General features: G+C 33.7%; 1 protein-coding gene and 1 non-coding gene across 2 annotated transcripts; one reads left to right on the top strand and one right to left on the bottom strand.

The window, feature by feature from the left end:
- Positions 1-12,502: 12,502 nt before the first annotated feature.
- On the bottom strand, positions 12,503-58,626 carry GNAT3 (G protein subunit alpha transducin 3). Its single transcript, XM_090286721.1, has 8 exons — positions 58,509-58,626; positions 45,695-45,737; positions 39,069-39,210; positions 30,154-30,311; positions 25,229-25,357; positions 15,889-16,018; positions 15,557-15,710; positions 12,503-12,693 (listed from the first exon to the last, which is right to left on the bottom strand). Exons 1-8 carry the CDS (start codon positions 58,624-58,626, stop codon positions 12,503-12,505), a joined length of 1,065 nt encoding a protein of 354 aa, XP_090142847.1.
- LOC150001670 (U6 spliceosomal RNA) lies at positions 42,544-42,650 on the top strand. Its single transcript, XR_016513252.1, has one exon. It is a non-coding gene; the product is annotated as a U6 spliceosomal RNA (small nuclear RNA).
- Positions 58,627-72,089: the final 13,463 nt, after the last annotated feature.

Raw genomic sequence — 72,089 nt, 5'->3', positions numbered from 1 at the left:
TTGAGAGTCACTCTATCTGCTTTGTCTTGAGTTCTTTTGTGGATATGCTGTTAAAGACATAAACACACAGCCCAGGCAGGAGACCCACACCCTCAGAAAGTATCCCCCACTCTATCCTGCTATCGTTAGCCAACTAGCCCGTATTAATATAAATGTAAAGAGATTTGAGCTTTTATACTATAAGAAGAATAGATACGAGTTGTTTTTGGGGAGGAAAAATATAATTTTTGATAGAGGGGTTGATAGATTAATAATAGTTGAGACTGTGCAAGCCAGTTAGTAATATTTACATTGTATGTTAAGAAAAATAGAAGAAAAGGATAGAAAAATACTTAGTATAGTAAGAAAGTGGGATTGTATTGTATTTGGGTTTATATAGTAATTATATTGTATTATTTAAAGTAATAGGGGGGCTAAGCTAGACACACAAATGAATAAACCACTATTAAAGAGAAAGGATGAGAAGGAGAGGTTATATGCAACACGTTAGAGATAAAGTTTGTTATTATTGGAAGAGGTGGAGGAAAAACACCCCCCCAAAAAATCCCCAAGAAAATAGAAGAAAGAAAAGAAGAAAGAGAGAAAGAGAAGAAAATAAAAAATTTACCACAACCCCCCCCCAAAAAAACCCCAAAGGTAAGCAAGAAAGGAACAAAGAAAGATAGAAAAGAAAGAATACAGAAGAAAGAAAGAAAAAAGAGAGAGAGAAAAAAAATTGAACCAAAAAAAAAAATATATATATATATATATATATACCCCCCAAAAACCCCCCCAAAAAAACCCCCAAAGGTAACCAAGAAAGGAACAAAGAAAGATAGAAAAGAAAGAATACAGAAGAAAGAAAGAAAAAAGAGAGAGAAAAAAAAATTGAACCAAAAAAAAATATATATATATATATATATATACACCCCAAAACCCCCCCAAAAAAAACCCCAGGAAAAGAATAAAGAAAGAAGGAAAGAAAAGAAATTATTAAGAAGAAAGAAAGAACAAGGGAGAAAAAATTTGGAAAGAAAAAAAAAAAAAAAAACGATGTTTTTACTCCGTTTTAGCCTTGGTGTGTTGTCTTCTTTTTCTGGGTCCGCAGCTGGTCTAGTGTGGGAGGTCAGAGGTTCTTGTTCTTTTGCCGGACTGGTGTGCGCACCCGGTTGCCGGCACTGCGCGCTACCTTGCTGCCCGCTGTAGCCAGTTGAGGTGCCCTTGCGCGCAAGCCCCTGCGCGCTCGGACGGCCCGAGAGTTTGCCCCGCGGTTGGAGCCCACTGCTGCCGGGCCGCGGTGGTTCCCCGTTCGTGCCAAGGTGTCTCTGTCCGCGCGGGCGGCCCGAGCGCTTTCCTCGGGATTGGCTCCCGCCTTCGCTGGGCCGCGGCGGTTCCCCGTTCACGCCGAGGTGTCCCTGCCCGCGCGGGCGGCCCGAGCGCTTTCCCCGGGATTGGCTCCCGCCTTCGCTGGGCCGCGGCGGTTCCCCGTTTGCGCCGAGGTGACCCTGCCCGCACAGGCGGCCCGAGAGCTCCCACTGACCCCAGGCTGAGGTGTTTTCGCGCTCGCGCGCTGCCCCGTGCCCTCAGTCCCGCTGAGCCGAGCTCCGGGAGTTGGTCTCTCGCCTCTTAGGGCAGGGCCAGGGACACTTGCGCTCAGTGGAATCGAGCGTCCGTGGGTCGCCGCCTCTCGCTGTTCCCGTGCTGCAGCCGCCCCGTTCCCTCACCCGTCTGGGTGGGCACAAACAGAGCCTGCGCTAGTGGTCTGCTTTCCGGCCTAGGGCCCTGCGCCCACGGGAGCTGTCTAGGGGTGTCTGTGCACAGTCCTCTGCGTGTTCAGTGGGCCCTCCCTGTGCCCGTTGGGGCACTGATCTTATGTCCGTTGGGGAGTGTCCGAGGGACGCCTGGACTCACGGCCCCGCGCGCCTGGGCCAGTGAATGAGAGCACTTCCCTATGTGCGCCCCCGCGACCCAAGGGTAGGGTTGAGGAGTGGATTAGCGCGCCCCTGCGCCTGGGCTCCTCCAGAACGGCCTACCACACCCAAACTTTCCTCCCCTCTCCACCGTCCACTAGAGAAAAATATAAAGGAGAATTATGTTCTCACTTGCCCGGCAGCACGCTGTCTCCTGTCCTTCAGCGCCAATGCCACTTGGTCGAGTCCCGTCTCTGCCAGCGGGCAGAGATCCGCTCTCCGCCTGACTCCTCTCTGGGGTAGCCTGTGGTCGCCAAAAATCCTTTGTGTGCTTCCCGCCACAGCTCGGGCAGCCGCCCCAGTCAGGAATCCCGTTTCGTCCCCTTTTTCTCCGCTATCCTCACTAAACAGGTTGTTCCCAGATGGATTTTCTCTAATCCAGCAGTGCCTTGGCTCAACTCCCGCCAATGTCCAGCTGCTCACTGAGATGTTCTGTCTGCAATTAGACCAAACTGCAGACGGGTCTCCGGAGCCTAAAACCGCAACCTCTCCTCACTCCTCCGCCATCTTACCTCCTCCTGATCTACATTTTTAAATAATCATCATTAGTGTTACAAGGCAGTTTGAGAAACTTGTAATCGAGTTAATATATTTATAATAGACATAGTGATAAGAAAAATAAACAATGGCATCATTCACACATGTCTTAAAAAATGTGTATTCATCTTTCTATTCTTCCTACCTTCCTTTCTTCCATCTATATGTTTATATTGATATGGTTTAAAATTATAATCCAGTTTATTCACAATAGATTTACAAATCTTAATTTCCTCTTCCTGATTCACAAAGGAGGCTTTGAATTTTATCTGGAAATTTTTTTGCTAAGGGCAGAAATATGTTGTTCTCTTGTGTGATAAAGAAATTATTATATTTTCAGGTCGGAAGTACGCTAGTTAAGATTGGTTGTTGATAATGAGGTTGTACCTAATAATGTGTTGTATATCCTAATCCACAATGGTGCAATTACGTCTCATACATTTTATTGAGTATTCTTTTGGGAAATCTCAACCTAAATGCTAACATTTTTCTAGGTTCAATTGTGTGGGTTAAATTGTCTGGAAAATAGCGAGGCTGAGAAAGCCTTATTGAGATCATTACAATAGTACTTCAGTGAAGAATTAGAGTGTCAAAGAAGAGTTATACTCAAATGAATGACCTCATAAGGATTTTATACAAAGGAGCAAGTGGTATCCTAGGGAAGAGAGAGAGGATCTTGTCTTTGGTTCAGCATTTTAAAGTGATAATAAATCAGATTACTGACATTCTAATGGTTCCTATTTCAGAACAATTGAGATTTCTGCTAGGGTAGAATTTGGGTTTAAACATTACAATTTAATAACTTAAATATGGCTGTTCAGTTTACTTTAGAGAGTCAGGATATAAGTCAGTTCCCTGGAGAATTCCAATGGCCTCTCCTTATTCAGGGATTTTTTTTTTTTTAATTGCTGCACAAAACAGTAGTTAAGCTTAAAAAAAAGCAGTGCTAACTCCTGGCACAGAATCATTATACACAAGATAACCTCATCAGGCCCAGAATATTGCTTCCTCTCCCAAGACTTGGACTTTATCAATCATCAAAGCAACCCTTTACTGTGCTAAAGTGTGTTGTCCATGTGTATGGTCTAAAGGAATACAAATAGTCCCTTATTTTGCAGAACTTTGATTTTGGTTCCATCATGTTATATTGAACTGAATACCAGGAGTAAGTAGAAAAGGAACTTGCCTTAAAAAAAAAAAGTCACAAAGTCCATGCAATAAAGATATTGTTGTTAACTTGTTATCTAACATTTCCCAACTCATATTCCCCAAATTAGTAGCTACAAAAATAAGGGTTCCAAAAGAAGTTCTTATGCTGTCTCTCCTTCTCAAAGACATACAGCATTAAAGAAACATATAATTTTATTTAACCTTCTATGTCAAAATTTTAACAAAACTGATGCCTCAACTCTTATTTTTGCTGAATTACACTAAGGTGGGAAATTGTTCCATTAATCTGAAATTGTCTTGTGAAAGAATTCTCATATTAAACTTTCATGATCCCACAGTAACTTTCAAAGTGTCTATTTATAGTACTAATTCCTTGTTGAAAAATTGAATGAATAAATGAATGGGTTAGTGGATGGATGAACAGATAGATGGAAGGATTAACAATGAAATAAATGAATAAAAATAATCCTTTGGCCTAACACGATGAATATAATTACTAAATATAGTTATAGCAAAAGTGAAATAAGGGTGGTTAAAGTTAGAGGCTATCAATATTAATAACATATATAAATAATATCTTCTAATATCACCTTTTAAGTCAACGTATTAACAATTTAGAGGATATTTCTAAACCTCTTTCTTCCTCTTTTACCTCTACCTTCCTCAAATTCCTTCCTTCTACCCAATCATATCTTCTGTTATATTATGAACCCTTTTGGTATTTCTTTATACAATGTTACAATTGCATATTACCTTTCTGCCTCTTTCATTAATAACCAATAATCTCCATTATGTATCAGGTACTCCTCTAAGTACTCCATACACATTATCTAATTTACTACTGGGCTCTGACCTGTAGCTGTTATTATTTTCCTCCCTTTCTGTAGGTGGATACTGAGGAGTTAAGTACCTTGCTCAAGGCTGTGCAGCTAATCAGTGAGAGAGCTGAGATACCAGCTCATATGCCTAACATAGAAAACCCTATAGACTTAGTATTCCAGTAACTTTTTGTGTATGTACTTAGCTGTATTATAAGCAGTTGGTTTGTATGACATGGTTTAAAAAGCCAAAGTTCAAAGATGGCTTTATTTAATTTTTCCTTTTTTTTGTCTATGCAGTTGCTGTTTATTTTTTTTCTTTTGGCCTATTTGATGTATGTGTGAAACAATGTTGTCCTACAATAAACCAGAATTTTATTTTGCTGAGTTGTTCTTAAAAAAAAGGAAGAAAGAAAGAAAAAAAAAAACCCTATAGACTCACCAAAAAACTACTTAATTTAATAAGTAAATTTAGCAAAGTAGTGTGATACAAAGTCAGTATTCAGAAATTGATGGTATTTTTTACACCAGCAATGAACTATCAGAAAGAGAAACTTAAGAAAAAAGTCCCATTTATTATAGCAACAAAAATAAAGTACTAGGAATAAATGTGACTGAGAAGGTAAAAGACCTGTACTTGGAAAACTATAGAACACTGAAGAAAGAAATTAAGGAAGATACAAGTAAATGGAAGCATATACCCTGTTCATGGATTGGAAGAACTAACATCTTTATAACATCCACACTACCCAAAGCAGTCTATAGATTCAACGCAATTCCTATTAAAATACCAATGGCATGCACAACTCTTACTTGACAGTGTTCTCTCCTGCTTATATGTATTTTCTCCACACTAGAAATGAGGTTTATCTTCCTTGTTTGTCTTTAAAAACAAGAGCTTTTTCTCCTGATAACTTATATTAGTTCTTCACACATATGAGTCCCTATGACAATGAATAAAATAAAACCCAGATGCCTACATTAAAACCCAGAATATCATTGCATTACAATATAATAATTATTCTTCATCATAATGATTATGGGTCATTAATGAAAGGACAAAATATATTGAATATATTCTATCTCTGATATATAGGATAATCTATAATACCGTTGACATATTCTTTATAGTTTAAGATACTAGAGTTTAAAAGGAGCAGATCATCTGCTAGTTTGAAAACACCCTATTTAGTAATTTTGTGGAGTGGTGATTGTGGAAAAAGTTGTAATAAATAGAATAACGGAATGGTTAATGTTAGAGTACAATAAAATTTTACTTTGATTTACTGAACAAGATACACATTAATAAGCAGCCAATTGATTAATAGTCACTAAACTAATTAGGCAACACATTATTTTTCTTCTACCTGTATCTTCAAGTTAATCAGGATTGCAGGCACAATATAGATTAATTAAAAAACATACTTTAGAAAACTAGTGCTGACTTAGATTTTAACAACAGTTTCAAAATGGCAAAAAAATTTAGAGTATGAGAAAAGACTAGATGTCTTCATAAACACTAAACAAATTTGAAAATGTTTCAATAGCTTTGTTATTCACAAATTTGACTAAAATGGTACATAATATGATTATCAAATCATCTACTTCTGAGCTATAAGCACAAAATTAATTATGGTTCTTAATAGGATTTTAATTATATGTTTCATTAAAGTTATTGGTAATCCAAGTTTATTACGTTTGCAACATTTAAGTAGAAAAACACATGATGTAAGTGTGCCCCCATGTGGCTACAGACAAGTTTGTAACCATGTCAGAAAAGACCTAGATGGAAAGAGTTTGAACTGATTCTATTATCTGGTGAGTTCTCACTCACTCAGAGAAGGAAAACTCTGATTCCAAAAAACCTCCGCTGCCTTGCGGCATACCTCTTCAGGGGAAAGGCTAAGGGAGTAAACCCCGACAGAAAATCCGGAGCCGGAGTCCCTAAGGCGGTTTGACGTTGTAGTCAACACCGGCAACTCCTGCGGCGCACCTGAAGCCAAGCTGTATTGACTCCGTCTTTCCCTTGGACCCTTCAGCTGCGAAGAGAGGGGGAGTCTGCTGCATGGGCAACAGCAGACCCTCCATATCACCCTGCCCAGGCTCTGTAGCTTCAGCTTCACTGGAGAGGACACTCCAGCATCATCACAAGATGTCGATTCAACACGGGAGGAGACAGATACCGTGTCACTCCCGAGTCGGACTGTACAGACATTCTCGGCGGTGCAGATAGACTCTTAAGAAGCTACACCATCGTCTCTCGAGACGGACGGCTGCCGACGACGACGACTCACTCACTGCATTGCAGGCAGGGCTCTCCTATTTTTAGTTATTCAAAGTTAGGAGATTTACAATTTATCTTATAATTCTTACAAATATTTTATTTTTAGTAGCTACACATGTTAATCAACACATCTACTTCTGTGTAGTGGTGTAACATTGTAAAAACACTCAAATCAACACAAAACACTTACTTTTCCTCTATATGTATTGTTAGATTAAAAGTCAAGTCTGAGTGATTCTCTGCAAGTATTTTAAAATACATTTTGTGATTAAATAGGGGAATAGATCACATAAAATTTTGTAGTAGGGCAGTTTCATGGCCTGAAAAAGAGTTCGCCCATTTGTGTGAGGTTTATGACAATGATATGTTTTTTATAAATTTTGTCAATCCAGAAGATATTAGCTATCTATAATGTATATTTTAGATTTCACGGAATTTGGAAAACCTTTTTCATAGAGTGTTTTGTGAAGTTGCCAATTGTAAGAGACTCTAGGTCCCTCGGAGTGGATGAAGAAACTACTCAGACACTCTCCATCTGAGGAAGGAAGGGAGGGGGTTTTCTCTGAGGAAAATCGCCCTCATTTCTTTATTAGCCAGGGTTTTTATCTACTTTCCACACATGGAAATGCAGAAGGAAAACATGCAGCCCTTCCCCAAATGGTAGGGAGTGTAAGGGAAATTCAGATCAATACAGGGTTGAAACATCCAGGTATTTTACACAAGGTCAAAAACATTTCCTCTTAATTGTTTTGTTTTTCACATTCTGACAAGGATTTGAAGCTCTACAGAGAGAAACAGAGCAGGTTCCCTTTTCTTTAAAAGCCACTTTGTATTTCTATTCTATCTTTAACCCAGCACCCCTCACCCCCCATCAGAGGGTGGGATTCAGAGCAAGCATGAAAGATAAGAAACCTGCTGGTTAAGTCCCAAGTTCCCGTTTTTGGGTAGTCAAAGTCTTTCAAACCATGCCTGCCTGTCTCCCACAGCGAATAATTTTATTTTGAAACAACAATATTACCTAGCTAATATTCTTCATTTAACTCTCTAGTCACTAGTTTCAGGACACAAAGACTTATCTATTGACCAGTTCATACTTCCGGAAAAACTTTAGGGAGTGGTTGTTAATGACCCTGTTAAATATAAGCTTGCACCAGATCCCTGAGGTAGTGCAGTGTGTCTACAATTGGACAAATCTTAGAAATGAATGAGTTGACAGTGTTAAAAATCTAAGTTAAGCAGGATTTGGAAACATTCAGAGTCACGGGGAGAAATCCCAAATAACAGAAAAGGAAAATAACATTTGAACTTTGACAAAGACTAAGGCTGCTTTTTGAGATACTATAAAAAAAGCAAAAACCCTAACTATACAGTTAAAACATTGAATTTTCAATTGAAACAGATGTCTCAGTTCTAAGCAACTTTAAAATTGCTGGTTTCAGTGTGAATTTTTTTTCCAGCTAAAGCATAGCTTACATATTTTCCATTTTGTTACCCTAAAAATTAGCCCCAAATGCAGTGTATTTATGTCAACCATTTTTATTAAAAAATTTTAAAGTAAACTCAGAAATGGACTCATTTAAATTTCAGAAGTGCAATCATTAAATAATGCAAACATCTATTTCATATTTTCTCTATTAAACATCTTTTTTAATTAAATTTTATTGTTTAACATAGCAACTATTTTTGATTGTGAAGAAAAATTTTTAAATTTCAATCAGAAGACTGGAATAAATTTATGTCTTTTTTGCTTGTTTTGATAATTCAAACTTAACTCTAATTTTGGTTTGGTCATTTAACATATTTTTGTAAAGTTCTCAGATAATAATATTTCAGAAATAAATATTGATGCCTGTCAAATTTTTTGCTCAGATTGAAATAAATTATGTATTTTTAAAAGACAAACGGAACCATTTTGTACCCCATTCTTATTACCCCAAAGAGGATAATTCCTAATGGTATAAGTCAAAATCTAACTAAAAACTATAGTAATATTTCAGAAAATATCTTACTCCTTCCTGGAAAATTACCCTGACACTGAGGGAAAAATAAGCTGGAGTAGAAAAAAAAAAAAAAAAAGGCAAATACAATAGATGAAAAGATAGCATTTGTAATCTTAATTAAAAACCTCACAGCATTGAATATCTCCTAGCAAAAGTTTGGTTTATTCTCTTTTTTTAAGTGTATTTTATTGATTATGCTATTACAGTATCTCAATTTCTTTTCCCTTTGTACCCCTCTACCAAGTACACCCCTTCCTTCCTTCCAGCAATCCCCCCTCCCCTTAGTTCATGCCCATAGGTTGTACATATAAGTTCTTTGGCTTCACCCTTTGCTATATTATTCTTAACTTCCCCCTGTCTATTTTGTACCTACCAGGTATGCTACTTAATCCCTGCACCATTTCCCCATTTCCTCCCCTTCCCCTCCCAACTGATGACCCTTCAAATGATCTCCATACCTATGATTCTGTTTCTATTCTGGTTGTTTGCTTAGTCTGTTTTTGTTTTTATTTTTTAAATTCAGTTGTTGATAATTGTGAGTTTGTTGTCAATTTAATGTTCATAATTTTGATCTTCTTTTTCTTAAATAAGTCCCTTGAACATTTCATATAATAAGGGCTTGGTGATGATGAACTCCTTTAGCTTTACTTTGTCTTGGAAGCACTTTATCTTCTCTTCCATTCTAAATAATAGTTTTGCTGGATAGAGTAATCTTGGTTGAGGTCCTTGTTTTTCAGCACTTTTAATACTTCTTGCCAGTTTCTTCTTGCCTGCAAAGTTTCTTTTGAGAAATCAGCTGATAGTCTTATAGGCACCCCTTTGTAGGTAACTGATTTTCTCTTGCTGCTTTTAAGATTCTCTCTTAATTTTGAACTTTTGGCATTTTAGTTATGATGTGTCTTGGTGTGGTCCTCTTTGGGTCTACCTTCTTTGGGACTCCCTGTGCTTCCTAGACTTGTATGTTTACTTCTTTTGCCTAATAAGGAAGTTTTCCTTATTTTTTCAGATAAGTTTTCAATTTCCTGTTCTTCCTCTTCTTCTTCTGGTTTCCTTATGATTTGGATGCTGGCATGTTTAAAGTTGTCCCAGAGGTTCCTAAGCCTCTCTTTGTGTTTTTTTCAATTCTTGTTTCCTCATTTTATACAGGTTGATTGTTTATTTCTTCCTTATGTTCCAAATCATTGATTTGAACCCTGGTTTCCTTTCCTTTACCATAGGTTTTGTGTGGATTTTTCTTCATTTTACTTAGCTTAGCCTTCATGTCTTCCCTTCTTCATTTGCTGTATTCAAGCATATCTGTCAAGTCTGTGAGCATCTTTATCACCAGTGTTTTGAACTCTTCATCTGTTAGGTTGTCTATCTTCTCACCTATTAGGTTGGCTATATCTCCTCATCACTTAGGTCTCCCACTGGAACCCGATATCCATACTCTCTTTTGGGCCATACTTCTCTGTCTCCTCATCTTGACAGGTTCCTGTGTTTGTTTGCTTCTTTGTCTTAGGTAGAGCTGTCTCACCTGTGACATCATAAGGGACAGAGCCTTAAGTATTCATCAGGACAGGATGACCCATTTCACCATGTTGTGGCGCTGTATGTGGGGGAAGGGACTGAGAGGGAACAATTCTTCTTGCTCAGCACTTTCCCCTTTTCCAGGTACTTCTCTCACTTTCCATATGAGACTGGTGCCTCTCTAGCTGTTGTTGTGGCCATGGTTTCCAAAGTGGGTGAGTCTGCAGACATTCTAGGACCACGGGGGCCTTTTAAACAAGCAGACTCCACTGAGAGACAGGCAGTTTCTTCCTCTGCTCCAACCCCCACTGGTTTTCACAGCCAGAAGCAATGTTGCTTTATTTTCCCCAGTGCTGGAACCATACCACAGTCTGGTGTGGTGCTAGGAACACTCGCAGGTGTCCCTCCCTGCTTATTTTAATGTGTTACTGCATTTTCTGCTGGCCTGCCACTGCCACTGCTTGTGCCGCACCACTTCTTCACCCCAGCTTTGCCCCCTTACCTGTATGGATGAGTATTTCTTCTTTATGTCTTTGTTTGTTGGACTTCATGCAGCTTTATTTTCTGGAACTTCAGGTTGTTGCTAGTTTTGAGATAGTTGTTGTATTCCTTCTTAGTTGTGGAGGGAGATGTAGCATGTCTACCTACCTATGCCTCTATCTTGGCTGGAAGTCCTGCATTATTTTTATGTAGATATTGTTTCTTAGCCAGAAATTTTTATTGATTGTTTGAACTAAATATTTTTTCATGCTTTCTTTTGTCCTTAGTTTCTTAGGCTCCTTAATAATTTATTTTAGCAAAGGCATTTCAAAATAGTTTTTATTATAACATTTTTTATTCGACAAATTTACTTAAAACTCCTTTTGTATTTCTGAAGATAAAGCAGAGACACTCTAGTCAGGTAACTTACTGAATAGTGATCATCCTAAGGTTTTAGAAAGGAAATTGTTACAGAACAATGAAGTAGAAACAGAGCTGCTAAATCAACCTGACTTACAGATTGGCAAACTGTTTGATTTATGTTTCCTTCTTCTAATCTAGAATGTAAAAACTTAACTAACTCTTTCTTTAGAGTAGTTCTAAATCTCATGCATTGGCCTGCTATTCTGACCTATATCACCTTGTTCTATTGATACAAGTATTGAGAGTAAATAATATTGAGACATGCTTGAAAAGTATATGTTGCAAACGGTACACAGTTTTTAAAAAGTTATCATTTCTGTTCATAAATAATGTGATTTGGATTGTAAGGCATCAAATTTGCTTTTTAAAAGGGGGCTTTGACCATTAAAATATCATACAACATTTAGAATGGACCATACAGTACTAATAAAGAAACTCGATGTTTCTCTTCTATAAAAATCTCCAAATTATTTATGTGTTCTTCCTTTCTACTTCTTATTCACAAAACCAAAACATACTAGTGTTAACATATTGAATTATTTTTTCTCTGGCAGTCTAGAATTGACTTCAAATCATCAATTGTAATAATGTTCCTTGCTGTTCTGGAATAAAACATGGGAAATGAGTGCCCCTATTGAGAGTTCTTATTCAGCCTGAACAGCTTTACACTGTGTACTTGACTATACATAGTCCCCTCTTTTTAACCAGCTTGGTGCAAAGATATAGATTATTGAAATTCTCACTTCTAAGGGTAATTTCAACATTAATACTATTTTCTAAGGAAAAAAGTAACATAAAATTGCATGCATTTCTTTTGTATATATAATTTCCCATCAACAAGTGAACATTTCATTGGCAGCTGACTGAATAGAAATAATGAACCAATAAAATACCACATGTATCATCTTTGAATAGTCTGCAGTACAGGCATAGTTACATTATTAACTAAAATGCCTCTCAAAACCTGGCCAATGGAAATAACATGGATTTCCTTGCATTTTTTATTGTTCTATGATTAACAATAAGCCACAATGCATAAACTAATTTCCAAGCAAATTCAATGTCAGCGGTATGTACTAATATAGAAGTACCAAAATGTATCAGTTTTCAGACATGAGGACATCAAAGTCTCCACATCCTCAATGTACCAGAGAAGTTGAAACTGAACCAGATACACGTGACAATACATTAAAACTTTGTGTGAAAACTTTTTGCTTTATGATGCTACTTATATTTCTACATTATCTATTAAAACTAAACATGTCACACATCACCATTTCTTTTATATCTTGAAAAACATATATGAACAAGAATGGAAGAAAAGAAGATTGACTAGAAAAGTCCACAGTCTTTCAGATTCTCTTTGATTATTATATCTGTAACTGCATCAAACACAAACTTGACATTTTGGGTATCTGTAGCACAGGTCATGTGGGAATAAATTTCCTTATCTTCTTTTCTTAGATTCAGGTCTAGAAACTGGTTCTTGATATAGTTTCCTGCATCTTCAAATGTATTTGGCCCTTGTTAAAAAGAAATTAAACATTAATTGCATTAGAATAAAACTAATTATCAGTAAGTTTTAGGATTTTACTTTGTGTTCTTCTATTTAATGTATTTAAACAATCAATATTAGGAATGGTTAATTATCTGGGATTTATGCAACACCTACTTTGTGCTTGGAACTATACTTACCCATTGAGGGCTGCAAGTGGCTAAAATTTAACCTCTACATTAAAATCTCACAGTGCCTTAGAAGTACTAATATATTTACACAACTGAGTGAGTAATAAGTTCTAAATATATGTCAAAGGCTCTGTGTGTGTGTGTGTGTGTGTTTTAATATGAACTAAATGAAGAATAATAGAAATTAGAAAGTGGACTACATAATAAGATGATATTTGCATTGGGCCTTGAGAAATAGCTAAAAGACTTCAGATAAATTTTCTAAGTGAAAAACAAAAGTGAGAGTGAGAATGGGCTGTACCACTAGACTTGAAGGTCGGGTTGAGAAGTAAATCTGCATTTTGGAGAATCTGGTTGGATGAAAATAAGCAGTTTTTGTAGAGGGATTGTAGTAAGTCAAGTAGAAAAGATGATATGGGCTAAATTATGGACTATGTTGTTAACCAAACAAAGTAGCTAAAATAGGAAATGTAAGATTATAGAGAACTATACTTGACTGATGTTTTAGTAGAGGTAAATAAAGAACCAAAGAAGGCTGTGCTTGAGAAAGTTTAGATTAGTAGCAGGACACAAAATGGATCAACTGGGAAAAGGCAGAAATAAACAGAAAGACCAGCAAATACAGAGCACCTAAAAATGACCTGCTGATGGTGTTATGACAGAATATGCTTAGTGGGGATCTGGCACAGGATAGAGCAGTAGCTTAAAGATTTTCCAGGGAGATAAGATTTGTTCCCTGCTTTATTGTTACTAGGAAGAAATTCTACGAAGGACAATTTTTAAAACAATGTACTATTGCTAAAGTCCAAAACACTGGCCACACCAATAGCTGGCAAAGATGTGAAGCCACAGGAGATCTCATTTATTGCTGGTGGGAATGCGAAATGATGTGGCCATTTTGAAAGGCATTTTGACAATTTATTACAAAATTAAACACAGTTTTACCATAGAATCCAGGAACTGTACTCCTAGGTATTTACGCAGAAACTTTTGTGCATACAAAACCCTGCACGTAGATGTTTATAACATCTTTATTCAAAATTGCCCCAAACTGGGAGCAACCAAAATGTCCTTCAGTAGGTGAAAGGATAAAAAAAACAGTTTGTTTATAAAATAAAATACATATTGCTCTGCAATAAAAACAAATGGGCTAGCAATCCATGAAAAGATATAGAAGAATTTTAAATGCAATACTCATTTAAAGAAGTTAGAAAATTCTGTAAACTGTCTAATTCCAGCTATATGACATTCTGGAAAGGGCAAAACTGTAGAAACAGTGGAAAGATCAGTGGTTTCCAGGGGTTGAGGTGGGGAAGGGAGCAGCATGAATGGATGGAGCACATGAGTTTGTAGGGTAGTGAAAGTATTCTGTATAATGTTGTAATAGTGGATATTGACGTGCATTTGGCCAAACCCATAGACCTGTACAACACAAAGGCAGCACTAATGCAAACTGCTGACTTTAGTTAATATGTATCAGTATCTGTTCATCATTCATAACAAATGTAGCTCAGCAATGCAAGATGTTAATAGGGGAAATTTGGGAGCTGACCAGAAAGAAGGAGTATATAGGATCTCTACTTTCTGTTCTAAACTAAAAACTGCTCACAGAAGTAAATTCTAGTAGTTAAGAGAAAGCATTATTATGAGTCTATATTTAATTTGTAATATTAAATATAGAATCATGATATTTAATAACATGATAAATGTGTGGATATATAATCAATATTTATAAATACAGATAAAGATATTAACACTGATTATTGACTAGCCATATAACTATTGTGACAGAATGCCATGCTTCTAGTAACATCTGGGCTACCCATGTACCAAATGGTGAAATCAGGCTTGTATTTGTGTTTAAATCATAAATTTTTCAATGTTATCATATTTCATTGACAACAGAGTATATAACTATATTTAAAAAGTCTACAAAGAGAAAATAACCCGTTATAGAACCTGAAATTTATAACCATTCATTTAACAGGATCATCACTAAAACTCTAAGATCTAGGAAAATTGGAAAAAAAGAAGGTGCCACTATTCTCAAATTCATTTATGCTGTTTTTCAAGAAACTTAATTCAGACTTTGAGAAGCCACTGAGATCTAAAACAACATTACAAGGTTTCATTAGGAAACATTAAAAGTTACAATTTGAGCCCTGACCAGAGCAGCTCAGTTCGCTGGGTGTCTTTCTGCAAAGTGAAAGGTCTCCAGTTTGATTCCCGGGGAGGGCATATGCCTGGGTTGTGGGCCAGGTCTCCAGTTGGGGCATGTGCAACTGGTCGATGTTTCTCTCACACATCAATGTTCCTTTCCCTCTCTTTTTCCCTTCCTTCCCATCTCTCTAAGAATAAATAAATTTTAAAATAATCTTTTAAAAAATTCCAATTTGAAATAAGATTTTAACATTCCTATTATAGTGTTTAAGATACTAGTTTGCTATGTCATTTGATACATTACATGGAGTAGCAACCCCCATCTATCTAACCACCTCCCATTTATTCATTAGGGCTTTGCTTTAATGCAGACAGTGTAGAGAGGTTTCCTTTTTATAAGATTCTTTCCAGTTTGGATCATACACATAACTAAAAAATTATCATAAGTCTCAACCTCATAAATATTACATGTCAAGATATTGACAGGAATATGTATATACCTACAAGAATTTACTACTCTGTAAGTGAAAAGAATCTTACCAGTATACTCTGGAAAGCAGATACTAAGATGCACTTTCGTTACTTTTTCTTGAAAGAGATCTTTTTTATTGAGAAACAGGACAATGGAAGTCGTTGCAAAGTACTTGTGATTACAGATACTGTTGAACAAGTGAAGGCTTTCATGCATTCTGTTCTGTTTGGTTGAAGAGATGAGAATGTGTAGAATTATTATTTGCAAAATATTAATATTGAGTATTATAAACAATGATCTAGAAATAACATTTTGGAAGGCCTGATTGGAAAACATGATAGTAATATGGGAAACAAAATGCTTGTCTCTCACCCTGGCCTTAGTTTGCCTTTAGACTTACCACTTCTTCATCTTCCACTAGGACCATGTCATAGGCACTGAGTGCTGCACAAAATATAATGCATGTTACTCCTTCAAAGCAGTGAATCCATTTCTTTCTCTCAGATCTCTGTCCACCTACATCGAACATTCTTTAAAAAAAATGAAAATAATAGAATAACAAATCTTACAAATACCCTCCAAAATTCACATTAAAATTAACATTTGGAGTTACAAGGAGATACTTTTATGTCTTTAAAAAGTATTCTTTTCATTTTTATTGATTATAAAATAAGTCTTATTTGGCCAATTTTCAGCTCAAAAGCTAAAAAAGATATTTCATTTTTTTCCCTTTTTTTAAAATTTATGCAAACTATAGTAAAATAATTCACATACTGACTTTGAACATGTGGGCAATTAAAGTAGTTTACAGTTTTAGTAAGAAATTAATTAGCTGTAGGAGATTTTGACCAAAGTCTATAGATAGTCTTAAATTAATGTAATCCACAAGAAGACCGAAAGCTTTCATAGTCTGAATAGTATAATTCTTGGCTATTTGCTTAGTTCTTCTTACATTCATTTATTCATTCATTCAAATAATTATTGAACTTGATCATGGATTGGAAGAATTAATATTATTAAAATGGTTATGCTATTGATTCAATGTAATCCAATCAAAATTCCAATAGTATTTTTCAAAGAAATAAAGCAAACAATCCTAAAATTTGTATGGAACCACAAAAGACTCAAATAGCCAAAGTAACCTAGAAGAAGAAGAAAGCTGGAGGCATCTTACTTCCTGATTTAAACTATACAGTTACTACAAACCTATATTAATTAAAATAGTATGGTTTTGGCATAAAAATATACATAGACACAATGGAACAGAATAGAGAGTTCAGAAATAAATCCATGCACTTGACATTGTGCTAGACCTACTGACACAAAGATGAAAGATATTGTCACTATATTCAAAGAGCTCTCCATTTTGTAGAGAAAACAACAAATAATTATTATAACATTTAATAAATATCCTAATATACAAGGTGGAATGTAAGCCTAGAGAAAGAATTAAGTCAGCCTAAGAGATCAGAAAGTGTTTGAAAATTTGGCAGTCCCTCTGTATTTCTATTTTGATAAATGGCACCATTGTGGACATAGCAAATCAATACAGAAACTAGGTGCTAAATTTTTAATCTCTCTTTCCCTTAATATCCATATGGAACATGTCCAAAATGTAGTTTCTAATTGAATCACTTCTTTTCAACTCCTTTCCTCTTGTATAAGCCACTGACATATCTGACCAGGGCCACTGTAAGAGTTCTGTTTTTCAATGGCTTCTTTTTCCCCTTAGGATCAAATACAAACTGGTTTAATGACCAGCAAGGCTCTAGCTGCTTTGGGTCTTGTTTACCTACCCAAGCTTAGTTCATACCACTTTCCTTTTTTAAATACAGTTAATCATAAGACTATTCTTTCAGTTCCTTTAATATAAACCTAACTTTTTGCTATTTCAGGATTTTTACAGTCTATCTCCTTTTCATATGACATGATTCTCTTTTTTCTTATATATACTTCTTCTTTCTCACTAGGTCTCAGTGTTAATATCTCCTCAACAAAGAAGACTCTCTTTACCTTTCGTTTACTTTCTATCACACCAGTCACTTTATTTTATTTATAGTAATTGTTATAATCAATTGTTGATTGGTGTGGTTATTTATTTTTTACATGCTTAATATTTATTATGTCCCTACAAGATAGTGGCCTCATGAGGGCAGGGACCTTATCTGTACTAGTGACAACTATATCCTCAGTGTCACTATGCCTGATACATAATAGACATGCAATAAATATTTGCTACATAAATGAGTATATTCCATGTTAATGGGATGGAAGGAGTATTTTAATGTAAAGTGCATGTGTAAGTCAAAGAATGAGAGAGCATGGTGTATTTGAGATAAATAAGTAATGTATATTTTGGGAACATAAAGGTTAAGGTAAAACAATTGAGAAACATGACCTGATAATTACTCATTTATTCAACACATACTTATTGATCATACAAGGCATTAGAGATTCAATCTCAAGAAGCTTCTAATCTGGTGGTAGTGGTGGTGGTATTAGTGGAGTGTGTGTGTGTGTGTGTGTGTGTGTGTATCTATGTGTGTATGTGTTTGTAAATAGACAGTATATCTGTATACAACAGGGAGTGCAGAAAGTGGGTTGTAATTTGAAATGGAGTAAGAAATGCAGAAGATGATATTTGTGTAAAAATCTAAGAAAATTATATTTCGGGGATTGAGACAAATGGTTGTCTGGGGAGAATGTTCTAAGTAGAGGCAACAGAGGAAACAGCAAAAGCAAAGGATTTAAGCAGGCAAAAATAAGCCTGAGGTGTTAGGCTAGAAATACATTTACTGGGTCTTTTATATTACATGAGAAGATGAGATTTTATATCGCAGCCATTGGGGGACTATGAGAGAGTTTTCATAGGGAAATAACATTTTTTGTTTCTATTATTGTTTCGATCACTTTGATCTGGGGCTGGAAGATAGATGAGGTAAAAACTAGAGGCAAAGAAATTAATTATGGTGACTTTGTAATAGTTTAACAATAAGATTTTGCCAAGAAGCGTCCAAGCTATGTAGCAATTTCAAAGACAATATCTATACTTGGGATAATAAATGTTGATCAGTTGACTTACTGAAGATAATCATAAATACTATACATTGTATATCTCTAGTACTTCACCCTTCACATATGAACCAAGTAGAGAACAGATATATAGAACTAAAACTCCTCAAATATATACAGTGTGTATATACAGGGTGGGGGGAAAAGTAGGTTTACAAAACAGAGTTCATTCTTGTATTATTACTTAATAATTATTGTGTTATTTTCCATATGAACAACTGCAAACCTACTTTTATCCCACCCTGTATGTGGATAGATAGGTTTATAGAGAGATATGCATCAATGTAAAATCACTCCATTCAATAGTAGATTGAAAGAGAAGATGTCCATTAATATTTAAGAGTTTAATAGTCATGTGGTTTGAAAATTTAAATTGTATCAATAAAGACTATTATATGTGCTACCAATTACCAAAACCTCTGCAGTTTCAGACTTGCAATATAAATTGAGGAAGAGAACGGGATTTTGACTTCAAGGTTCTATTATGTAAAAAAATTAACCAATAAATTTAATTTAAAAAAATCAGTCAACATTCTTATTAAAGCAAGGATAATAAATATGCATTCAGACCTTTAAGTTTTTATTCAAATGTTTTGTTAGTCCATAAAAGTAATCTGAGTCTTTTCTCAAACTTTGAAAAATAGAATTTTATCTATTGTTTTATTAAAATTACATGTATTGAAATTAACTATAGAATGTAGGATAAATAAAAATAGTTTGGATCATAACTTTTATTTCCTCCATAAATCCCCACATTACTAATTAATGTTTTAATCTTAATACAACACAACTAATAAGAGTTTACTATTTACCAGGCATAAGCATTCTACAACAATTAACTCATTTAAACTTTACCATAAACTTATAAGGCAGGTACAATTATTATTTATGTTTCATGTGAGCCTTTTAAGCAACTAACCCAAGGCTTATTAATTCAACTAATTTTTGTTGAAGCTGCTATGTAACAGGCACCATAATAGGTTCTATGGGAATGGTAGTTATGCTGAGGAAGTTGTTAAGCTTTGTTGTGAATCTCATTCAGTTTAAATCTATTTACTTAGACCAGAAATCCCCAAATAAGATATACTTCTATAATTAATTTTCAAACCCTTATCAAGTAAATTGCAATTATCTTTTCTGGGGAGTTTCCTTCTTCCCCAGGTCAGACAGTAGTTTCCCAGGTTACTGGGCAAATTCTCCCCTTTTTAGGTGATTTGTTCTACTTTTCTAATGGAGATGGTATAGACAGTCTGGATTCTAGGTGTTACACATTCTCTTTTTAATGATATGTAAATAGATGATAGATCATTTTGTTGGCAAAGAAATGTGATACGTGGTTGGACAAAGGTGCATTAACTTGTGGGTTAACTTGGTGAGTTGAGGATGGAGTATGTATCATTAGATCACTAGGTTTAAACTTATGGTGGGCTTTTTCAAACTAAAACTGCTCCTTGTATTCCCATCCACTAGATTTTAACATGTGAGAACCTCCATAATTCTTGTTTCCTTTTTGGCTCTAATCCTCTCCTTGGATTTGCTTCCATGGTGGGTATCCTATAACAGAGAACTAACTAATCATGGCACCAGGACAAAAACCACTGGGTGAATGGGATATTTGTACTGAGAGCCTGGTTTTCAAATTCCACAGTAAGAATGATGGTGTCATAGGAGCCAATTCACAAGACATCTTGTTAAGTTTTCCCCACAAAACAGGGCTTGAGTTAGTCCTGTTAGCATTTGTTTTGAGCTTCCTTTTCCCTGCTTTAATGGACAACTAACCTATTTCCATCCATTCTGGTGAATACTTTCTTCATTTAATCACATTTATATTTTTAATCAGATATATTTAAATCTTGCAAATCTGAGAATATTCTCAGATTTCTTGCATTATAAGCAAATATGTTACCTCAGAGAGAATAATCTTATTTCTCTCATGCTGATATATTTTTTTAAATTAGAAACAGTTTTTTACAGAGTCCCTAGTAATGAACACATTGAGTTGAAATGCTCAATTGCAAAAAAGACCAATAACTGGAATTTTGTTTTTACATTGATCCTTCTGGGTGTTATGTTATCTCTAAGAAAAGTTATATTCTGCTTTTCTGCTGTTGTAGTAATTTATTTTTCTTACATCACTTTTTCACTTGAGTGTTTCCTTTAAATGTTAACTTGAGGCTTATGTTAGAGGTGTAAAGCGTAACGTCCTACTGCGACAGCGGGGGGATTACCAAAGAAGAGCTTTTACTTATTATATATTTCACTGAAGAAGTAATTTTATATATGGGTGTGTATATATTCCATCATGACTGTTCTGTGAAAAACAAAAAATAGAAACCAGAAAAGAACATATACACTTGCTCATGAACATCTGGTTTGGGTAAATCTATATGGACAATAAATGAGGTAAATAGACATGCGATACAGATTTAACACCCTTATTTCCCTAAGTAGTTAAGGGAACCAGAATGCCATAATAATATTGAAGGGAACTTGCAGTTCTCATTTTGGGTGAAGATTTTTAGTTTTGTTTTTGGCAAAATATATTTCCTTATCAAGTAAGGTACTTAAGGTAGGATTCTTAATTTTTAAAAAAAGTTTTTAAATGTTTAAAATATATGATGCATCTAAGAATTGACTGGCCAGGCTTTTCAGTAAAAGCTAAAATTCAATAATTTGTTAAATTGCCCATATCATTAATATAGGGCAAGTCATTGGAGTTTTATGACTTTATATTAAACAGTTAAATAATCAGTTGAATTTATAGTCTATTTTAAACAAACGGGAAGCTTTTGAGTTTTATGGGTTTATATAACAATTGGCTAAATATTTACCTCACAGGATTATTCATACTTCATATCAAATAGATTATTATTAGCCTGCTTTTTATAGTGCTTCAAAATCATTATATAACATAGGATAGCTAAAAATCAATAATGCTACTGCAGCTAATTTATTTGTAAGATGTTTTTGCTCATCCTATAAACATATGATTCTCTTGGAAAAATTATTGACATCTATATATTTGACCACAGAAAAATAAGATCCAACCTGAGTAGAAATTTATGTTAAACTATCCTGTTGAATGAGATTTATTCAAGATGTTTGGTTATATCACAATTGGTATAACTTATTAAGATGGCTCTGTATGACAGGGACAACAGGTGGATCTGTGTTATCACTTCACAGCCAGAACAAAATGACCTAATCAAGTCTTTCTCTGATGTGCAGTTCTAAAATTTAGAGTAGATACTTGTAGACATAAAGTATATGCACAGAAGTCATTTTAAATTCCTTAATTATTAAAACAGAATCAAAAGGCCTTACAACCATTAGGGAGCCAGGGTCTCTAAACACCCATAATTGTTAATACCATATTTAAATAATTTTTTAAAATTCCATAAGAAAACCTATGATTGTATTTTTTTAATATTTTATAATAAAATTTAAATATTTAAAAATTTTGTTTAAAATGTTTTGTAGAGAAATTCCCTTCATTCTCTTCCTTATAGAAGATGCCTTAAGTAACTTACCCTCTTGAATCAGAAAGCAAAATGTATTAAGAAAAGAAAATAGCTGAAAATTGGTTTTAGTGGATGGCAAAGAGGTAGTAGTTGCATAGTGTGGAAAATGTTACCTCAAAATAAGTGCTGTGTTTCACAATCCAATTTACAAACATCTTACATTTTGACATTGATACTGTAATAAAGAATTAGGAAAATCTTTATCATTCCTCCATAAGAACCAGAAGTATATGAAAGTAGAATAGAAGAACACATACCTATATGACTTAAGACAATGTGTACAAAATTAACCACAGAACTACAAAGGGCTTAAAAAAAAAAGACCATGTACCAATAGAGATTTAGAGGTCCAATCTGAAGAGGCTTATTATGAGGAAAATATATCTTTAAAATACTGTTTTTAAAAAATTGATGCAAATGTAGCCTATTAAGAATATTTGTTTTATAAATTTCTGAATCTATTTATATTTGATACTGAGTGAAACAGATATTCCAGAAAATGAACATGATTTCTGAGATTTTGTGCGTTCATTGGCAATCATCCAATTTAGTTTTAGACTCAGATTTTTGAAGTTCCATAGATTCCTGTCAGTTCAAAGATATCTCCCCAACAGGGTTTTGTTTAATTTTATGCCCCCTTTCCTCTTCTCTCTGAAGGGAATTATGAATGACTAACATTAGTAGTACCTACTTTATAAAAAACAAATGGTTTTCACCCCAATTTACTCATAGCTTATTAGTTATGTGCAGTAAGAAGTGTGATCTTTGAAGTTAGAAATTTGTGCATACTAATCACATTTCTAGCACTTGTATGTTTGATCTTGGGGAAGTATTTCACCTAGTTTTAGCTTCCATTTCTTAATTCTTAAATTTTCATAAAGATAGCAATGCTTAGTTCATTATGTTACAGTGAAGGTATAATGTACCCAGAGTGAAATAGTACATTTATTCACCCAGCAAGAATTGACTGTATGCCTATTCTGTGCTATCTACACTGATAATAACAGAAGACAGAGCTGTAAACAGACATGGACCCTGGCCTCCTGGAGCTCAGAGCATATGAGGCTGAAACAGAAACAAAAAGAGCAAGCTGAAAAAAAGACAAGGCAATCTGATAATTGATAAGTTTTTCAAAAGAAAGTAGTATAATATATCAATGGTATTATGACATTGGTTCATATTGACGTAGCTAGTAAGAGCTTTTAATTTGTATTTCTTCCCAACTCTATGTTAGTGATGTCATATTGGTAGGTTGAAACTGGCCATCGTCAGGATATTTACACAAGGAAATCATCAAAGACCACAAATCAGCCTTCCTCTTCCCCTTGCCCCTGCAAGCTTGTTCTTACATGTTTACCAGCACACTGCTGCGTGTAGTAGTGACAGGGATATGCAACAATGATTAATAGGGTGGCCAGGCTCCCTGAGGAGATAGCATTGATTTGAGGACTTAAGATAAAAGAAGCCAATCTTTGCAAAAATTCAAGGTCAGAGCATTTTAGACTGAGAACAGCAAGTACAACAGTGCTATGGCTTGAATGTTCAAGGAATAGCTGTATAAAACAAAAAAGGTGATTATGATGGTGCCTATATCTGGGAAAATACTAAATTGGTTGGTGTTGTAGAGAATGACCAGGGTTGTGAGCTTCCTGATGTTGAATATGTGACATTAATTTTCAAAACTGACTTATGAGCAAGACAATCTAGGATCTGGAAAATTCTATTTGCTTATGTAAGATATGCTAACAACAAGTTATAACTTTCTGCTAGGATTTTGCAACAAACTCATTAGTAAAGAAAAGGTACCTTTGTTCCTTGACAACTGCTGTTAATTAATGGAGAACATGCGTTGGAATCTTGAAAGGACTAGACTTGAGGCCTACACCTAGTTTCTGGTCTGTGTTTCAGTGAGAAAATTGGAGAGGAGGAAGGAGAAGAAAGAAAAGGCAAGCGTGCCAAGAATGCTTTGATAAGCTTAGGAGAGGCAGAGGAGAGAGAAACAATTAAACTTGAATTTCCAAAGGAAAACCCCAGAAACTGGATCAAAGACGATGAGACTGGAGAAATAGTTGCGAAAGAGGAAATGCACCACAGTGATGTCAGGACTTAAGAAAAATTTGCTTACATTGCCAACAGGGGATGTTGATCCCAGTCTTTGCAGTCCTTCAAAGAATTAACTATCTGTGGGCTTGAAATTTAGGTATAAATTTTAAAGAGCTTTCTACCATATTAACTTGTAAAATGTTCTGGCCATCTGTGTAATAACTATTCTAATTAGATATTGTGTCTTACCAATTTTAATACTTAAAAAACCTAAAAATGTTTATCCCACTAAAATAAATTTTTCTCCATAAATTGATACAAATAACTTGCCACATTTTTATAGTTTTTCTACTTAAAATTATTTTTCTTATTGCATGCATGAATAACTTTATTCATGATACTTTAGTGACTTTTTCATTAATAAAGGCTACATATGGAACCTGGTTTTAATGTTTAATATTCCATCTTATCCACAATTGATAGGGAGAGGTGCTGAAGTGTCAAGAGACACTTTCTAACACTACAATATGGATTTCTATAAGGTATTTCTTGGTATAGTAAAGGGGTAATTTTGCAACGGAATTTCACTGAAGATCTTGATAATGCAATAGCAAGAAAAATAGTGTACTCATTTTTTTTATAAACAAATAATACTTAGAAATTAGACCTTACTATTCCAGTAAATAACATCATATTCAAATAATTCTCTTCTCAATTATTTGCATTTTTAAATTAAGGAAAAGAATAAGAATATTTCAAGCAAAGGGTAGGGTTGAAAGGCAAAGGAAATATGACCTCTGACACCTGTAGCTTAAATGTTATTCAAATATATTTCCTTTTTAAAAGTAGGGTATCAGTTTCAAGTATGAGAAAACTAAACTCTAGCTTCCACCTGCTCTGGAGGGAACTATGGGGCTCAGGATGACAGTCCACATGCGAGACTACAGAGGGCAATAAAGGTCAGTGGTACTGAAAGTAAACTAGGCCTAGTGAGCATTGGCAAGGACTCATTGCACTGGAAAATGAATTAGAGCTTTTCTCTGTGCAGAAGTATTGAGCATGACCCATTTTCTGTTGATGGTTAGGAAAGGCATTTGCTTATACCTGAAATGAAGGTCTTTAAAGGAGAATTGGGTTTCAATGATTCCAGTTGTTTTTACTCGAGAATGTAGAACATCTTGCTCATTTGGGACATATCCAGGAGATGTTATTCTGTCCAAATCATTAAGGTAGCTAATAAAAAAACAAACAAAATAAAATAGCATATATATTTTTAACTTTGCATTTGAAAACACCAGGATTTAGTACAAATGATTTTCGTTCCTGTTGGTGTAGTTTAGGGTCCATTAATAGTATTAAACTCCAGACTGGTGATTTTCAAACTCTGCTCATCACAATGACAGAAGCTTAGTGGGAGGGGTGTTGAGTGTGGGACACAGTTGACCCGTGCGGGGGTCGGGGAGGGACTCTTTTAAAAGTAGACAGATAAATACTGCCTTAGCTTGCATTTTATGAGGCATATGTGATAGATTTTCTGGTGTATAGATAAATATTTGAGAGAAAATTTCTTTTTATTGGACTTACATCATCCAAAAAATGCTACTTTGTAATGGTGATCACTGGTCTAATGATCACTAGTTTCAAAATGTTATAGTTTCTATTTAGACACTTTGAATTTTAAGAAACTTTTGCTTTCTTGCTGGTTCACACTGAAACTAATTCATGAAATTGCTGACCCACCCCTGAGCCAGCATTCTTGGGGATAGAAAGCTAAGCCTACACACTGTACCCACTCCTACCTCTTCTACTCTTCCATCAGTGCATCAGTGTGTCCCACTCCTCCCTGGAGGCCATATTTAAAAACCTTACTGTTTCAAGGCTAAATATTATCCTCTTTCTGCTTATAGGAGCTAGGAGTGGTGAGAGGCAGAAATAAGTCTGATTAAACTGTGTGCTCTATGAGAAGAATCTGCTACATCAGAGGAAAGAAACTGCTCTTAGCTTCATCCTTGAAACCAGATAATGTCTTTAGACTAAAATAAATGTTTTATTGCTTTAAAAACAGTTGAAAACCGCTGTTCTAGACTTCTGATACAAAGGCTTTAGAAACTTAGCAATATGGCTATTTCTGGGAAAATATTAAATAGAGATAGTAATAGACTGGTAAGGTTTTTATGACAAAATTGGCCATTATATTGAACCAAGTTTACACATATAGCTTAAATAAGAAGATGTTGATGGATTTACATCCATAGAGATAGAATTTGAGAGGTAGAATCCAACTGAACATTAGTTATTTAAAAGTTAATTTTTGTAGGGACTAAGTTGAAGAGCTGTTTATGCCTTAACACCTAACATAATGCCTTAAAAAAGTAAAGCTATTTAATCATTTATTAAAAAATAAATTCAACAGCAACATAGATAATTTATTCTAGAAGGATCTTTCTCCTTTTAAGCTGAAATAAACTTAGAATAGGTAAGTACTCCAAAGGGATTTTGGCCAAGAACAAATAAGACACACTTCAGAAACACACACACACACACACACATATAATATGAAAATATATGACCATGTTTTAGTCTAATAAAGTTTAATTTTCTTTAAAAACTAGAAAAGTAAAGATATAAACATATCAGAAGACAATATTAAAATATTTTTCTAGTTTGTCTATTTTTTATTTTGTTAATCAAATTCCTTTGTGACTTCCCTATGGATAAAGTTTACATAAGTGGTAGGTATATTGTTGGTCAGTTGGTTCATGCAGAGGCAAAAACAAAACAAAACAGAAGAAAAATGTACCTGCCATGATAGATAGTAAATTCATTTTAATAATAGCCAAATGAATGCTTTGGTAAAGAAATACACATTTTAATGTATTTTATTTACATATATAAATCATTTCAAGCAAAGCAAAAGTGTTAGAGTGACAGATTTGCATTTAAAATGTTTGTTTTTATGAACAAATATAGGATTTGGGTGCTCAAGCCTCTGGGATAAAACTTAAACCAAATCAGAGGCCCTAAATATATATAACTCAAATCACTTAAAAATATCTAATTCTCTTATAGGTGCAATCTGACAGCAACCAGAGGGGAGAAGATGAGAATGAAAGAAGGGGAAGGGACTAGTCAAGGAACATGTATGAATGACTCATGGACATGGACAACGGGGAGGGGATTGACTGTGGAAGCAGGGGCGGGCTCCGCAGAGGAGGGCAAAGGTGGAAACACTGAGACAACCATAATAGAACAACAATAAAATATTTAAAAATCTGATTCTTTTTCTATTCATGGAAAAATACTATTTTTCCTGGTCAAGTCTATGTTAAATCTTAAAGCATATGGAATTTCAATAGCACACTAGACAGCCTCAATGAGTAAACCATCACGTATTAATTAAATTATTTCCCCTGTTTTCCACTGCCATGGCACTTTCCTTCAGTTTGCTAGTAGCTCTGGTGGGGGAGGTGCTATGTTGCCAACAAACAATATTATTTTTTTCTTACACTGTTTAGTACTCATCTCTGTTAGCTTCAACTTGAAGGATCTGTATGTTTGAGAGATTAACAAATATCTCACTTTCACTAAAAATGACAAAGAGGAAGGAAGGAAGAAAAAAGAGGAGGAAAGGAAAGATGAGAAGAAAGAGGAGGGAGAGACAGAAAGAGAGAGAAAGGAAAGAAAAGAAAGAAACCATTGCTTTATATAACCCATATGAAATAGACATGGATTAATACCAATCTGATTTTATAAAATCTGAGGTTAATTTTTGGAAGAAAAAATAGCCATTCAACTATTTTTTCTCAGCAAGCTTTTACTTAATCTTCCTTCTAAGAATGCTTAAGACAAAAAAGTTAACATTAAAAAAAATTATTTTATGTTAAATCTTTTTTAGATATGGTGTTGTGAGAAACAAGGAAATAGTGACTCCCAAACCAGTGGAAAGATAGTCATCACCAGATAAAGGGAAAATGGGAGAAGGGAGTTGACAATAGTAACATATTTACAAATCGCAAAAGGGGTATCCTGAAGGGGGAAAGATAGTCATCACCAGACAAAGGGAAATTAGTAGAAGGTATTTGACAGTAGTAACATATTTACAAATCACAATAGGGGCATTTAGAAAATTGCGTTAGATTGTAACTCTGGAGAAACCAGTAATGGAGAAACAGGGGAGAAGGAGAGGGGAGGGAGAGCTAATCGCATTACTATAAAACAATTTTTCATTGTCTACTTGGGGCGCACATTCTCCTGGCTGAGGGTGTGCCCGACTCTGTGGACTCGTGAATAAACACCTCACTTGCTTTGCTGCTCAAGTCCTGTGTCCCGGTTTTTATTGTGAGCATTTCTCACAGTGTGAGGGTGGTGGTGGGTGGAATCAACTTTACTGTTGTTATTCTACTGCCCTGAAAATTAATCTGGATAGATAAAAAGCATTACATTATCAGGAACATTCACAAGATGGGTGTAAATATTGTGTACATGTGTTTAATTTGAAGAATAAATTGCTCTTAATATGAATCCATATGATGGTCCCAGTGTAAAATGCATTTTATGTGTCAACACAAAGAAAAAAATTAAAATTAAAAAATCTAGAAAATACAGTAAAATGTCATTTTATGTGCCCATTTTGACTACAATATGGAAATATTTGCTATCAAAGAGCAAAGAGTTTGGTAAACATGATAATATAATTGTAAATATATTTCCTACAGTATTTTAAGGGAAAATCATGTTTAATCAATAATACATATATAAAACTAATTATAGCTGTCTATCATCTATCTAATTTATCTAATATTTTTCCTCTTTCCAGAACTGTGCTAAGCAACTTTTTATAAAAACATTACATATTTCAATTTCTTATTAATTGTGAATGTTTTTGTCAATGGTTCATATAGGAAAGCAATGTTTTCTAGACTACAAAGAATCCTCTTAGTATTAAAATGTGACTAGGTACTGAGACACACAAAAACAGTTATTTAAGTTTACGTAATCACAGGATGATATTCATTCTCTACTTCATCAGTGAGACAGGAATTGGTCAAGGACAATGTGCCCATTGAGTTTGGAATTTAAAATGAATGTGAATGAGTAATCACATAAGACTTATCTTTTCCTAGAATTTATATGGTTTGTCTTCTCTCCATAATCCTTCTGCCCATTATGACTAAAAATCTGAAGTGTAATGCAAGTTTTATTGTTTTGTCCTTAAATCTTTCATTATTTTTACTTTAACATTTTTTTTTAAGTGCTGATGGAGTGCTCTCTTGGGGGTTCATCAAAAGCCTCTATACTTTTTTTTTACATATTCATATACACAGACAGAAAAATAGAATAATTAAATTATATTTACACGTACATACATATATACACATATTGTAGGCATGTGACCATGGGATAAGAGCCACTTATTAAAATGGAAACTCAAAATTATTTTAATAATAAAATTATAAATAATGTCACAGCTTCCTAATTTCCCTTTGGCTGATAATTGCTAACTGGATGATAGCTGTGAAAGTTATATAATTTTTCTTGAGACTCATAAAGAATTCCACAATGTACAAATGTTGTGAATATCAATACTTCTAGAACTCTGAATCATGCTCCTTGAATCTAAAAAACTGCAAAGTATGTCATTAATAAGATTACTTTGGAGCATTTCTTTAGTAACATGAATAGAAATGAAATGAACAGCCCCAAACCTACTGTGCATGTCACTAGTCTGCATTTATATTGAGCACAATGCAAAATGATTGATTCTTTTAAATTCAGGGAACATATTTAAAACATATAGATCCTCTCAGGAAAATGGTTTCAAAATTTGTTATTTAAAATGTTCCCCTGGTTATATTTTTTTACATCTCATTTTTATTGTTTTTGTTTCTCTTGAATTACTTTTTATGTTAGTATAATAAATGTAAAGCCATTTACTTTTCTCATTTGTGATTACAAATGCAGAGTATACACATATAATTCTTAATTTTAAATATTTCAACTACAATTCCAGTCAAAATGTGTTCACTTACTAAGCCGCTGAGTCATTGAGCTGATATTCAGATGACCTCTCAAAGCAGGCCTGAAGTCCTGCATCTGTCCAGAGTCGCTTTATCACCTCGGCCAGTTCGGGCGTCATTCCACCATCATCCACAGTGTTTGCTATCGCATACAGTTGTCGTTGGTCTTCCTATAGCAATGTTTTTATGAAAAGAATAAAAGTGTGTTGTTATTTGAAATAACATTCTTTTTTTTTTTTTTTTTTTTTTGGTTTTTCAATTACAGTTGTCTCCTTTCCCCCTAATTTCTCTCCCCCCACAAACATTCTTTTTTTTAAAAAAAGAAAGCACTTCAATAAGATAATTTTTTTTAATTTATTTTTTATTGTTTTTCTATTACAGTTGTTCCACATTTTCCAGCATTCCTCCCCACTACCCCACTCACCCCTTCTCCGACAGTCAATCGCTATCCTGTTGTTCATGTTCATGGGTCATTTACACTAGTTCCTTGACTAGACCCTTCCCTTACTTTCACCCCTTCTCTCTCTCCCTCCCCCCGCTCCCCACCCCCCGCCCCCAGTAACCATTAGTCTGCTCCTTGTTTACATGCCTCTGGTTCGATTTTGCTCTTTTGTTTGTGTTGGTCATTTGTTTCCTGTATTAAGTGATATCATATGGTATTTGTCTTTTGTTGTTTGGCTTATTTCACTAAGAATAATACTCTCCAGTTCCATCCATGTTGTCACAAATGGTAGGATCAATAGGATGATTTTATATTATTTATTTAGGCAGTAATCTCATTGAACATCTATTCAATATATCTTAAGGTTAATAAAACTAAAGTTTCTTATAATCACTGGCTTATAACCAGAAGAGTTCTCCATTGCAAAAACTAATATATTTAAATATTATAATTTAATAATTAGGGTATTTTGGTATATATAACTAACTTTTGAATATGACATGAAAAGAGATAATAATACTTCTGCTAAGTCCATTGAGCTCTCAGATGCTCAAAATGCTTGTAAAAGGATAATGTGTCTGATCTAAATTGGTTTTTCTTTTATCATAGCCATTTTTTCCTAGGAAATAAAAATACCATATAAAATTAATAACAAAAATGGAAAATAAAACTCAATACTCTAAAATTATATTAAAAATTGATACACAACATTATTTGCCATCATGTGCCTTATTTAGATTAATCATATAAATAAGTAATAGTAAACATTTTTATCCACTCAAAGTTTTGAACATCTATGTAGATTTTTAAGTGCATGTCTTCATGGCAAATTAATAGGGTAGAGGTCAGACTTTATGGAAAAAAAGAGAAGAGAAGGGCATTTGGGAAAATATGGGTGGACTTTAACAATATCATGCTAAGTGAAATTACTCAGAAAAAAACTAAGAACCACATAATTTCACTTATATGTGGAATATAAAACTGAAACTCATGGGCACAGATAGACACAGGTGGTTACCACTGGGAAGGGACTGGAAGGGTGGAAAAAGGTAAAGAAGGCCAAACAGATGGTGACAGAAGATGATTTGACTTTGGGTGATGGACACACAATGCAATATATAGATCATGTATCATAGAATTGTATACTTGAAACTTATATGACCCTGTTAACCAATGTCATGTCAATACATTTAATAAAATTAAAGAAAATTTAAAAAAATAGAAAGCAAGCATTGTGTTAGTCTAGATGAGATAGTTAGAGCTGACAAGAGCAGGAAGAAATAAAAATACATTGAGTAAATAATACAGTCCACAGTTTATTTAAACTAATTACTGAATCTATTTTGTGAGAAAAAAATTTAAGAATAAGATTTTGGGTTTCAGAATACTTACTGACCATTATAGACAAAACAAATGAAGAAGTCAGGGCTCAGCTTCTGGTCATCAGATTCTAAAGCTCACACTCTTCTGCACATGTTGCTAACTCTCAAGATAGTTAGCGCATGTAATATCTTATAGAATTCTCACAACAGTCACATAGACACTATATTTTTTCCCCATTTTACAAATGGGGACTCAAAAATTAGTTCATTTGACAAACCAGTGAAGACAATAAGCATCAGAAGAAGAGTCAAACCCAGATATATTTTGTGCAATGTCAGGAGTATGTCCAGTAAGAACCTACTGGTTTTCTGATACATTTTAATTTATTATTTTTTTAATTGATGCCATTTATTTCACTGTTTTATTAAAACTGCCATTTGCATGAAAAACTAAGGATATGTTTTCTAATGTTGGAGAGAGGATCCGTTAAGACTAAACATCTTATTTTTGTCTTTCTTCACATTGAGATTTTTTGGCCAAATCAGATTGATTAAATGACCATTAAGCCAAAATTTTCAAATGGACCAAATCAAAGTTGACCCCATTTTCTTGCATCAGTACAGGGTAAGATTTAAATCCTTCTTCCTGATTAGTTGGATGAGAGAGAGAACCACAAAGCCAGCAAAATATGATCCAGTTACTTTTGCTTGCATCATCTTGTCTCCCTCTTTTCTCTATGAAAACATCACTTAGAAGAAATGATGCAATGAAACAATTGCTCAAACAGTTTTGTTCTTACAGGAAAAAATTACATGCCCAGTTAGCGTAACTTTACAAACCAAGCTAATACACTTCTGTTTTTCTCTTTTTAAATTTCCATTTTAATTTAAATACACTTTGTTTGTATAGATATCATGAACATAGTCTCACCATGAAGATGTAAATGTCACAAAGTCCTCTTTGATGACCACAGCAATCCTAGAACCTTCCCAGAGAACAAACAATTCCTATCGATTTGCCTTTCTAAATTTTTATTTTTTACTTTATTAAATTCATAGCTGAAGTTGATGGTGCTGATTTTCAAATCAGGCTGCGTATTATGAGCCTACGCACACTTCTTAAAAATACTGACCTCAACCCAAACAAAATAAGCCAGAATTTCTGGGTGTCTTTTTTAAAAAGCTCTCAAGTGACACAAATGTGCAGCCTGAGTTGAGAATCTCTGGCAATATACAGTTAAAAAAACAACAACAACAAAAAAACAACGTAAGTAATATCTTATTGGACATTCTGCATTACTATTGTTGAAGTTCTTTCATTATTAAAGGGCTGATATGGTAACTTAAAGAATCAAAATTCATGTGTTTGAGGGATTGGGCCCACCAAACAAATTTGAATTTTTAAAATATATAACATCAAATGAACAGGTATTATGAGAAGTTGTTTTGCACATAACAGACAAATCAATTAACTGAACTCCTACTGCTCATCTTACTGTCATATTTTAAAAATTCCAGTACTTTCCTATCAAACTCAAAATAAAACCCAAATCCCTTGGTATTGCTCACAAGGTTCTACATGTTTTGACCCATGTCTTTCTTTTCACCCTTATTTCTCTCTCCCTCTCTCTCTCTTTCTCTCCCTCCCACTTTCCCTTCTTCTCTTCCTTTCCCCATTTTCTCAAGAACCACTGGACTTCTTACCATTCTTTGAACTCACCAAGCCCCCATTTCGGAGCTTCTTTCTTGTCCTCCTTGTTGCTCACTTCCTGCTTCTTTCAGGTCTCTTCCCAAATACCACTGCCTCAAGGATGCCTGCCAGGGCCACCCTTTTTCTGTTCTTTCATTACTCTCTAGCCGCTTACACTCCTTGGTTTTTTCATAGTACTTATTAATACTTATGTAATTCATTTTTTTTTATTTTGTATCTTTTATAGTAGACTGTAAGCACTTGAAGGCAGAGATTTTATTATTTTGTTCATTACTGCATCCTTAAGACTAAGAGCAGAACCTAATACATCATACACGAACCTAAAATATTGTTGAATGAATGAATCAAGAAAATAAATATGCTAATTCACTCAGACTTTGTGTTCTAGAGAAACTTTAAGGGATATCCAATAATTTCCCACATTTTTCCTATCGCTCCAAGGGGGTATGAGTGGCAGGCATCCTGAAGAAATTTTATTTCCTTATGATTTATTTGGAAAATTGTGGGAATTTTGGTGGTTCTAGAATGGCTCATTCACAGTTGCATAGTTCTGGAACTTGCTTAGAAAGCAAAATATGTATTTTCTCTACAGGTTACCCAGAACTTCTTTATAAATATTAGGGAGCTCATTTGGTCCTTGAACTTCATGAAACTCATAATTGTCTTAAATGGATTTCTTATGTTTCTGCTTTGTTCTATAATAGTCACTGTAATTCAGTGAGAAAATTACTAACATTTTTGAACAAATAAACTGAAATTAGAGACATTAAGTAACTTGTCTAAACTTACAGAACCAGTGACTTATGAAACCCTAGATTCATATCTCCAAAGTTTGCAGAAAATATCTATCAAATGAAGGAAAGAATATCATAACTAATAATTTGGGAAATGCCAGTTTTCAAAATGCCAGGTTTGTTGCTGCAGATTTTCATAGCTTTTACCACTTGTATTATTTGCAAATTCCCAAGAAGTTGTAATATTGAATAATAGTATGTATGTATTTTAAACTTATTTGATTACAGAACTTTTATCATAGACTGTCTTTTGGAATTGATATTCTTTGGTCCAGATTGTAGAGTTCACTTTGTAGGGTGCTACATCAAAATGGTCACAAAAACACCCAGATTGTGTGATAAAAGTGTTATAACTTCTAGCATTCTTTTATGTTGGTCTAGTGGATGTTTTAGGTGTTCTAAAGTAGAATATAATAATATTCAGAAAATGTAAATAGAAATTTACTACATGCTTTTATTAAGGGTCTTCTTGATTCTTTAGCTTTACTCTCTTTACAAGCATCATATTAATGAAATTAGTCTATTAATATTAAACCAAAACAAGTAAGAACAAGCCCTATTTTAACTACAAATCCTATCTCTCTCCTACTTCTCAGTTATAGCTCCAGAAATTGTCCTTAAACTGTTCCCATATCTTCTCCTCATTTCGCAACACACTTCAGGGCATTCTGCATCCAAAACTCTTCTGAAATCTCTCATTATATACCCAATGATTTTTATATTATTAAACCAAAAAGATTCTTTCCACATATGCTTCATACTTGACCTTTCAATGTATATAAGCTTTCAAGGTATATAACCTTTCTTTGGAATTCAAAGTTGTCTTGAATTTTGTGATTCCACAAATTCCTAGTTTTCCTCTTGCTATTCCATCCTCTCCTCCATGGTTTCCTGTTCCTCTCAAATGACCAGAAAATGTTACAGTTTTTCAAATACTTTTACCTACATCTTTATTCTCTTTAATGCCCTCTCCAATTTAAGCACTTGTCCTCTGCCATCCCATCCACTTCCTCAGTGTAATTATACACCACAATGTAAAGGTCTGCCAATAACAGCAAGATTTAGATGTCCACCCAAAATATTTCTTTTGAACTTTAAGTGCACGTTTTCAACTGCTTACGCATGTAGAGATCTCACAGAACTTATACAAACTCAACATTTCCAAAATAAAACTAATGAGTTCTCCCCCATTCCCACTAGTAATAGTATTCTCTTTCTCAGTATCTCTTTCAAAGAATGAGGAGGAACTACTGAGTAGCTCCAGATCCAGCTGTGCTGCCCTTTTGAGATAGCTGCCACCTATAATCACTTGTTCAATATGAGTAGTTCTTCTTTTGAGGGAAAATACTATTTCCATCTTGTTTATTGTTGATTTCTCAGCATACCCCTAGTGCCCAGACAGATATCTTCCACATAAAAATATTGACAGTTTAATGAAAATTATCTTTTCAAATGATGCTAAATGTGCAGACTTCAATACTTAAATTTTAATTTGCCTATGTTCAAAGTGATTACTGAAAAGTAATAGTACCTAATGTTTATTGGGAGCTTATATCCTGCAATACTTTGTATTTAAATGGATTTCTTATGTTTCTGCTTTGTTCTATAATAGTCATTGTAATTCGGTGAGAAAAGTGCTAACATTTTTGGATAAAGAGACTGAAATTAGACATTAAGTAACTTGTGTAAACATACAGAACCAGTGACCAAAAAGCTCGTGTAAATTTTCTGTCAAGACTCTTTCTCTTTCAGTGCTAATCTGTGTGGTAACATACACATGGTTATGTAGGAAAACATAACCTGGTATGAATAAACAAATCAAAAGATAAATAGAAAGCTGTAGGAAATCAGAACTCCGAAGACTACACATAGGTCAACTCTTTAGAAATCAATCTGTTGAATATGCAGTTTAAACCAGATACAGAAAATGTGTCAATCTTAAAATCAAACACTAAAGAACGTGATTGAAACTGCCATCATTTATGTTAGCTTAAATAAAAATATGAGTTATGTATTACATGACAATGGTTATGTTTGATATTTGAGAGCATAGGTTATTTTTGAGAAGTTGTGCTAATTGTTAAGTGCTGCTTAAATTAATCTCTTTATTCCATTCAATGTACAGTTTGGATAAATTACATTTCTTTTTATGTTTTAGTTAGCATAATGGCGCAATGTACAGTCTATTATCTTCACTCCACCTGAATGCCAGATCGCCAAGACTCTCAACCAACAGCTTTCAAGTCTTTAGTGATTACTGGCATCATTGATTTGCAAACACTGGACTATGTGAAGCACAGAATATACTTAAATAAGTAGCAATAGGCAAGGCTGTGATTTCCAACTTCAGTGATGCAAATATATGAAATATTACTCATGCAAATTAACACATTAAATTATTCTCAAGTGAATGCAGAAGGAACACCTGTTTCAGGTATTATTACTGTGTAGAAGAAAGAAAGTAATTATTACAAATATTTTTACAAAATACCTTGCATAAGAAGTACTCTAATAGAATCCAGGAGAACTGGGTTTTGCTCTAAACTCCAGCAATTTAAGAGAGACCAAATAGCTAATCTTTTGTGGCCCTTATTTTTTACATCTGTAAGTAAGGGAATTATATCAGGTTGTCTTTTAAGGGCCAGTTCAAAATCCTAAGTTCATAGGAAATGCTAGGGTCAGAGTAATAACTGAACAGCCTTGAATAAAAACATGATCACTAAATAATAGAATGATAAAAAACGAAAGGATATTGGAGTTCATTTATTTCAAGTTCCCCTTTTCCATGTGAGAGAAACACTGTAACCTAAAGAAGCAGTTGGCTTCCTGGAACCAAGTTGTGGGGTAAGCTAAAAATGGAAGGAGAGGCTAACAGAACTCCTGACTCTGCTTTACAAACGAAGTACATTTCCATGCTCTTTGTCACAAAGTGGCAGAACTAAATGGAATTTACCATTTCCTTTAAAATTAGTAGCAAGAGGTTCCTCAAAAGAAAAAAAAAGAGAAAAAGAAAAAGTAAAAGAAGAAGAATAAAAAGAAAGTATTGTTTGATCCAGCAATTCCACTTCTGAGTAGCTGATCAGAAGAAAACAAAAACACAAATTTAAAAAGATAAATGGATCCTTATGTTCATTGTAGCATTATTCACAATAGTCAATATATTTAAGCAACCTAAGTGTCTGCTGATAGAAGAATGGATAAAAAAAGGTTTTTACACACACACACACACACGCGCGTATATACACACACACACACACACACACACACACACACAATGGAATATTACTTAGCCATAAAAAAGAATGAAATCTTACCATTTGCAACAATATGGATAGACCTAGAGGGTATTATGTTAAGTAAAATAAGTCAGACAGAGAAAGACAAATAGGTTATGAGTTCACTTTTATGTGGGAGGAGTAAAAAAGGTGAAGGGGAATAAAAGGTACAAACTTCCAGTTATAAAATAAGTAAATCACAGGGATGTAATATACAGCGTAAGAAATATAACCCATAGTATCAAATTAACTTTGTATAGCGATGGATGGTTACTAAATTGTAGTGATTACTTCACAAGGTATATAAACATTAGATAACTATGTTATATACCTGAAACTCACATTATATTGTATATCAACTATGCTTTAAGAAAAAGAAAGAAAAATATTAGCAGCATAAAAATTTTTTTTTCACTCTAATAGCTAAACTACATGATCTAATTTACTGGTAAAGTGTGGGAGATAAAAGAACAAATGTCATTTTTTTTCTCCATAATTACTATACTGTGCCTCTCTAGTTTTTATTTTTATATAACAACGTATCTAAGAATTACTATGGAAAAAGTTCAATTAACATCTGGATGCAGCCAGCTGCTTCTGGAGAGGAATATGGAAATGGGTGAGGTCATTGTACACAATTCCTCTTTTTTTTTTTTTTTTTTTAATGTGGCTAAATATTTTCTTTGGATAATACTATACATTTAATTTGTCACCTAAAATGGTTTTATATGCTTGCACATAAACTGTTTTAAAGCAAGTGAATTTTAAATGCATTTTAATATAAAGTAATTATATTACAAAATATAAAACAAAAGAAAAATGAAACTACTTAATTGCTGCCTTATTAACAAAACTATGACTACTTGAGTATATTTACTATAGAAACATTTTAATTAATCACATAATTTTGAATTCTCTTTAAAAAACCATTATAAAATAACTGTTTCCCTGTGCCACATAATCTTTGTAATCACCTCTAAACAATTATAATTGTAGTGTTTTATTTTTAAAAAGTTTCCATGAAATGACTCACAATTAAACTAAGAAAGTAAATGTAGAGATACTGCAGTTTGATTTTATAGAATAAATGCTTTTGTATTTAGCAAACATAACCATTATTTTTCTCCAATATAGTATATTGTTTTACATTAAGTTTGATCACTAGGACAGTTAATGTTGAATAAGATTATAGCACACAGTCAAAAAAAATGTTTCATTTAAAGGAAAATAGGAAATCTCAAACTAAATAGAATTAATGTTTCCATAATTCATCTTTTGTATTCTTAAATTTTTGTATAGATTAGTACTACAAATTTATGAAGTCCTGTTTTATGGCTCAAACTCCATTGTAAGGCCTAAAGATGTAATTATTTGCATACTTACTGCACTTGTTGGATTTACATAATCAATCCCAAGGGAAGTCATGGCTTTCACAATAGACAAGATGGACTGCAATGTATTACTGTAAATAACTGCTTTGAACTCCATGCATTCTTGCTCACTGTAACCATTCTTATGGATGATCCTATAATTTAAACATGAAATGGTTTTATGAGTTGAACAATTGATTATTTTGTAATATTAAAACACATCAAGAATAACTTGCTTGAATAAAATTACAGTATGTATTTGTTTAAAAAGTAAGAATTTTGTCCATATATAGGTGCTAAATCTGAACAATTTTATGGTTTTTAGATTTTTTAATTTATTTATTTTTATGAAGGGATTAACCAAAGAACGTTTCTGGTGTTTAGATTTTTATTGTCATTGAGGTTTAATATAATATTTTATCTTTTGAATTTTAGAAGTTTAAAATTGCTTAGGTTGAAAATAAACAAATAAAGGTATATTTTCCTTGTGTCCTTGTTCACTTCTCAAAATAAGAAATCAGGTCAGCTGAGAAGGATGTATGCCTTCAGTGGAATGGCAAATCTTAGCATTCTGATTTTCATTCTGATATGTTTCTTTCTATCTTTCTTTCTTTCTTTTTTTTTTTTTTTTTTTTTTTTTGGCACTACAGATAACCCCCACATCCCTCCACCCTGCCCTTTACTCCTCAACACTAAATATAAAGAGGACTAGGATTTACTCTAGGTAAACCACTATTAAAAACTGGTAAATCATAGACATTTTTATTAGAAAGATTATTTCTTTTCAAGAGAAAAAATTTCAGATTCCCAGGACAAAGTTGCATATGTAGTTCTAAAACTTTGTGTAGTTTTTACAACATGTCTAGAGGAAGAGAAGTAATTTAGTATAAAATTCATGTCTTTTTCTCTCACTTAAGGCATGCTAGAAAATGGGAGTGCCTACTTTCTATTTATAGCAGAGACAAAGGCATTATGTTTTTTTAATGTAGGTAATTCATGGCTATAGGCTATTAAATTCCTTGTAACATTCCATCTGTGTACATGACACTGAGTACTCAAAGTTGAAGTTTCCAAACATTTAATTTGGCTAAACTTTTCTTTTCCTTCCACTCATTCAATCAGATTTCAGAAGTTTAACTAATAGTTTTAACATAATAGATTAAAGTAGATTTACCTATTAAAAGCTAAAATCTTTGCATATGTTAATTCCTTTATTGCATCTTTGTTACATACTGTGCTTTTATTTCTTTTTTGGTGTTTTTGAAATCCTTTGCATTCATAGGCATTATTTTGGGTGCCATACTACTAAAGATTTGTGTTGTAACCATACACATAGAGATTTTGGAAAAGAACATAGTATTTCCCAAGATATTAAAACCTTCAAATAAAAGAATTCTGCAGTGAAAGGAGTAAAGACAGTACCTATATCTATTCTTTAATTTTAATATTTTATTGTCAATGATTGCTATGTTATATTATAAATAAAGCCATCTTTATCTTGCTGTATTAAACAATTAAATCACTTAAGAGTAAATTAGATAGTCAATTAAAGGCAATAGAAAAATGAAGTAAAATATCTTTATAGATAGATCAGGAATAAATTTATTAAATAAATCCTAGTTCTTTGTCAAAAATTAAAATTGAAAAAATAATTTTAATTATTACATCAAAATTTCAGTTACAAATAAACTTGGGGGCATTTCAATTTTCTTCTTGGTACAAGTTTTGATCCCTGTCTTTTCACCATTGGATAAGGAAACATCTGTCATAAAGCAAAATGACAAAAGCAGACTTTTAAAAAATCCAGTTGTAGTGGGACTTTAAGCAACTTGTTTCTCTAGAAGCTGCATAAATATATTTCTGTGAGATAGAACTTACTTGCAAGCTGATTCTTAGCCCTGTTCAAATTAAGAAGCTTTTGCTGGGCATTTTCTGTAACATTACATTATGTACTGAAGTGAATGAATACCTCTTCCCCCAAAACATAAACTAGAGCTCCACTTTCTAATACAATAGCCACTAGATATATCAATTAAAATGAAAAGGAATTAAAAAATGTAATTCCTTACATTGCCCCAATTAAGAGCTTAATAGCTACATGTGACTATGTATTGGACAGTACAGTACTGGATTATAGAAAAGTAAAGCACATCTGGTTTTTGTGCAGTGTGATAATGTATAGCAACATCTGCATGTGATACAGTGAACTAGAAAAGAAAAAGTGATGAAGTATAAGGGATCAAGGTAGACTACCTGAGAGCAGTGATGGTCAGTTGATTTTTCAAGGATGAATACTTATTTCTAGATAATCAAGGGAAAGACCACTATCTAGGCAGAAGAATCAGTATGACCCAATATAATGCTCATAATTACCAAGCTTTCCATATGTGCCACAGACTGTTTTTTTTTTTACTTGTTTTGTCTTCTCTCTCTCTCTCTCTCTCTCTCTCTCTCTCTCTCTCTCTCTCTCTCTCTCTCTCTCTCTCTCTCTCTCTCTCTCTCTCTCTCTTTTTGCAATAAACCCTTTAAAGTAAATAAAAATTATCACCTAGATTTTACAGGTAAGAAACATAGAACATTAAGCAACTTGCCTTAACTTAGTATATGGTACAGCTGGGCAACAAATGCAATCTGATTTTGAAGCCCATGATCTTAGCTACTAAGCTATACTGCCCTCCATAGTGTACAAGTCCATAGAACTATACAAACTGAGCATTTCTGAAGGAGACAGTAGGAAAGAAGAAATTTGGGGACATTAGGATGAAGAGAGAGTCCATAGCTGAATTCTGAAGTGTCTTATGTACCGTGGCAAGGGGTTTGATCTGATAGTGAGTGAAGAGTTCAATTCAAGAGATACAATCATTTCTTAAAGAGATCAGTTGGTGGTAACGTGAAAAATGCAATAGGAGGAAGAGGATGGGGGGTAGAAACTAGCAAGATACCATATTGACCTAAGTCAGAAGTGCTGAAGTTTTGAATTAAGACAGTGACAATCAAGCTAAATGACATGCTTGGAGGCATAACTTGTGTAGATGTGGCATACTTGGTGAAAGGGTGAGGGCATCAGCATAACTACACCTAGATTTATTACTTTTGAGGTTGGTCTTGCTATAATTTATTTAGGGAAATAGTGACCAAAGGAGAATATATATTTAATGTTTATTCTGATTTGGGTTTATACATAGAATATAGAGGTGGATGTACCTACTTCCCTAGTTTAGACAAAGTATCTGGGTTTGAAAGAAATATTCTGGACAGACTGCTTGAAGATGATAGTAAAAATCATTGGACTCTAGCAATTTTAATTCGATGAAGGTGTAGAGTAAACAGAGAAGAGGACATAGTACATTAGCAACAGCAACATTTAAGATTTAGTCAAAGAATCAGTGAGTAAAGCAGACAGAGTTAGGAGGTGAACTGAGAAAGAGTTATCTGAGAAGAAGGGAAGAGTCCAATGAAGTCAAATGGAATTAAAATAAGAACATACGGTGCTCGCTTCGGCAGCACATATACTAAAATTAGAATGATACAGAGAAGATTAGCATGGCCCCCGCGCAAGGATGACACGCAAATTCATGAAGCATTCCATATTTAAAAAAAAGAAAGAAAGAAAAGGGAACATACGGGCACTTCATAAAGAATAGCAATTAGGAGACCATAGTTGAGGTTTACAAGGGCAATTTCTGTGACATGCCAGAGTCACGATTAATGGAAATGGTTGAAGAATAAATGGAAATTGGAAGGACAGAGATTGCTAGCGTTGTCTATTCCTTAATGACTCTGAGAAGAGGAGGGCGAGATGGGGCAGAACCATGAGACTGATTTATTTATTTATTCATTTATTTATTTATTTATTTTGTAATAGAAGTAGTAGTTCCTCATTGTAAGAAATGTAAAAAGTTCAGCAATATTCAAAATGAAGGTGCAATGTAACTTTAAATCCTACTATTGGTATATGTTCTTTGATTTAAGAAACATGTATTTTGTCATAGTTGAGGTAAAGATGGTTTTTCAGTTAACATTAGTATTTTTTCTTCCATTAAAATTTTCTCATATTCATATAACTTGTAATGGAGGCAAGATACTGCAACTTAAAGTTGAATAATCCCATAACTTCACAACCTATTTGCTTATGTTTTATTTTAATTTAGTGTATTTTATTCTATCTTGTATTTCAATATTTTAAATAAGATGAATGTAAGTCTCTGTGCATATATTTCATATTTGTATTGTTTTATTTTCATACCTTTTCATAGTTAAATTATTTTATTAAAAATTCTAAAAATGTATTAAAAAGATTAATTATTTTACCAGATTACTGTGCATAATTGCCAAAAAATTTTTCCATAAATTTGTTATAACATAATTTTATAAGTAGTAATGAGAAATATTCATTTCTCAAAACATCACTATTATTGGGTAACATTATTTTGAAATTGTCATTTGCTAATTTACTAAGATGAGAAACAGCTCATTATTGTTTTAATTTTTTATATTAGTTAGGTTAAACTAAAATATATACACTTAATAGATATTTAAATTTTGTCTCTTGTGAATTGTCTGTTCATAGTCTCTTCGCATTTGTATATATTGGGCAGCTTATTGTTTTTCTTAACATATATTTACATATTATGGTAGTTAGTTATCTGTCATATTTATTATAGATTCTTTTTAGTTTTCTATTTTTTAAATTTTGTTTATGGTTTAATATATTTTAAAGTTTTCATTTGTCAAATAATTGGTAATTTCTTTACTTACTACATTTAACCTTCTAGAGAATGGAGAAGTAAGAAGGATAAGAAGGATTTAAGCATGATTATAACCTGCAAGAAAAGAAGAGGTAAACACAGTGATAATGTTTTGAGAAAATAGGAGATGATTTGGATGCAAGGATGGAACTAAAAACTCAAGAGCAATATGATCAATGATCTAGATAAAGAAATTCTGTTCTTCAAAGACAGGAGAAAAGGTCAAGAATTTAGCTACAGATACAGGTGACAGAATTCAAAAGTGGGGTTTAAATATTGGTTGATATGAAACTCATATGACATTACTTAGAAAGAAGAAATAAGTGGTGGTATAGATTATAGACAATTTCATCATTAACTGGAGTCATTCCCTCATACGATGTGTGCCAAAGAACAAGAGCCTCAAACATGTAATTACAAATAAGCTCAAAAATAATTATAATCTCCCATAGCAACAATTGTCCTTCAAAATTCTCCAGTAGTGATAGAATCATATTTATTTCCACTTATCAATAACCATTTTATTCATTTAGCATTGTATTCTGGAATTCTAGCACTTTTGTATTCATTATCTCTTTATTAAGAAATGCACGTCTACTTATTTTATTAAGAGAAACAAGTAAAGTAAATGCAAAAATAAATTTAAATCCATGGTAGTCATAAATTTAAATGTGCATTTGATTTCCAGGTAGGCAAAATACCAGTTAGGTTAAAAATATTGTTTTTTCCTAAATTCAAAACAGATCATTGATTGACATATTTCAACATGTTTATGGCTTTTTACCACAATATTAAAGCTCTATTTATACTCATATTAATATATTTATAACTGTTTTTAGTATTCATCTTGTAAAGAGGCAAAATTTAAAAGTGAAAATAGTATTACTCATCTTCTATGCTTTCTGCTAAAAGATAGGAGGAATATTTGCAGAGGAATTGAGACAGCTCTGCTACTATATGTGATTTAGATCAGCAATTTCCAAACTTTTTCATCTCATGGTGCACATGAACTAATTACTAAGATTCTGCATCACACCCATAAAACATAGTTTTTCCTGATCTAACAAAAAATAGGTATTATTTTGATTGATTTATTTTAAAAAAATAGTAATTACCTACCCTTTTTGCTCCAAAGTGACTTAAAAAAAAATCATGTGCCTTTATTTCTATAAAAGAATTCTGGTACCAAGAATTAAACAATCAGATGAAATCTAATTATTTGACATGGTCGGTAAGATGCAACTCTATTATATGACCTATATACAAGGTTCGGCAAAAGTAGGTTCACAGTTATTGGTATGGAAAATAACACAATAATTAATAAATAATAACACAAGAATAAACTCTGTGTTTTATATCCTAACAACTGGAAACCTACGTTTTCCCCACTCTGTATTTATAGTTCAAGACAGGACATTCACACTGGACGGCTGTTGTTGTGTTGGCTGTTGTCATTTTTTAAATTTGACACTCTAAGGGAAAAGAGGTCAACAACCTGAGTAAATAGTCAGATATTGTGTGATTTAAAAATTCGTGTGTGCCCTGACCTGGTTTTTCAGTTGTTTGGAACATCGTCCCCTACACCAAAAGGTTGCAGGTTTGATTCCAGGTCAGGTCACATACTTAGTTTGTGGTGCATAGAGAAGGCAACCAATTGATGGTTTTCTCTCTTGGTGGTGTTTGTCTCTCTCTCTCTCTCTCTCCTGTTCCCTCTCTCTAAAAGCAATAGAAAAAGTGCTTGGCTGAGGATTAAAAAAAAATTTTATGGAACACCAGTTGAAAATAGCAGATTTAGACTATCAGTCACATTTCCCACATGTATTTATTTTAAGAATGGTCAAATATATGGACAGATATTAAATATCAAACATTTAAAATAGTATATACTTACTTCATTTGTTTAACGATAGTACTTTTTCCAGATTCTCCTGCTCCTGCAAAAGAAAGATGGTAGTGTTATCAACTGATACACACCAAATTCATATATGATATATTAAAACCTGTGACATCACTGAAAGATTTCTTCCTGATTTGCAATGTTTTTAAAGCTCTGATGAATGCTATAACTACCCTTAAATTATACTTCACAGCCAATTTGTTTTGTCTCAGGTATATCTAAATATATCTAGTTTCTGCAGTTATCTAAAAAATAGCTCTCCACCTTACATAATATTGAGGAAATCAGAGTGGTGAAGCTATAGAAAATAATATTTCATTACCTGGTGATAATACACAGATCCTTCCTCTTGGGTAAACCTCTAGCATACTTGTCTTTATTATTTTATGCTGTTGTGACCTATACTACACATTGTGCAATTTGACAATAAAGTTGATTAATACAGAATCAACCACAACAATTTCTTAACTTAGTCACATTTTTGTTAGCATGATCAAACACAGAACTGATAGATTGGCCGTAACCAACTCATTTAATAGAGGTTGCTATGTCTAAGACAGAAACTTTTCAGAAAAAAATTAAAATCACATTAATATCACCTTACCCATTTTCATAAGAGAACTGGCTATATTATTTTGTGTGGCTAAGCATTACTTGTTTGTGAGAGTAGTAAGAGCAGATCAACAAGCTTTGAATGATATCTTGGTTTATTGGTTTTAATTTTGCTCCAGGTAATGCATCACTTTGAAAGAAAAGTTATCAGACAAGATTATAAAACTGTCCTTGGAAGTTTTATTTTAAACTGTTTAACAACAGATGTTGACATTAGAAATTGTAGCATCACCCTACACAGGTGACATATTTAAAGAATATCTTCTTCAAATACATTTTTCAATTTTGCTATATAAACAATTGCAGAGTTACAAGCATGTGGGAGGAAAGTCAATGGGACCATTAAAAACACCAGTACTTGTCCATGCTGGTGTATTTAATATTGTATTTTCTTCTATCAGAATGGAAATATTAGGGGAAAAAACTTTGGAGGAACTCTGAGACTGAGAAATAATGTCTTATTTCTGACTATCAAATACATTTTCCTAAATAATGTCATAATGCCTATGATTTTTAAGTGAAGCAAAGGTAATTTAGATAATTCTCACTTAAACAAATTATCTACCTGAGAATAATAAAAAAAATTTGTAAAGTGATTTTCCAGAATTATACTAGCAAGTGTGTCAATGGACAATACAGTATCAATTAAGAAACACTATGGATACATTTAAAAATTCTAAATGTTCACAATCAAATTTTATTATATTTATTCTGTATGACTGACTAGTCAAAATTTATCATAACTTGGGGAGAAAGTGAAGTTTTGACTGTGTCAGGGAATTAAGATACATTCAGAATGGGTTTCCATATTTCATAAATACGGTCTATTGGTAATCAAACTGATGACACCTCCAAGTTTCCAAAAGCATTTCTAAGGCTAGTTGGCATATTATTATGGAAGGATTCTTTATAATTTAGCTGTTCATTTATGGTGTGTCTCAGGTCAGCAGAATAAGTAAACACTTTTAAAATACTTTCTAGTTTTCTTGTGAAAGTATGTATATATGAAACATTAATATTTCCATTGGGAGACTTTACAAAAGATATCTGTATGATTCCTTGGTTTTTACAGTGACTTCTTTGTTCTATATGAAGGTCCAGGACAGTCAACCACAGCACTAACAGAACAAAATTCCTGAAGAAAAGCCAATGTCTTCAAAATCTCATTTAGTATTTGGAACTTTATTGCAAAACTATTTCAGAAATACATTATTGAGTCCCATTCTCACAATGATTCTAGGACTTAGTTCACAATAAGCACTCCATTTTTGTAATATTAGATCATGTTACAGTGCTAAATTTAGATACCAAAACAGCATGTTCCCATAGGCTGAGGGCATCCTGAAAAAGCTTCCTTCCAAACTAGTCATCAGTAAAATTACTTTCTGGGTCGAGGGTCAGCAAGGGACTTCTAACAAAATATGCATATATTTCTTTAAAGAAGTAAATCTTGTTTTAATTGATTAAATATTTAAATTTATACTTAATTCATACTTTAATGCTCATAAATTATTTTATGCTTAGTAAGACTAAAAATTTTATTTCACATTCTATTTGCAAATGTCAAAACAATTTTAAAGCCTCACAATATCTATACCTATACCTGAACTTCAACCGAACACATTCAAGGTTTGAAGGCTCATTTGATACAACTTGTTAAAAAATGAACAATGAGAATAAACATATTGACTTCTTATCATGCATAAAACATTTTGTAGGCAGTTTTAAATTTACTAATAGTACATTAGAACAAAACCTTAAAAATCAGCTAATGTAAATCTTCACTGAAGCATGAGAAAAATGAGTCCAGTAGAGATTATGATGCTCATCCAAAATCAGAGATTTAATTTAAGGCAAAGAAATTATGTCACCTAACCCCCATATTACTGCCTTAACATTGCTTTCTTTTTAGGTATGCACTATTAATATCAAATCAAAATGACTTAGACACATAAATTATTTTAAATTATTTTTAAATTTACTTATTTTACATCAATATGAAAACAGTGTGCTTTCACAGACATATTGGTATACAGTGTTTGTAATCTGTTTATAGACTGTTGCACCTTAAGATTCATAAGGTAGTCTTTTTTGAACCAATTTAATTTTTTTCTTCTCCTCTTTCTCATGAAGCAATGACAAAAGCATCTGTCTCTGCAATATGACAAATATATTCTAGACTTAGGGTAGAAAAATACTCATGGTTTTGAATTAAATAAATGTGAACCTGCACTCATGTCTGACATAGACTGGGTGCCTTGATCATATTTAATATGAGAGTCAGCATCCTTTTTTATAAAATTGGATTACTAATAACTGCCTTTTAGAGTTTGGGAAGATTAAAGTACAGATATAAAAATCCTAGAACATACTCTAAGATATAGTGAACTCTCAACATTTTCTTGTATTCAGAGCAAGTTCCTTTTCTAAGATGTTTTTGAAGTACAAAATGTCTCATTCTTTTAACCCTTTCTTCTAGAACATGACTTTTACATATACTCCTTACCCTCTGAAACACACTCCATGCAAAAGCCAATGTCCTTTTGAAACACTGGTATTGAAATTTTGTTGCAGATATCAGCAGATTCATCAACAGCACTGATATTCTGATGTAATAGAACAGGGATAAAACCTAGGTTTGTTTTGCTCATGGTACGTGTACTTAAATATTAAGTTGGCCAAAAAGTCTATTCAGTTTTTTTTCCGTAAAATAAGACACGTTTTTCATTTTCACCAATAACTGATTTAGACATTTTGAGTATGTTGGTAATCTCTTGCTATTGACTTGTAGTGCGAATCTGCCAAGGGTGCTGCTAAACATCTTCCAATGCTTAACACAGCCCCACAGCAAAGAATTATTTGGCCAATATGTTAATAGTACCAAGAAACTTCACAAACTACTTTGACTTGTTTGATCAGATACAGCACCTTCTCCATAAACTTTATCACTTTGTTTATGACACTCTTGTATTGAGTTTGTAGCAGTTAAATGTTTTAAATTTCTTTTTCACATCACCTCTTGGCAAACGGATTCTTGATTTTGAACCCCATTTAAGGATATCAATTAAATTCTACTTTGCTCATTTGGGCCAGGTATTTCTGCTTGTTGAGATCAATTTTGACTTTGTCTATCACTATATCTTTTCTTCCAAACTCTGAATCTTACCCAAGTGTGAAATGCTGTCTTAACCACCTTCACCCAAATCTTTGAAAAAGCATTGAAAATGGGAAGATCAGGGCAGGAAACTATATAGTTCTCATTAATCATCATAAGTCTTTGTTCATTATCTGTAGTCAACAAATGTTTCTCATTAAGTATGATAGTAGCTGAAGGTTTTGGTACATGATGTTTATCTGGTTAAGGAAATTGCCTTCTCTTTCTAGTTTGATGAGAGTTTTTATCAGAAATGGATGAAAGAACTTTATCTATTGTGTGTTTGCATCTCCTAATATAATAACATTGATTTTTCTTCTTTAATTTGATAATGTGCTGAATAATATTAACTAATGTTCTAATAATATTTCACCCAGGTATTCTTGGCATAATTTCCCCCACCACTGCTTAAAAAATATATTTTTTATTGACAAAAAAGGGGTTCTATACAAAGTAATCTCACAGGGTAATCTAATAATAAATTCCTAACTGGGCAGATCATGGTGGGTAGTTATATCCCAGTCATATATCTTCTTTAGCAAAAGGTTTATCTTTGTCTTAGGCAAGACCTGTCCATTATTTTTGTACTTCATTTTATGTTAATACACCTTTAAAATAAGAAACCACCCTTAGGAGAGCACATAATCTTGTTAACTGTGCCGTAATCCAATCCACACCTTGCTTTTTCCCACCTTCATGTAATCTTCCTTACATTCCCTCCTTAGCCTCAAATGTGTAAAATAAACTGCAAGGCTGTCGTTCTCAGGAGCATTTGAGATATTGCTTGCTGGCAAGTCTCATCAGTTTTGGCTCAAATAAACTCCACTATAATGTCCAAAATTCTGTATCTGCCAATTTAAGTCAATGTAAATATTTTAGCAAGAATATGATATAACATTATGTTCTTTCTCAGTGCATCACATCAGTAAGCTTATGATGTCAGATGTATTTGTTTGTGAGAAAGAATGTTGTGGCTACGTACTATCTTTTCTTGTTAATAAAATTTTATTAGAATACTTCCAATTTTATACTTGTTTTAAAAATATCTGGCAATATATGGATGGGTAAAAGTAGGTTTACAGTTTTACATCTTCACAACTATAAACATAGTTTTGCCTAACTATGTATTTAAAACAGTATTTGAGCCTTCTAAGATTCTGAAATATTTTTTTAAATGTCATCTTTCTTACCTTATTAGTATATCTATTCGGCTAAAAGAGAAAATAAAATATAGGCCTATTTTACATAGGAACAGATATTAGATACATAGGTAGATAGATGATAGATAGATAAATAGGTATTTGTAAAAGTGATCAATAATTGTAGGAGGAGTTACGCACACAGTTTTTTGTATAAATGAATACCTCTGAAAAAAGGCCATGGCTAATTACATGGTTATCCTACACACACTGGGTATCTGGAAGAGGGACAACAGATAATTGACTATATTAAATCTATAGCTTTCACTCAAGTTATCCCTTCTAATTTCCAGATCCATATACATTTATCTGCTGAATAGATATCTTTACTCAATAATGCTACAAACATCACAAGTTTGAATATCCCAAATTATTATTACTTCTTTCCTTTTTTTTTCAACAACCTAAACTTTGTCCTGTTCTGCATAGTGATGAATAAAATAATCACCATACCTAATTCTGACCTTAATTATTTCTCTTACTTGCAGTCAGTCACCAAATTCTGTTAATTTTGTTTTCTAATGTCCTTCAAATCTTACCTTCTAATGTGCAATTTCTGCCTTAATTCACAATCTCATCAAGTATTTGATTAGTAAGAACAATTTCCTAATTAGCCTACCTACCTTAGTTATCTTCATAAAAATCTTTGTTTCATAACATAACCAGGATGATCTTTGAAAAACAAATTCAAGTGTTATTCCTCACATTAAAAAAAAAACTATTAACATCTTCCTATTATCTTAAAAATCAAACTCCTTATGGGATGACATATATGGCTCTTTTCTAGCTCTATTTCCACATGACAAAAGTATGTATATGCTTTAATCACTATAAACAACTTATAGAAATACTTTAGATTCCAATTTTGTCATTCTTCCATACTGTATGCATTCATGCTTTCCTGTGCTAAGCATGCTGTGCTAAATAGGAATGCAGTGAAGAACAAAAGCGGACATGTCCTCTGTTTTCACAGTACTTAGAATTCAGGTACTAATTTAAAAGTGACACAAAAATTAAAGTTTTTGTTCTTTTGTAAACTAATTTGTGATCTTAGAAAGTAAATTACCTTTCTGAGTTCTAATATTCTTTTTCTTTAAATAATCAAAATAATAATATCTATTTCATAGGGTTTTCTTTTAGATTGAAAACAATAACAGAAGCAGTGGGAAAAAACAGAAATATGAGATTCACTCTATCAGAGATAGAACTATAACAATTTTGTGCCAAAGGATCAAGAAGAAAGGAGCTGAAAAAGATTGAAGTAACGATTTGACATAATGAAAAAATATATAACTGGGGAACTTATAAAAACAAAAGCTTGGGGATGAATGGGCAGGAAGATAAACTTATTTTTATGTCACCCAAAGTGCAATCAGGTCATTGATAAATAACAGAAAATTTCGAATATGGATCACGAACGGGGCAAAAGAAAAGATGTTAGAGTCATTCTTCTTGAAGTGATAGTTAAGTCCTGATATGAGATCACCAAGAGAAAGTGCACTGAAAAACACAAAGGTACAAAGACAAACCTTGATGAGTGAAATTGCTTACAAATGGAGAAAAGCAGCGTCAGTGAAGTGGGGAGTGAATAGATATAAAAAACGAGAAGGTATTGTAGTGTAAAAGCAGTTAAGAAAAAAGCAGTTCGAAATTACTGAGGTCTGAGTTTTATAAATTGAGGAGAGAAGATAAAAATTAGATCATAATTAACTGAAGAGACTGCAGAAGATAATAAAATAGAAGCAGTAAATTGTGAACTACTTTGGAAGTATTTCAATTTTAAAACATTTAAAAAGATGCTCATGTAAGGTAAATTCAAGGGGATTATGAAATCAAAGTTTTTTAGGCTAATGGAGAGGTAGGTGCTGAAAAGGAAAGTTATCCAATACAAAGAATTTTGAAGTGACAAAGAGACAAAATAATTCATAAAACAGAATTTATTATGTATGGAAAGATACAAGATTTATAGCATAAAGGCTGAAATTAGCTTTAAATGAAAATGGAATACCACCACTTTGTAAAAACTGGTTGAAGTAGGCGATTGATCACTCACTACCTTGTACATGGGTACTCATCTAGGCTGAGGTAGGAGGGGAGGAGATTCTGGATGAAGTGAAGCTGGGAATGCAGACACATCTGCCCTCTGCAGTATCTTAGTAGAAAAGTAGAAATAAGCAAAATAATTATTGGCCCAGCTAAATTTAAAAATCAGGAACTTGTCAGCCAGAAAACTGAAAATGGTCTATCATTTTATTCCAGATTATCTAGGAATGAAGAGAATTAGAAGTTTACATGGGCTGCAAAGGTATTAAATAACATCACTTTGGAGGAACTCACTGGGAATAGTATTTTAGAGCAATGGTAAATGGAGAGCTGGGAGGGATTATGCAGGGTTGAGATTATGATATCAATTAAGGTAGAAGTTTAAGGGGACAGAGTATTTTACTATGTTAGAACAAACATAACTAATAAGGCTGACTCTGATTGAAGGGAAATGTAATGTGTCAAAGAACTAAGTCACTAAGTGTGGAAAAGTAGGAGAGATAAGAGAATATAAAATAATGGTCCGAGTGACATTTCCAGGTATCTTAAAAGAGGAACAATTCTAAATAGCAAATTTATTTCATTTGAATATAAAATATTGAGGCTGGAATTAAACCCATGTCTTCTACTTTATTTGCATTGGGATCTAATAAATAGAATGAACGTTTTTGTACCTTGATGGGTCTCACCATCATTTTCACCTTGAATTCTAAATACTTCTTTGGGTTCAAATTCTGTTTGATGTATTTACACATCACTGTTTGGAGGAAACTTAAATAAGAAAATGGGTTCTGAATTTAAGTCCAAAATCTTAACTGGAGGCATATTTTATTTTATGTAAAACTTGGGGTCTCTACATGAACAAATGTATCAATCACTATCCTTCTCTCCTACCAGTTTGGAGGGGTAAAAAGAAACTTGTTTACTGCTCATGTTGCTTATATAAATATTTAAAAATATACACTGTTTTTCTTTAATCAATAGTTCAGTGTTTGAATGACAAATTAAATATCAAAATGTTCTGTGGTATAACTAGATAGAGAGGTTCTGTTAAATTAACAAGACTCATTCTTAGGAAGACAGGATATTTAATCTCATTAACAAGTATGATCATTTGGCTGAATATAGAATAACTTAATACATGTTTTGAATCTTTTATGTGAGAGTCTTGTGAGTCTATGTTTAAGATGTCCTGATTATTAGAGATAAATTAATCTAAAACAAACAACTAAATATATGCAAAACATTAGTCTATGTGTTTTTTGCCTGTTGGGAAAAGGGACTTTATACCAAGCTATTAGATACTGCCATCTGCCATTCTTTATAAATAAATGCAATGTGGGAAATATTCAGTTCTGTCTCTGGAACTTTCATACTGTTATGGTCCACTGTATTCTGAAGACAACTTGAAACTTTCCAAGTAGAGCTTTTCTGCATGTTTTCTTTCCACTTTACTGAAAAGGAATTTTAAACCTTTGTATTAAACATATTTGTGTATCCACAAAATTTTTGTTTAGTAACAAAATAAAAATACATTTATAATATTTTATAACAAAAATGTATTATTTTTAGATGCAGGAAAGAATGGCTTTAATTTGGATAAATATGACTAAACAAAATATTGAAACACTATTAAGAAATATTTCTTATGTTGCTCACAAGATTATTCTCTTATCACTGATAATCATAAGTAAATATATTTGCTAATAAAATTATTCTAGGGGACCTGTTTATCTGATTACATCTATGGGAAGTCATTAACTCTATTGGTGTAATGAAAATTCAAAATAGCATTTCTTACACTTGAGGAATTTATATCTAGTGAGTGACTCAGGAACACCTACAGTTTCCTGCATTCTCTCAACACTCTATATCTGGTTACACTTTCTAAAAATATGTATAAATACCTGATTTTAAAAAAGAATAAAAATAAAAACTTTGAATTACTCTGTGTCTTGTATCCTCTTTTCTGTTAGGTATACATAAAAGTAAACTACACAGAAGAAAAATTGTATGTATTTATTAACATTCAAATCATTTAAGTTTTGTGAATCTATTACACAACAAAAATAAACCTCATTTGTCTGAATTTTTACAGTTGACAGAATACTTCAATACCGATTATTTCTCTGAGGTTATGTGGGAGTTCAAGGTCACTCAAAGAAGTGAAAAAAAATTAATAAAGTATTAAATTAATTTTTACCTCAAATAGCTTAAAAACACACTCTACTATACTAGTTTTAAATTGTATTCTCTTCACTCTTTCAGTTGGATAAACCTATTTAGCTAATTCTTCTATGCAAGCTTTATGTTACCAATTATTTGGTAACAAGCTTTTAGATAGTGTCAGGAGCATTATAATTCTTACAGTCATACAAAAATCCAGCACACCTTCCAAAATATACAGTTTTGAATATGTGAAACTATTTGGGAAATTCAGAAATGTTGATTAACTCAGTAAATATAAGCACATTTAAAGTAATTTTTTAAATCTTTAAGTTTATGTTTCTAAGGGCCAGATAATTAAAATAATATTTTGAAACAATAAAAATCAGATGGCACCATTTAAAAAAATATAGTGTGATGTTTATAATATAGTACATAGAAGAAAGAAAAAAGAATTAAAGATTTTAGACCTGAAGGAAAAGAACACCAGTGATGAACAGTCCATGACAGCGCCAGAAATCACTGGCTAACAGCTAATTACAGTACCATAACTGAGAATTAAAGAATGAACATGGCAGAATTTCAAATATGGAGGAAAAGCAAGCTTATTTTTTTCCCATTCCTCCCGTGGAGCTCTAAATGTAATGAGCTCTTGTAACAGAAATTTGCAAAACTACAAAAGAAAGTAATGTGGCAAAATAAATCAATTTTAACTGAAATTTAAAATAAAAAAAGAAAGGAGACAGGAAAAATGGAAACATGGTCTATACTGATCCAACTATTAATTGATAGGTACCTCTTTTTGAATAGAATTAAAGTTTAATCAAACATATGTAAATAAAGACTTAAAAACCTAACAGAAGTCTGCAAAAGAGAACATCACAGTCATTATTAAAATGTACTCTTTTGGGGGTTTCTTTACAGGCTAACTTTAAAGCAGGTAAGATGTTTGTCTTAATAGCAGTTATAAAATTAAGAATACCGTATTCCCTCACTTATCGCGGGTATTACATTCTAGACCTCCCTGCAATAGGTGAAAATCTGCGAAGTAAGAACCTTACATTTATTTTAGTATTTATATATATTTTAAGGCTTTATAAACCCTTCCCCCACACTTATAAACCATTCCCAGTCCCTTATTAACCTTTCCCACTCCCTTATTAACCTCTTCCACACTTTTATAAACACTACTTATGTTCTTAAACATATTCTACACTCTTAATCTATGTAACTTTAACATACGTATACAGTACCGCAAAATCCCGCAATATAGCAAAAAATCCGCGATAAATAAATAAATACAATATTTTTAAAATCCCGCGATGCATTGAGGCTGCGATAAGTGAACCGCGATATGGAGAGGGATTACCGTATATGAGTCATCTCCAGTGTTTTCTATAAGCCTACTTTTTGCTAAAGAAATAGATCTGGAATCTCTTCCCTAATTTTACTAAACGTCTGAAAGGTGTAATAAAAAATAAATCTATCTGCGAAGTGATCCTTTATTTATAAGGTAACACTTTGATAGCTTTTTAAATTCAGTGCCATCTTGTGTCCAGTAATATCAAATGGTATATTTACTTTACTGTATGTGTTAAATTTGGAAAACTGTGCTATGTGTTTAAGCACCTAGTAATTAATTGGATAATAAGAGAATAAATATAAAGAATATATTCTGTCAAAGTGTTTTTAAGATTTCTACTTTTTATAAAAATAGAGTTAGATTCAGGATCTAATTACTAGGAACATTAATTGGTTAGTACCACATTACATATTCAGTGATAAAAGCTATTGTTCAGACTAGATGGATGAATGAGAATCATTGTTTCAATGACAGAAAAATGCATACATTTCACTGAGGAGAATATTTGAGGGTGGGAGGATGAGACAGTTTAGTTCCACTGAGCCCTTTTATGATGTATTAATGAGGTCAGACTGAATATTTGAGTTCGATTAAATTAATTCAGTTAGAAATATGAGAATTGAAGTTCAATTAGAAGTAGGAAAACTGAAGTAGTATTGTTATAACATTTTGTTGTTTTGAAATTTGACAATTCAATCACCATAAAGAATTCCAATATAGTCCAGAAAGAAAAACTTAAGTCAAGTGTTTGAAATATTATTGAAACAGGACAAGCTTAAGAGAATTTGATTCATTTTATGTAAATAAGATGTGACTGAGAAGTTCAGTGCACATATTCTTGGAACCAAATAAATTCAAGCATATTATATGGTAACACTGGAAGTGAATTCATAAAATTATTATTGTCTTGGGAAAGTAAAAAATTCAATAGTACCACTAATGATTCTTTTATATCTGTGGTATCAAAAGTTACCCTTTCTTCTGATCTAACCAATCACTATAAAAAAAATAACTGGTGTATAAAAATATGTCTTCTTTTGAAATTTTATTGAAACATGAATTTTAATGTATTTTATCATTACTCTTATACCACTGGTCTTAGTACAAGGGGGACACAGAATGCATTTGTAGAAATGCTTGGCTTTCTCTTTTCACCTTTTATTTGCTTTTTCTATGTCCACATCATTTTCACTCTTGATGAAAGCTTCATAGAATACTTTGGAGTCTTACAGGAAGTACAATTGCTGGTTTCATAAGAGCTGACTCCAACATTTTTAAAGTTACCAACCTCTGGGTGGTTACTTGCAAGTGCTGTAGGCAAGTGTGTGCATCCACAGGACCTGTGCATGAAGGAAGAGGACATGTCTTTTCCTTTGAGAAGCAAGTGCTGGAAATCCCACAGTTGGCTTCAGAGACATTTGCCACTGGGAACAAAAGGACACTTTAAAAAATGAGGATATTTTGTTTGAGAAATTTCACAATTCTGAAACAAAGTCCTTTTGTGTAAAGGAGCAGGAGCATACAACTGTGATTAAATTAAAGATCTTGTTTTGTATTCTTTTTCTGTATTTTTATTTCAAAAACATATTTATCTTCTAGTGACTGCTACATGTGAAATATTTTAATGTTTAGAAAAATATGTGGCATATAGATTACTTTCTATCTTCCAATTCATCAAAACTTTATTGAATTTATAGTTGTAAAAGATTGTGCTGCGTTTTCAGGGAATGAAAAGACAAAAAAGACATAATTCCTTAACAGAATGAATTATAAATACCCTACAAGGATTTAAATGGAGTATTTTTCAAGTATACAGACAATATCGCAGGTAGTATTCAGAAACCTGAGTAATATTATTGATATAACTTAAAGTACTTTATCGTTATGTGTTAAATAACTTAAGATGAATTGGTTTTTACAGCACAAGTAATTCAATAACATTAATTTGGATATCAAATGACATTTCTGCTAAACAATAAAATAATAAACGTATATGAGTTTTCACTTAATAATAGTAACTTGTATTATTGACAGGAATTGAGTTATCTAATAAATATTTTTCTCTCCACTTAACAAAGCATCATGTAATAAATACTAAATAAAAATTAGTAAATATTTATAAAGTGCACATAAAGTCTATTTGTCTTCAAACACATTTTTCATAATAAATATTCCATATGGCAATACATTTAAAATAAAATTGGAAAAAGTAATTACAACACAATTGAAGACAACATTAGGGGTTGAAAGCAAAAAGAAATAAACTATTACCTAACAACAGCAACTTTACAGTCCTTGCATCTCGTTCAGCATCTTCTTGAAGCTTTTTCTCCAGTTCTTTTGATCTTTTGGCTGACTCCTTACTCTCTGAACTAATTCCGCTTCCCATCTTGTGGTGTTAGATACACGTCAGTTTATTTGCTCAAACTTTTTCAGAAGTAGAGCGCAGCTCTGGTTTGAGTGCGAGATACAAAAGCAATCCTCTGCTTTTGCTCCCTCAGGCTCTAAGACTCTGCTTTGACTGAGCAGATGCTTTCTGAGCTGTCACCTGATCAAAGGGTGTCACCTGATCAAATTAAATGGCCATTTCTGATACGTCTTTACAAATCCGCTCATCTTCCTTAAACAACGGCATATAGTAATATGCAACGAGCAATTCAAATGAATGTTGCACACTAATAGGCAATCTTTATTATTGTGATTTTAACTTCTGATAACTAAATAACAAGCATGCATCTTCAGATATTTGAGCCTTCAAATTCTTTATAATTAATATTGCTATCAGAATATTTATATTGAATTTCCAAATTTATACCTCACTATGATTAGATTATGACTCAACATTATAGAGAATCATAGTAGCTGTCAGTTAGCTAAAAAACAACTTAAAAAATTGAAATAGATGTAGTTCTTATGTTTATATGTATTGTTGTATTGCTACATAGAATTCAATGCACAATGCTCTTAAATTATTGATTTTTAGTCTCACAGGATGCATCTCTATAAATTAAGTTTTACTGCTCATGAGAAAGTCAAACCATCAACTTTAATTGAGGACCCACTTGGTGTAGACACTGAACTGTGTTCAATTTAGGTAGTGCATTAACTCTTTGGGGCCATTAAGCAACAGCTGCTGTTCTAGAAGGGCTTTTATTGTTTTGGTACCCAGGGAACAAAAGGCAATGTTCTTTGAAACAGAAAAGTAAGAGCAGTAAATATATTCAAATATGTTCCATGCCTTTCAACTACCCAAATAGATACCATGTACTTCTTGAAGATCTGCAAGCTTGGGAACAGAGATTATGCTGTACAATGTTTTTGTTGTACATAAAGTTCTTCTTAGGTAGTCAATCAGTTTTTTTCTTAGAAACATATTTGACTACCTGTGGCAGCAGGCAAATCTTTCAATGAACACTGATATCTGTGAATGGGCCTAACCAGAAAATTTTAGAATAGTCTCAGCTCATCAACATGTCAGAGCTGTTTTTCTTGCGGGATCACTGCAAATTTTGAACAGGTGGGTTTTTGCATATTCACACAAGAAGGAAATAAGCTGCCAAATTAAATACATAGTCCTGCTTTGTTTACTTCTTCACAAAAAATATTAAGCTCCAGATACATAAGCATAGTCAAAACTTTCTGCATTTCATCCCTCCAAAGTCATGTTATGATAGTGTAAAGCTGTGGAAAAGTAGATTATGCAGGAGTTTGTGCAAATTATGTGATATTGCATTTACAATGTAAAGGGTCTGCCCCAAAGGAACAAAATTTGCACTGACTAGTTTATTTATGCTCGCCCATGAACAGAGTCCACTCTGATAGCAGCACAAAAGCCTATTGTTCTTACATCAAAGTACCCTCAATATACAAGATTTGTGGATGTTCCATAGCAATTATGAACTGACTAAATGCTTTTTATATTTGTATTCAAGTAAATATACCCCATAGCTTTTTGGTGGGGACATACCCTGACTTTGAAAGGATGTGCATTTTTAGAAGTTCCTAAGAGGTTTACTGACAAGCTGACCAACTATTTCAGGAGTAGAAGTGTACATTTTCTTCATTGTATAAAATTATGAACTACCATTTTTCAGTGTAATCCAGAATGTTTAATCATCAACTTTATGAGATTATGATATGATTTTTTTCATTAGTGACTCAAGACTCTTGACATAAAATTCAAGATGCATCTCTGTTTAGGGAAGGGGGGTTGAAGTGAACCAGGGGGAGAAAGGTCTCTTTCTCAGCCATCTCCAATGGGTGCCTGGGACACAGTTTCATAAACTGAAGCTGTTAGTTTATGTTGCTTCACTTAGGATTATATCTTTTTGAATTTAAGAAAATGATGAAAATAAAATAATAAATTCTACTAGAGTGGTGACAATATCTTATTAGCTTGGATGTCTTCCACATTATTTGGCACAGTGCAAGTCAGAGAAAATGCTTTAAAAAAGAAAAAAAAACTATTTCTTGCTAATGAATTGATAGAGACCTAGGGTCCTTTATTCTTACTGTGCTATGCTGAGGTGACAGTATGGTTAGGGCTTCTTCCCAAGGTTCAAAGTCATAATTGGTCTCTCTTAATACCCTAGAAATGTTAGAGTGAATAAAAAACTTGATGAAAAGTCTAATGTTCATCTGAAATAATGTCAATATATGCAATTACAACTGTTAGCCCAACATTTACACTTTCTATCAGCCTTAAAAATAACACCAGCACACTCCTTTTCTAGTCTTAAATCTTGTTCCATAATGAGTGAAAATTGATAGAAGATGACAATGGGAAAATTAAATGATTTTTATTCAGGGAAATGTGTGGCCATAAATTTTGTTTGTCTAGACACTATCACACTATTACATAGGGTTCCATGTAATAGCTAAAAGAGATAGATTGTCCTGTGTACATGCACACACACACACACACACACACACAGACACACTTGCATGAAAAACCCATGTACATGCACAGAAAGCAGGAGACATTGTGTTGGAATATAATGATTTTTTAGATTAATTATTTTTTAAAGATTTTATTTATCTTTAAAGAGAGGGGGAGGGAGGGAGAAAAGAGGGAGAGAAACATCGATGTGTGAGAGAAACATCAGTCGGTTGCCTCTTGCGTTCCCCCAGTTGGGGGGACCTGGCCTACAACTCAGACATGTGCCCTGACTGGGAATTTAACTGATGACCTTTTGGTTTGTGGAACAATGCCCAACCCACTGAGACACATCAGTCTGGGCTAGACTAATTATTGAGAATAATTTCTAAGAATCTCGTTGGTTTTTTATTTGTTTGATTTTGTTTTTTTTTTTGTTGGAATCACAGTGTCATATGATTGGGAATATCATCTTTTGGCACTAGGCTGTGTGAGAAAGAAACATTGATTAAAAGTAAAATACAGAGAATAAGCCCTTGACTCTAAAGGTCACTGAAAAAACCACAAGCTTGCATGGAATGAGTAATTTTTCCTCCTGCTATTTTTGCTCAGGCTGTCTGTGAAATCTTCCGGAGACATTAGGTTTCAAACACTTTGAATAATCACTATTTTAAATTTATAATTCAATTCCTAGCTTGAGATGACATGCAATTATTTCCCACCTGCTTTTCATATTGATTGATATTTCAGCCTATGCTTTTGCAAATGTCCCTTTTGCCAGTATTGCCTGGGCTTCTAAAATCATCAGGCTGGATTTCCCCGTGCACATGACATGTGGCTGCCTACAATGAGTGGCTCCAGAGGCTCAATTTCCTCTGGAAATGATCAATACTGGCTGCTATCTGTATTATTTGTATATTGTTTTCATATCTTATAGAAGTTGTTGACTTTAAGCACTAGGTCCCTGGGTGGTTTGAGTCCTGGCTGCTTTAGCAATGACCTTTATCCTTGCATATTCCCATGAAATTTGAGGCAAACCCTCCCTCCTTTGCTAATGGTACTCAAATGTGCACTTCTGGGACCTCTGAGCGTGGTATTTCCTCCAGATAGTTCATGTCTTTGGGGACTTTTGAGAGAAGTCTTTTTGATCTTGAGAGAATAGGGCACACAAAACTTTCTGTTTCAAATTAGCACATTCAGATAGTGCAATAGGTTTACCATGCCGACATCAAGCAGCTCTTATGTCTTAAGAGGTAATATAAATATATATTTTTATTCACTGGAGTTGAATTTGTACCTTACTTATGCTACATATTCTTCTTTATGGATTAAGACATGAATATATATAATGATTTTTGGAAATAAATAATGTTGTAACCCTAATTGACAAAGAAGAATCATAATTATTTCCCAAGGGGTCTCCTTTTGTCCCAAACTGACTCTTTCAAGATTTTTTTATATGTCTCTTTAATACAACATTTTCACTCTATATTCCCTTAATATTATTTCTCAGTAATTTCAGTCCTGATTACTGCAACCACCTCCCACTTAACTTTCTTGATTTTAGCCTATGCCCTATCTCAGTTTAACCTGAATATGCCAGGTTAAATTCTCTAAAACCCATGTTTTATTATTATGCTTTTCTTGTTTGAAAAATAAAGAAGTCCTTATTTCTTACTGCCTCCTATCTTAGTCCTACCACCATACACTCAATAATCTAGCAGAACTCAACAATGTAAATTTATTTCCCATTACTATTACTTTTCCTCACGTTCCCTATTTTAGCTGGGCTATTGTCTCTTTCCTAACTAGGTGTCCCAACTTAGGTTTCATTCACGCTTTTTTTCTCACTAGGAATATCTTACTCCCATAGCTGACTTTTTCCATAGTACCAATTCTTTAAGAAACAACCTAATATATATACAGTAGTCCCTCTCTATATCGCGGTTCACTTACCGCAGCCTCACTGTATCGCGGGATTTTTAAAAATATTATGTTTAATTATTTATCACGGATTTTTCGCTATATCACGGGATTTTACAGTACTGTTGTTGAAGTTAGGTGTAGGTTTAAGAGTGTAGAATAAATGTAAGGTTCCTATTTCGCGGGGGGTGGGGGGGAGGCGGTGTCTGGAACGTAATGCCCATGATAAGTAAGGGAATACTGTATTCATATCTACTACCACCAATTGGGTGATTCTTTACTTTCCAAATTCCTAAGAGGAATCTTCTGCCAGTGAATTTATCTTTCCTCATTAACTAGTGAGGATATTTTTCACTGATCATGCTCTCTGGTTCTCTACAGTGTGCTGGCTCTGAACTGAGAGTACAGAGAAGAAAATATTGTTTATTGAAATAAGTAGTGAATAGTGTGTTATCAATAAACACATGGCATTTGACAGTTGTTTGCTCCATTTTGGAAAGACATGATTCTGCTTAGCAAGTGATTGCAAGTATGAAATATTACATCTAGAATTGCAAGAATTTATGTATTCAATAATTGTTATATTTAACAATTGTTATGTACCAGGCATGGAAGATTCAGCAGTAAATAAAGTAGTCAGATACCTTTACATAGGACTTAAATTCTAGTGTAGAGGGTTCATGCAGACAATAAACATGATAAATATTTAAAGTACATAGAAATTAGATGGTAATGTTAAGAAGAAAAAAAAACAGAATGGACATAAGGAGTATGGGGGTGGTGGAGATGATGAGAAATTAGAATTTTATATAATATGTTCAAGAAAGAGTTAACTAAAAGGTCATTATTTTAAATCAAGTTCCCTGAAACTGAATTTAAGATTTAAAAAATGCATGCAAAAAGTTTATTGGAGAGTATCCTTTGAAACAATCTGTATAAATAAGTGAATACAGCAATATTGGCAGAAGGAGAAATTGGAATGCAATGCAGTGGCAACAGAGAACTCAGCCAATCCTATGAGAGCTCCAAAGCTGAGATATTCCTTCATATATGTACATTGAAATGAAGAACTGGGCCAGTATATCCCCTTTAAGGATTATAACAGTTGGGGACTTGGGACAATTATATAAAGCTTCCATTTGGTATGATTCACTATGCTAACTTACTGTCCAAGTAAGTTATGAGGAATTCTGCTCACTGCCACATATACTCATTTCAACTATACTCTCCAGAACTTGAGAAATAACTACTGGCTGTGTCCGTGAATCCACTGGAACCACTGGAACCATGCTATGGTTCAGGATACCGTTTATCATACCATGTGGTTCAGGATAACCATATGTTTCTACTTCAACATGAGGGCCATGATGCTACTTCTGGTCCTCAAGTATCAAGGTCCACTCAGATCTCATACAATATCTTTAGTGAATCTTCACTCTATACATTTGTTTCAGTGCTGAAAATTTCTCCTTGATGAGGAAATTTCAGTACTTGGGTTATGGCTTGAGAAATAGCTCAGGTCTGGAAATAGGACAAGGGACATGATACTTTTTGACGTTATCCTCTTAACAATTATCCTTGACTTTTCTGGTTTTTTAAAGTGAGTAATACTCATATTGTCTGCCCATTGGCTTTTGAAACACTGTTTTATTAACTACTTCCACAGGTCTCCGCATATTAGGTTCTCCTGGTTACCACTCTTACCTTGATTATCATTACACCATTACACCTACTTTGCCTCTCATAATTAAATGTTGGTGCCTGGTCTCTATTCTTTTGGAATCTTATTTACATTGCTTTGAATAAGCCTAGGTCTGTAACTGCATTTTCTATCATCTATCCCTGCCCATAAAAAACTGTCTCAATAATTCTGAAATACCCCTCAGTAGTGCATTTCTTATATTTTAATACATGGGAATCTGTGTGGTCATTTTCTAAAGTCTGATTGGTTTCTCAATCTAGGATGCCAACTTCTCTTTGCCTTTTATTGCCTTTGTCTACCATTTGCCATGAAACAACCACATAGCTAGGCTTCCTAGAGCCATCTTCGAAAACATGTTAATACAATCTCCAAGGTTATTGGCACCCAGTATCATAGGTAGGGGCTTTCATACAATACCTTTCCTTTTTCAACTTTATGTTCCATCTTCCTTTGATCTAGCACCATTAGAATCCAATCATATAAACATACACACTCTTTCAGCTCCTGCAAGCACATGTTGGTCAGTTTCTGCTGCTTGGTTGATCTGTGGGCTCTCTTTTCTGGTAACAGGTCCAGAAGTTCCTGGCTAGGTTATGTCAAAAGTAGATTACTAAAAGTAGATGACTAAATCTCCAGGAGGAGTGGGTGTAGATCCTTACTAGGTGGAATGTTATCTTATAAGACAAAGGCCTTTGCATTATCTTTATGCAGGGGGGGAGTGCTAGCCTTTCAAAGGGAAGAGTGTACCACTTTTGCCAGCCCAGAAGGTTCAAGTGGAATCTAAGGATTCAAGATTTTTTTATGCATCAATCCAGGTATCACTGTTCTGCCTCTAGGTCCCACTTTTTTTCCAATGAGTACTTTGACTTTGGTGTAGCAGTCTTACCAAGGTTGAAAGTTCCAACTTCTGTGGAACTCTTCTAACCTTATAATTAAGTCCTGTGTCTGATCATTATTTTCTTCTCCCACATCTCCACTGCAGGAGTTGTGAGTCCCTTTTTATGCATGACAGGAGGTCCTCTGGCTTTTTCTCTTTGCCTACAGTTGATAACAAATCACCCTTAGCCTTCCATTGTCTTTCTTCAGTGAATTGATAGCTCTTAGCAACAGCCATCAATACTACTGTCCTTCTATTTTCCATTTCCCATAACTCTTTCAAACACTGACATTTTTTTCCCACTTATACATTGTCTCTCATTTGTAGCTCATGTCAGGTTACTACCAGTGAAATTTTAAGAACCAGATGGATACTGCAAGCTGGGGCTATCAGTAACACACCTGCTAATAGTAAATATGGTTTTAATTGCCCAGCTGGCTGTAGGTTGAGGGTGAGGAGTGAGTAATTTAGTTCCAATACCCCATTTCAGAGCCTACTCCTTAGAACCATGCCTGATATTAACTCTCTCAGATTAAGTTTCCTGAAAACAAAATCTGAAACAGAGATTTGCATGAAGAAGGGGAGTGGGAAATACCCTTGGCAGATATACCTATATAGAATGAGGGAGGCAGGACTTGGCAGTAGGAAATGTTGAACAACAATGCAGTTGTAAGAGAGAACTCAGCTAATCCTAAGGGGAGTCTATAGCTGGAATTATTCTTCAAAGTTATAACTGAGAAGGGAAATAAGCCTTTTTACTCCCAAGTTGTCTAGTCACTGAACGTGCTGCCCTCTGGTAGGAGTTATAACCTTGGGCAAGGCAGCTCCTTTTGGTCAAGGTCCCTTACTTGGAGATGGACTAAGTTGCCAACCCTCTAAGTAGATGAAAGAATAAATATCTCAGTCATGCAAGGATTCTAAGGTGTGCAGCAGATTATTCACTTCTGTCTTTTTTGGGCAAAGATATCAAAGAGATGAGGAATGAAAAATATGGACGCCTGGAGAAAGACATACCTGAGCAAAGGGAATGGTATGTGCAAAGGCTGAGCCACAGGCACCTGCCTAGTGTGATTGAAAAGAATTGCAAGAGAACCAGCGTGGTTGGAATAGAGTAAGTGCAGGAACAATAGTAGAAGAAGAAGAAAGCAGAGAGTCAGTGGGCACGTAGATGGGTTGTTCAGATCATTGAGGGTCTCCTAGGTTAGCCCAAGACTTTGGCTTTTATTCTGTAACAGACTGGAAAATACTGTAAGGTTTTAAGCAGTGGAGTGAATTGATATAACCAATATGATAATAAGAGAATTCTGTATAACATGTTGAAAACCAACCAGAAAAAATTTGCAATAATCCAGGTGAAAGGCAACAGATTTAGGTAACAAATGATTGAATTTTTAGATGCATGTTATGGGTAGAACTGGCAGGGGCTGAGAGATGCAGGATTTGAGAGTAAGAGAGAAGCCCGAGTAATTGTAAGAATAAAGTAGCTATATAAGGGATGAGGCAAAAGGTTTACAGTTGTTCGTATGGAAAATGATACAGTAATCAATAAATAATAATACAAGAATAAACACTATGTTTTGCGTACTCACAATTGTAAACTTACTTTTTGTCCACCCTGTATTGAGTTGTGAAACAAGCAGATTTGGAGGAGAAAGATCAGGAACTCAATTTTGAATATCATACTTTGAAATAATTGTTAGACAGCCAAATTAAGTATTCAGGTAGGCTGCCCATGTATGAGTCTAGAAATCAGAATTCTGGCTAGAATATAAGTTGGGAGTCATCAGCAGATGATGGCATTTAAAGCTACAAACATAAGCTAATCAAGGGAATGTGTAAAGGTGAAAAAGATATTCAGGTCATTAAAAGAAGTCTGAGAAGTTGGTGCTAATGTGGAAGGCCAGGGGTAGAAAGAGTCTTATGAAGAGGGAGTGATTCATTCTGTCAAATGCTACTGCTTGGCCAAGTAAAAAATAAATTGGAACTTAAAAATTAAATCCAGTCAGGCCTACTTCTAACCTGTTTTTCCACCCAAGGACATTTTTTTCATTGCTTTTAGAGAGCAAGGGGAAGCGGAGGAAGAGAGAGAAAAACATTAATTGGTTGCCTCCCATAAGCTCCCTAACCAAGAATTAAACCTGCAACCTAGATATGTGCCCTGACCGGGAATCAAACCCACAACCTTTCAGTGTACAGGACAACATCCAAACAACTTATCCACACTGGCCAAGACAATCTAACATTTTTAGTATGTGTAGCCCATACTACACATTTAGGTATTTATGTTTTAAGTCAAGCTAACAAACTTTTTAAAAAGTTATTTCCCCTAACAGTTTGTTTTTAATGCTGTGAACAGATGTTACAATTTAGCGTGCTCTGATTTCTTTTCAATATTGAAACATGAAAGTATAAGGATTCTACCACTGTTTTCTTCCTGCTATAAACACTGTGCTCTGCCATGACAGAACTAGTGCACAGGCAAGCTCTGGTCAAGCTGTTAACACCCTACAAACAGCTGCTTTTTGGCAATCCTTCTTGACTAGGGATAAGTATACCAGTGGTGCAACCTACTCTTGAGGGTCAGACCCAAAGAAGAGACTGATATTCATTCTGAAATAGTCTTAAGTGATATTAGTAGGAAATTTGGGGTCCTGGTTTCCTGGAAGAGGAAACAGCTTGCTTTGTAGGGGAGGAACTCAGCCAGTGAAAGCTAGAGCAGAGATTTCTAAGTTGTAGGGCACAGGAAAGGGTCCTCTCTTGACTGAATCTAGAGGTGGCACATAATTTAGAAATATTGATCTTCATAATAGTGATCTTAAGGCAATGTTGAGTAAAAAAAATATGAAGTTGTGGGAGCAGAGAAAATAAAGATTGAATTGGACATTGCTTTCAAGGTTCTTTCCTATAAATAAAGAAAAAAAGAGGACTGGTATGGCAACTGATATCAAAAGTTGATCAAAAGAGAATGCTTTTATATGTACTAATGAGAAAGATACAGTGGAGAAGAAAAATGGTAAAACTTGATAATGCATAATAGAGAAGGAACTTTATTGTTGAAGTGATACTGAGGTAAGGAGGTGGGAAGGAAGAGGATGCAGAGCAAACTGGATGGTTGTTTTCTATTAGAAGACCAGACAATTCATCTACAGTAACAAAAGAGGAGGAAAAGAAAACAGATACAGAAGCAGATAATGGCAGAAGGGTTTAAATGTCTCTTCTGATTGCATCTATTTTCACAATGAAAAAGGAAGCAAGAGTAAAAGTATGGGATGGAGATATAAGAAGAAAAGGGAAAGAAATAAAATAGTACCTACTTCATTACCAGCTCCTACCTAATTTTTTCATTACCAGCTCCTACCTAATTTTTTTATGCGCAATCATATAATCCCATCTGTCCAGCTCTAGTGAAGATCTCTCAACAGTCATTTACAGTATTCAAATCCCTGCATCGTTTTCCCCTTGGGGTTGTCCTTGAATTCTTTTTGAATTTGGAGGTTGCTAACCACTCATTCCTCTGAAGTCCCTCTCTCACAAGGTCTTCCATGCTATGGTTATTACCCATTTCTGCCTTCAGTTTGTCTTCCTTCTCCACTAAACTCTTCCTCAGTTACTCTTTTCTGAAGCCAGGTTCATTCATGGTTTAATTATCTCATTTCCTTTTTAGGGTTCAACTATTACAGGATGAAGTCCAAGTGTTTCCCTCAACTGAGATGCCCCTCAGTTTGTGGCTAAATGTTTGAAATTAATATGTTTGAAACTGAACTCATCATATTTTTTATGACCTGTGCAGCAGTACAATGTCCTTCGTCCCCCACACCTGAAATCTGAGTCATTTCTGATTCTCTTCTTCTTGCTGCATTAATATAGGTTCCAAACGCTGGCTGGTGTGGCTCAGTGGATTGAGCATCGGCCTGCAAACCAAGTGTCGCTGGTTCGATTTCCCAGTTAGGGCACATGACTAGGTTGCATGTCAGATCCCCACCTCTCTTTCTCCTTTCCCCTCTCTCTAAAAATAAACAAACAAACAATTAAATAATTTAAAAAATAGGTTTCATAGCACATACTTCCCTATCTCTGTCCTTAATTACTAGAGCAGTATCCTAAAGAAATTCACTCCTTTTTTATCTTTCAGCAGCACTCCTATTCAATCTAATATCATAAGGATGGAAGATTTATCTTCCCAAAGAACAAATGGCAATGTCCCTTATAATAAGTTCTTTGTTTAAATTAAAAACAAAATTTTAAGCCTATACTAGTTGATCTTAATCCACATCCCTCCTAAATCTTACATTTCTCTCCTCTACTTATTCTAAATTCTCACCAAAGTGAATCATTTACTATCTTCCACATGTTCTGTCTGCCTTCACACCTTTCATCATTAACCTTGTGCAATGCTTGTTTCCAGAATGCCCTTTCTCATCTCAAAGGATGTATCCATGTCCAGTTCCAATGGCACTGAATCTGCTACTTTCAATCCCACCCAGACCTTGAATACTATTTATATATTCTTTGAAAATTTTTTTACTAGGACCACTTATCTAATACTAAGTGAACTTATTGCACCTTATTTAAATTATTTATATATCTGGTTTATTAACCATACTAATTGATAAGCTATAGACTTTGGGTACAGATAAAACTGGAAAAAAAAAAAAAACCCAACTATCTCTTACTTGTACTTTGGTCAGAACTGTGCAAAAAAATCTTCTGCAATAATGAAGATGTTCTGTATCTGCATAGTTGATACAGTATCCACAAGCTACATGAGGCTTCTGAACACTTGAAGTGTGGCTACTGTACTAAGAAACAAAGCTTTAAATTTCATTTATTTTTCAAAGATTTTATTTATTTATTTTTAGAGAGAAGGAAAGGGAGGGAGAAAGAGACGGAGAGAAACATCAATATGAGGTTGCCCCTCGCGCGATTCCAACCAGGAACCTGGCCAGCAACCTAGGAATGTGTCCTGACTGGGAATCGAACCAGCGACCCTTTGTTCGCAGTTAGCACTCAATCCACTGAACCACACCATCCAGAGCTTATTTAATTTTAATTATTTAGCATTTAAATTTAAACAGCTACAAGGAGTTAGTGACTTTAGATATTACATGTTTGACCTGCAAATGGACATTGAAATTTCCTGGGTAAACTTCATCTGCAAAATCCTTCAGCTCATCACATGCAAACCTTTGCTGTGAACGGTTCTACAAGGTTCAGACCTCACCCTGCCATGGCAGAACTTTACTGTATCTACCAGTTTCAGCCTTCTGTCTATGACTCGTGCTAACTGGCTCTTTTGTCCTTTTTGTCACACTATCTGAAGCACATGAGCCTGAAAGCCATCACAAAGCCACTATTCTCCTGACACTAACTCATGCGCCAGTATTTTCACTCTATTTTTGTCCTAGGTTCTGTTTTCTGTTCATCTATGGGTCTGAGAGACGTTGCTGCCTGCTTGATGAGAAATTATTCTATTTTAATAACTGCATTCTTTCTCTTCATTCATGGTGCTTGCTAAAGAATAATTCCATCTCTCCACTGAATTATTTTTTTCCTAGAAAATCTTTAAATAACATCTTCGCCTATTTAACCTTATTTACATCTCTACTAACATTCTGAAGAGAGGATGACACTTTGGACAAATACAAAATATAGTTAAGTCAGTAATACCAGTTCACATGAAAAGAGAATTGTGGCTCATCAGGATTATGGTCAATGTCAAATGAATTGTACATACACATACACACGTGAACACAGACAAGATTTAAGGAGAGATCTATTGCTTTTATACAAAAGAAAAAGTTATATGAAGATGTTATAATTTCAGCTAGACTTTGAGTCATAGGTAAAATTTCAAACAGAGAAAAGAAAAGGCATTCAAAACACAGTATAGAATACTGAAAGGTCATGGAATGTGTAGGCAGGCACCCCAGACAACCACACCATTCTCTTGCTAGTTGTGTCATCTTGTACAAATTTCTTAATATTCAGACTTATTTTTCCCTTGTAAAATGAGAGACTTAGAAAGTTCTTTTGAAAATTAGAAATCATGTCTATAAAAATCCTAGCATAGTGCCTGGAGGATTACAGGAATTCACTACTGGGTAGCATTTATGACTTTTCCAGATGAAGGAAATTACATGTGTGAGAACCAGAGACAGGAATTTCCACAGTTACTGGTGAGTTCAAGAGATAGTGTGTGACTTACAATGAATAGATCAGTTTGACTTAAGTACTGTGTGTGTTTGGAAGCAGTGAGAGACACATTTATAAAAACAGATTGAAACAGATTATGAAGGGCATTGTGTTCCAAGGTAAGGAGTTTATGTAAAGGTTGGAAGAGCCAATAAATATTTTTGAATAAGGAAGTAGCCAAGGAGAAGCAGTGTTTTAAGAATAGAAAAACCACCAGTGACTTGCTGGCTGTCTTAGAAGCAAGGGAAATAGAAATAGAATAGCAGATCAGGAGTCTAACAC

The sequence above is a fragment of the Furipterus horrens genome, unplaced genomic scaffold, assembly GCF_987537825.1.
Source record: "Furipterus horrens unplaced genomic scaffold, mFurHor1.1.pri manual_scaffold_9, whole genome shotgun sequence".
Taxonomy (NCBI): domain Eukaryota; kingdom Metazoa; phylum Chordata; class Mammalia; order Chiroptera; family Furipteridae; genus Furipterus; species Furipterus horrens.
Note: the sequence above shows the minus strand (reverse complement) of the source record. Positions and strands in the feature narration are given on the sequence as shown.

Excerpts from the sequence above, each read along its gene's own strand:
- GNAT3 (XM_090286721.1), bottom strand. The coding sequence starts at position 58,626 with ATGGGAAGCGGAATTAGTTCAGAGAGTAAGGAGTCAGCCAAAAGATCA. Across the intron at positions 16,019-25,228 it reads TTTAAAGACCTTCATTTCAG|AATGTTCGATGTAGGTGGAC; the intron begins GTATAAGCAAAT and ends TTTTTTTTAAAG. Across the intron at positions 12,694-15,556 it reads CTGCTTTCCAGAGTATACTG|GGCCAAATACATTTGAAGAT; the intron begins GTAAGATTCTTT and ends CTTTTTAACAAG.